The sequence below is a fragment of the Phalacrocorax aristotelis genome, chromosome 2 (genome assembly GCF_949628215.1).
Source record: "Phalacrocorax aristotelis chromosome 2, bGulAri2.1, whole genome shotgun sequence".
NCBI lineage: Eukaryota > Metazoa > Chordata > Aves > Suliformes > Phalacrocoracidae > Phalacrocorax > Phalacrocorax aristotelis.
Genome location: NC_134277.1, coordinates 149,721,109 through 149,793,197, shown reverse-complemented (window position 1 = coordinate 149,793,197; position 72,089 = coordinate 149,721,109).

Sequence of the window (72,089 nt, the reverse complement as noted above, 5' to 3'; positions counted from 1 at the left end):
CAGACCCCTGGGGAACACCGCTAGTGACAGGCCTCCATCCAGACTCTGCTCCATTGATCACAACCCTCTGAGTTCTGTTGTTGAGCCAGATCTGTATGCACCTCACTGTCCACTCACCCAACCCACACTTCCTTACCTTGCCTGTGAGGAGGCTATGGCAGACAGTGTTGAATGCCTTACTAAAGTCAAGACAGACAACAGTCACTGCTCTCCCTTCACCGACCCAGCCAGTCACGCCATCATAGAAGGCTGTCAGGTTGGTCAAGGATGATCTCCCCTTGGTGAATCCATGTTGACTACTTCTGATAACCTTCTTGTCCTCTACATTCCTGGAGATGACCTCCAGGATGAACTGCTCCATCTCCTTTCCGGGGATGGAGGTGAGGCTGACTGGCCTGTCGTTCCCCAGGTCCTCCTTCTTGCCCTTTTTGAAGATTGGAGTGATATTTGCTGTCCTCCAGTCCTGGGGCACCTCTCCTGTTCTCCACGACCTTTCAAAGATGATGGAGAGTGGCTCAACAAGAACATCTGTCAGCTCCCTCGGTACTCACAGGTGCATCCCATCGGGGCCACGGATTTGCAAGGATCCAGTTTGCATAGGATATCGCTGACCCAATCCTTCTCAACCGATGGTAAGTCTTCTTTTGTCCCAGTTTGTCCTCTCTTCTCTGGGAGCTGAGATGCCTGAGGGCCAGCCTTAGCAGTGAAGACTGAGGCAAAGAAGGCATTCAGTAACTCTGCCTTCTCTGCATCCTGCGTCACCAGGGCCCCTTCCTTGTTCAGCAGTGGGCCCACTGTATCCCCAGTCTTCCTTTTACTGCTGATGTATTTAAAGAAGCCCTTCTTGTTATCTTTGACATGCCTTGCCAGATTTAGTTCCAAGTGGAATTCCAAGTATCATGAGAATCAGCTGGAACATTTAGCATTTTCATTTGTAGTTCCTGGTTTTAGGTAGTACTTTTAATCGAGATATAGATAGACATAGATATTTCCTATAAATATAGTAAAATAAAAGAGCATGCATGACAAGTTTTGGCCATTCTTCATTTGAAACAACAAAGTAATAAAACCCTTTTAATCAATGTTTGCAGAGGAAAGTTGTGACAACCTGTCAGCTACAGCAGTCTTGTAGGTACAATTCAGTATTTCCAATCACTGTAAAATGCTGCCATCTACTGAAGAATATTTAATTAAATATTAAAGCCAGCTTCGTGACTGTCCAGCAAAAATGGGACTCCTGTTATTGTCAATGAAAAGAATAAAAGTCCTTTGATATTTCAAGATGCTTTTTTTTTTGTCCTTGAGATCAATGATTAAGCAATTTGCATAGGATGAGTGATTTCTGATTGTAAAATAATAGAAGACTAAGAACTAAAAGAAAACCTTACATTCATTTGTATCAGAGAGCATAATTTAAAATGAAGTATATGACACCTTCATTAGGAAATTATTTTACACCAGTTAAATTCTTTCTTCAGAATGAAGGACATATATCCGTCTTCTATAAAGGCAACAGAATCACTGTGATTTACCATCAAATATTTAGATAGTGAAAGTAAATATTTTACAGTCAGATAGATAGTGAGAGACAGTGTCTTGCAGAAGTCATTGAAAATTACATTTTAGAAAACCCATTAAGTGGAGAATATATGGACTTTTTAAAGATCATTAATTGGCATAGATATAGCACTAAATTGGTCCACCTTTCTTCCCTTCTTGTGAAGGAGGGAGGTAGTGTGGTGAAGATACTTCATGCCAGCTCATCAGAAGTATAGAGGCAATGGAGCTTTGCTGTCACTTGGTCCCTTTTATGAATATATAATTTCAGTGAGTTCCTGGACATATTAAGGAATGATGCTTGGTTCTTTCATGTCATAGCCAGGGTGTGTCAACAGGGCAAAGCAACCATATTTTATTCAGTGCCATTAGAGTCCTTGCATTGCTCTGGGCAAAAACAGTTGCTAGACATGTATATGCAAATAAAGAGATAAATGTAAAAGATAAGAACTTTGTGGATCAGAATCCATATAGTTGTTTATAGCCACCTGCTTAAAAATTGCAGTTATCAGGAATATCTAATGCTTTCTCTTCCTAAAGTAACTGGACACTTAATCCTGCATATACTTTAAATGAAATTTAGAAATCTAACACACAAATTTATTAATTTCTAGTGTGTTATTAATGACCTTCGAAAGGATTCTGTGTTAGATGCTCATTAGCCTGTAACAAGCTATATTTAACTACATAATGCAGTGTCAATTAGTTATTTATTGAATACCGATCATTTAGCAATTAAGTTAAACTGACCCAAACATTATAGACTGTAAATGTAAGAAAAGCAAAACAGAATTTCAGAATGAAACCAACTGTGCCTCAAGTCCACTTGCGCAAGCAGAACATACCTGGGAATAACCAGTGACAGTTTTAGAGAATTGGTAAAACACCGTGGGGAAATCCTCAGTTTTGGTGTTCTAGATTTCTATTTTACTATTATGATAGTGAAAACCTATTTTTACTTATGATAGTGAAAATCTCTTTTGGGGGAATAAACAAAACAAAACACAACTCTTATGCAAAGGCAGAACATCTAAGTTTTAAAACTATGGCGAAAATAAGAATTGAGAGATAGTAAAAAATACATTAATATTTCTGATTAATTTTAAACAGTCTGTCCCTTAAGTATCTATGAGGAAGGTGTTTGGGAGCAGTCAGCCTTCTGCGGCTTTTAAAGCAAGATTTGAAGTAGTCAAAAGCGTTAATGGAGCCAATTTATTCCAGTTGAAAACAACCCATGTTTTAAGGTAAATTATTAACCTACATACAAATTAGAACTGGTTGAAAATATTACATAATTTAGTCCATAGAAGAAAACATTGACACGAAATATTGACCCCAAGATCAGGAGAAAACCAAAACAGTTGCAAGACTTTTATTAAGTGGTAGGTTTCACACACTTAAGGACAGAAAGACCTAAAAGCAGTTTATGTTGAACCTGGAAATGCCAAAGAAAATGTAAGAAAGGGACAGCATTAACTATACTCAGGCTGCAGCCTTCAGCATTCTTTGTGTTTTCTTTCCAATTCTCTCATTATCTGGTCATAGAAATTTCTTCTGAAGAAATATTAGACCATTAAATGTAAGAATGACCAGGAAGAAGTGAACAGGAAACACAGAAGCAAGAACAAAAGCTGTTGTGGAAGAAGAAAGTTTGGAAAAAAAAAAAAAACAAACCACTTTAAAATTTGCACACATGGGAGGAAGTGGCTGGAAACCACAGAGAGCCAAAGCTGTCAGGCTCTCAGCTTTCCTGCTGAGATGGAGTGTGCTGACACAACTGCCTTAATATTTAAAGCTCTCATCTCTTCTGGCTATTGATTTGGAGAATAACTCATGCAACACAGCTGTACACTGTAGAAGCCTGCTGAAGAAGTCTGCATACCATGTGGAAAATGTGGCTCCCTTGTTGCTAACACTAACTGACACTGGTGACTGGGAGAGACTGATAAGATTTGCTAGAGGGAAAGAAGAGTTATTATACCAAAATAATAGGATTCTGTTGTTGCCTCACTTGAGTCCTCTTACTCAGTCTTGATAGAAGTATCTTAGCATAGTTTGTAAAGAGTTTAGAGGAGAAAACAGGGAAGTGGATGTGCTATTTCTTACAAAGGGAGGTACACTTCAAGTACAGGGCAATTCTGAACTAGTTGTAACAAATGCAACTGGATTCAGATGCTGCTGCTTCTGCATTATGTTAGAGATTTATTGAGCATTTTCACCCTAATCAAGGTTAGGTAATTCAGCCCAAGGAAATAAAGCCTAGATTTGCCCCAGTACTTCTGTGTCTGATGCTTACAACAGTAAATCAACATCTGTTTTCCAACAGAACAACAAAAAATTATCTTGAAACACTAGATAGATTATGAGAAAGCAGCTCAGTGATAGACGCATGAAGCAGATTGCTCTATTTAACAAATAGATCAAAATAAATGATCTAGGACTATCTACAGACATATCCTTTCTGAATGCCTCTTTGAGGAAACGCTTAAGATGCAGAAAACAAAACAAAAGAAAACCATGAGGTCTTCTGTTCTTTGCTGATCTTTCCTTTTTAGTGTCTTTAGTGACCACTATAGTAAGAGCCACAGGCATAAGACTGCCTTTTTATACCAGATGTGACAGTAACCGAGTGAACCCACTCTCTTTGTAAAAGATGGGCTTTACAAAAATCACATCACATATCCCAGTTAACTCTGCCACATTTTACCCAGACAAAGTGCTAGTCAGTGACACCACACTCACCTGTTCTCTGGTTATTTGGGAAGAATCTAACATGATTTGTTTTTTTCCGAGCATCGTCTCTTCCTCTCTCCCCTGTGCAAGTCCTGATGACACTCTCTTTAAACCTAGCAAGGTTAGTGGATATGGATATTTTCATAAGCTGAATTCAAACCACTCAGACTGGTCATATTCCTGAGTGATAATTGATTTAACTGATGCATTTAGTGTACATCTGACAATTATTTTTGAGTTCTTCTGTTAAAAGCCCTATGGAGCTGGCAAGCAATGTGATAATTTAAAATTCTAGTAAAAAATGAATACTTACTTCAGCATTTTCATATTCAAACCTTTCTTAAAAAGATAACCTTCCTCAGAAAATAAAAAACAAGCCATAAAAGGTCACAGAAAACAAACTGAGAGGCATAACCACCGTGGCCCAGAGAGAACACGATGTGGCAGGTGAACATTTTAAATGCAATTACTAAGCTGGCAGCTGAATGAAAGAAACATGGACAATGGGTTTGGGTAATAGTTGTGACATAGATTACTAAGGTGTTTGCAATAATTATAGGCTAAATTTCTTTATAGATTGAAAAATTTCACAAATCACCATCCAATCCTCAAACCATTGGATTGAGTGGAATGGATTTTCACTGTGAATACTGTAGTGACAAGTATTAGAGATATTTACATTTCTGTTAATGATATGGAGAAGAACTATACACTAAATATTAACTCAATTAAAACATTATCTTAAATTGAGGCTTTTTGTAAATAACTCCAAGATACATAAAGATGAGAAATATTTACAGGTAACAAAAAAAAAAAAAAAAGAGCTGAAAAAAATTACATTGGAAGATCTTGAGGAAGAAATAAAGAGAAAAAAATATGTCATTTTACATATTTCTGTTTTAACTTGTTAGTTATGGTGAACTGCCTAAAAAAAATTAGCAATAATTAATGACCTAAGAATTATCTGAGATTTCAAATTAGTTTTGTGATTACAAAGTGGTCCAACAAAACCAAAAAATCCTCTTCCCGAAATTTACTAATGTCTGACAACTTTTCTGTAAATGTCAGTAGAATCAAACACACACACACACAAAAAAAAATGTAATAGAGGCTGAGATTGCTAGCGATTAAAAGAATTAAATAAATATAATCCAGTTAAAATGTTTCATCTGCTGATGTGACAATTTACTGTATACCCTGTGTTCCTTGGAACTGAAATGACATAGTTACAATCCTGGTTTTAATACACTAATGAAAGAGTGTGAAAGTCCAAAGAAAAATAATATCCTAAGGCAAAGCTGTAATGGTTAAAAAAAAAATCAAGTTTTATAAAAGTCTTCTCATTTAGGTTTGACGTGTTAGTAAGGATAATGGAATTAGGAAGGATAGTGCTGAAAGAAAGAGCTTAAAGTTGAACTTACAGACCTTGGGAACACTTATTTGGATAATATTTATTAACAGAAAGGGGAATGCTTAAACGTCTATTGTTTACATGAGGTCAGAGTGAAAAATACTGCAAGAAATGTTCATCGTTTATCTTCAAGGTTATTTTTCAAAGCTCATGTTGAAGATCATTTGGGCTGCCTGCAGTCAACAGCAAATTACTTTTGAACAGTATTGCTCATTTTTGATATGCCAGTTAATTGATGAAGCAAGTTTCACTACCACAAACTCTTCTTGACAAATAGTTGTTTTAGATCAAGCCAAGCCATTACTGCTTGACTTGAAGAGTCTGTGAAACGTTTTTACCCTCATGGCTGAGATGAGAGTTCATTTTAGAAACCAAAGGGAAACAAGGCTGAATTTGTGAAAGTTAATACTGTTTATTCAGAACCTGCACTATTGTTTTCACACACATTAATGTATTTATGCTTCAACAAACTTAAAAAAAATGTTTTAATCTATTTTTTAAATAATTTTCTGAATTTTGCAAATGTATCACCTGTGAAAGGATGTTCTGCAGATCCATGAACTTAGCTAAACTCTGCTGGATCATTAACTACAAGACCCATAAAGCTAGAAGAGCCTCCATAAGCTATTTTGTCACATCATGCCATAATCCTTCGGGGAACAGATTATTCCCTTCTTTGCAGTGGCAACTATATACATGATTGAAGATCCTTTCTTTTTTGCATTAATGTCCGTATATTTTGCTTTTGCTCTTTAAATGGACCTACATTTAAATCGCCTTTATGCTTCCTTATGTGATGAACATAAAATGCAATCAGTTTCAAATCAGTTGCAAAGAAATCAGCATCAGTGAAATTGGTTGGGCTTCTCCTGGGTCCAGATACATGCACATATAGGCCATAGCATAAATATTTTAATCAGACATGGTTTTCCTCCTTACTACTTTAATTTGTCATGACAAATAATGGTGTTAGCTTACTATAAACAAGAAATTAGCTTATACTTCACTGAGTCAATTGATGTTCAAACTTAAAAATACAGAGCTTCTTGTCACTCAGAAATAAGATTCTGGCAGGTCTGTCTTTCTCATTTTTATTAGCATGCTCCATTTTAACATTTTACCTCATGAAACAGTTGGCAGCTTTGATTCTGGGTGAGGTGAGACCTAGTGGTCCAGTAAGAGAGCTATAAAAAGTAATTGCTTAAACATCGAGATATTTTTGTGTGCAATAGTTAACTGTTCATTATAAGTTCATTTTCCTTGAAGAACAAAAGAAACATAACTAAGCAAAGGACTTGATGTATTGATGGCCTTAACAAGCCAGATAGGAGGTAATTTTTAAACTTCAAATTGCCATACAGGAAGACATGCCTCCCAGGTAGCTGGTAAAAACAATTATAATAAGGAGATTATTTTATGTAAAATGACAGGACTCCATTTTTTTATAAGTTAAAAAAAAATGTAGTTTTAGTTGGAAATAAGGAAATTAGTTCAATTGTTAAAGTTGCAGTAAAATACAAATACAAGCATTCTTTTCTCAATTATTCTCTACCAAGCATTCCTGGAAATTCAAAGAATAACAAAACTTTTTGAGCTTTTGAGTTGACTTATATACCTTCTATCATCTGCAGACTCCCAGGGACAAGAATTGAAAGAACTTCAGCACACCAGGCACCGTGTGCAGGAGGGACAACAACAAACAAGTTCAACATGTGAGTATCATATACGCCAAGTTCCTGGGGAGTGTTCATAGCTGCATCATTTCTAGAAGATCGATTAACTGTGGGAAATGATAAACTGCCTGGGAAAGTGCATGCTGTGCAGGCAGGATTTTCAAAGATACGTTTCTGACACCGAAAAGACTACCGTACCAAAGCAGTGTATTGCAGGTCCAAAGAAAGCAAACAGTTCTGTTTGGACATCACATACACAGTTTTGTTCTTGACAAAACATGAAGGGAGTAGGCTATAGCCAGACAACCAACTTCTGTTTCCTTGCCCTTCTAGCTTTTACTGTTTTCTCATAACATCATTATTATTTCAAAGAAGCATCAGTTATGTCTTTTAGGCAAATGGTCTGCATATTTCTGAGTCCAGATAGATTTGCAAAGTAATGCTGATTAGGTGACAGAGAGGAAAAGGAAAAGGATTTTAGCTTTCACTTGTATAACCTTTACCTTTCTTTGTAATCAAGGAGTAATAATAGTCTTTCAGTTTCTATTTAAAATACCTGGTAACATTTCAGAACATATATACATATATTGTTTCTTTCTATTGAAACAGTTTTTAGTTATTTTAACTCACAGGAAAGTTTATTTTAGGAATGAAATAAATTATGTGATATCAAATCTCTTTTAGTACCTCATATAAGCTTGTATTTCACCCAACCATAATAAACCTGGGAGTCTAACAAATATATCAGTAGAAATACTGATATTTTCTAGCATCATTGCAGTCTTAATATCTCTTAAGATTATGTTGTTCATAAAATAAGAAATACCAAGCCTCAGGCAATTGTTTAAAATATTATCTTCTGCTCAAGCAGAATCAATTAACTGTAGACCACCTACAGAATATGTTTTTATTTAGTTTGTGTGTACAAACATGATTCCTCACCCTAATGTGCTTTCTCTTTTTATACTAACATCATCCAGTTCTCATCATCTTTTGTCGTACACTATGCTTTTACCTTCATTATTCTTTTTGTTCTCTACTTTCCCTAGAAAGATTATAATCAAGATATGTATTAAATGAGGTGCCTTTCACAGCCAAGCTGCAAGCTAAGTTTTTCATCTACTGTGCTTATCAGAACGCAAGTAGATATCCAGTGAAGGTCCCAGTTGATTTGCTTCTCATATTTTAATTCTTCTTTCTATTTTATGCCTGTTTGTTTGTTTTAATAACTTCTTAGTGTAAAAACTGTGATGCCCACCACGTTAAGCTATTCTCTGTGTGCATAGTAAGAGAAGCTTATTTCAAAATGAATGACACAGGCAAATGGTGAGAATTAAAAGAGAGACAAGTCACTTAATTGACAGAGACCATAAATGATTTTGAGTTTTTTAACACATGGCATCTTACCTTTGCTGACTCTTAATTTTGTTTCTAAGTTCTAAGATAAAGTCTTTTAAATAAAACCAGGTTTGTTCAAATAAACAAATTCGTTTTCAAAATGAAGTCATATTTTGAAGATTGTCAAATACCATTAGCTGAAAACTACAGAATGAAAAGAATATTTGGGAATGAATACACCATTCACAGTTTATATTGCAGAATTTATTACAACAGTCATATAAAGAAGCACTTAAACTATTTCTGGGTGGAGATTATCCTCTCTTAATTTATGCAGAAAACATTTTTTTAACACAGATTTATTCTTTCTTTTAAACAATTTAGCTTGAATTAGTGCTTTAGGTAAATTATTTTATAAACATGAGGCTAAATCTTCTTTGGAAAGTTTTCCTAGAACTATGACTATTATGGAATTTCTATTAACAATGTTAGAATCAAAGCATTAGGAAAATCAAAACAATTATACTTTTCTGGCTTTCATGAAGACTAAGATTGGTCATTTTTAACATTTTTGACTGGAAACTGATTGTGTTAGCAATTCCCAAGCAGCACTTTGGATGTAAGTAGGTATTTAACCATAAATTGTAGAAAAACTCATTAGTTTCTAAACAAATAAAAGTTTGCTTTCTGATTTTTTTTTAAGATAAATGTTCTACATGACTAGCTAATTGATTAGAAAACAAACTGAAGCAAAACCAGGAAAACCAACAAAATCCTAATAATATTACAGACGAATCCAAGTGTTTATAGAATCACAGAATCATTTAGGTTGTGTGCCAGTTTTGCCTGGGGTAGAGTTAATTTTCTTCACAGCAGCTAGTGTGGGGCTGTGTTTTTGGATTGGTGCTGGAAACAGTGTAGATAATACAGATATTTTTATGACTGTTCAGCAGGACTTACACAGAGTCAAGGCCTTTTCTGCTTCTCACACCCCCCACCAGCAAGGAAGCTGGGGGTGCACAAGAAGCTGGGAGGGGACACAGCCAAGGCAGCTGACCCCAACTGACCAAAGGGATAACCCACACCATATAACATCAGGCTCAGCATATAAAGCTGGGGAAGAAGAAAAGTGGGACATCTGAACTGATGACATTTGTCTTCCCAAGTAACCGTTACGTGTGATAGAGTCTTACTTTCCTGGAGATGGCAGAACACCTGCCTGCCCATGGGAAGTAGTGAATGAATTCCTTGTTTTGCTTTGCTTGCATGCATGGGTTTTGCTTTATTTATTGAAGTGTCTTTATATTACCCACAAGCTTTTCACTTTTATTCTTCTGATTTTCTCCACCATCCCACTGTGGGAGAAGCAAGCAAATACCTGTGTGGTGCTTAGTTGCCAGTTGGGGTTAAACCACAACACTTATTTAAGGTTATGGAAAGAATTTGCAACAATTGATAAAGTTTACATACAACATCAAGTAGGGGAAATAATGCTTTAAATTATTTAGTAAAATGTACAGGCAAACACAGTACCTTAGTATAGTCAATACAGAGTTCAGGACCAAAGAAAGGGATGCTGCTTATACAACCTTAGAAAATTGCTGAGATGCTAGTGCTGTAGAAACGCTGTAGTGTACTTTGTTGTTCTTACTTTCTTTAGGTGGATCAACAGCTGAAAACAATTGAGACTAGAGGCAGGAACAATTAAGTATCTGAAAACAGTTTATAGTCAGATAATCCAAATGACTGATTTATATAACATAGCAAAGAACTGTCATGGTTTAGCCCATAGCTCAGCCCCATACAACAACTTGCTCACTCCCTCATCAGCAGGATGGGGGAGAGAATCAGAAGGGTAAAAGTGAGACAGCTCATGGCTTGAGATAAGAACAGTTTAATAATTAAAATAAAATAATAATAACAACAGCAGTAATGTAATGAAAAGGAGAATAATGTGAGAGAGACAAAACCCAGGGTGGAGAAAAGGGGGATTGAACGAACGAACAAACAAAACAACACATCCACTTACCACCCTACCACCACTCCTAAATCACAACTGCCCCCCATGCACCAACTGCCCCTGTTAATATACTGGTCACAGCATCACATGGTATGGAATGAACATCCCATTGGCCAGCTGGGGTCAGCTGACTTGGCTGTGGCCCCACCCCTCCCAGCCTCCTGCCCACATGGCAGAGCGTGGGAAGCTGGAAACGTCCCTGACTACTACGGGAGCTACTTAGCAACACTGAGCTGCTACCTAACAGCAACTAAATCACTTTACCAGCTACAGTGAGGAGAATTAACTCTATCCTAGTTAAAACCAGCAGGTGACGTGATAATAGTTTACAAGTACTTTTTATGAGAAAGTAAAATGCATTTAGAGATCTCTTTAATTCGTAACATACAACAAATATCATCAGTGAGAGAGACATTCAGTCTAGAATTAAGGTGTATTTTTAACAGCAGGGTCTTCATTGTAAAAACTGACAAAAAATAGTAATAAACACATTACTGGGAATTTTAAATCACGAATGAAGATATGTTATAAAGAATTATATTAGATTAAAAAAAATAGATGCTCTGACACCTCCTTACCTATATTAGAAGAGAGCTCGGATAAGACCATCACAACAACTGCCTATGCCTTTAAAGCATTTTCAAAGGTGTAGAACGCTTGCCTAAAGTAAGTATATGAATATAAGTCAATATTTTTTTGCATATGAAACTAAGTGTTTAAATACATAAATTGCTAAGAATACATGATTAAGTTGCTAAAATTGCATGATTGTAATAGAAAACAAATAGTAAACACCCTTTTCATAAGACTTTTTCTTAAAACTCAGAAAGGATCATGCCAGACAAGGTCAGAATAAGCTAATACAAGACTTTACTGATTGTGTAGTGCTGCAAGGTCTCAGAATAAGCAGTAAGATGAAAAGAAGGTAAAGAGTCTGTGGGTTTTTTTGTTCCACATAGAAGAAGAGCCTTTCCATTATTTTAATTTGGTATTTGAAAACGAACCTAACTTTCTAACTTCTCTGGAAAAGAAAAGATTTTGGAAAAATATAAACTTCTGAGTTGGTACTTTAAATTTCCAATCAAATTCTACATACCTCCTTCATAATTAGAAAGTATGGCATATTTTTATATATATGTAATATTGTCTACTTAAATAAGAATTATATATATTAAATGAAGTATATATTGTTAATATACATTTTTAAAACTATACTTTATGATAAAATAATGTCATAATTTCTCTTACTGAAAATTTTCTCAACATTTTTTATGCAACTACAGTTTTTACTTGAAGCTGTTAGACTTTAAAAACTCTAAACTTTAAAACTTCCCCAAAGTTGTGGAAAATTGAGGTAGAGAAGCCCTTTAATTGCCACCCATTTTATCACTCTTTCCTACTTTGCCAACTGAGAAGTCATTTTGCAGGACCACACACTTAGTTGGGCACTATAGGGCATAGCTGAATGAATTACAGTTAGAAGCCTTTACCGTGTTGTCCTTTTCTCATGGAAAACTCAGGTAGGAAACATTAAGCATGCCACCTCTGCTAATTCCATCATTTCCTGAAATCCCATCTACAGATAATGGCACAGATGACTAATGGACAAGACTGACTTTTTACGCACTTACCATGTGGGAGAACATGTCAGCAAGTCCTCTTTTAAAACACATAGCAAAGGTGATTTATTATTATTTTGGAAGCACTATTTCTAAATTTACTACAGATTGAATTTGTATCTTACATTTATTTGACATTATTGTAAGTTTCATATATATGCACAGTAGTTTTAAGTAAGCTTTATTCAAATTTAGCATCTGAAATGAATATAGATTGAAATAGAAAGATAATCATTGCTCCTACCCTACACTCCCTAGTTAGGCAATACTCCTATTGAGCTGGATTGGAGTGAGGAACAGAACTTTTAGTTATTTTATTTAAGGAGATTTTTATAGTACGCTATTCCATCCTTCCAATTCCTACTATATTTAATGGAATGTTGATGAGAAATGTACTTTAGGAATGAGATTTTTAAAGCTAAGATTAGTAGTAATAGTTCTTTCATGTATTCGACCTGAAAATATTCTTCAGTTATAGATATTAAAAGGTTGTCATAGGTATTACAACATGACTTTTAAAAAGAATTATTTGCTTTGACTATTAAAATATTTAATATCCATACGGTACTTCTAATTGTGCTTATACTTTATGTTTTCATGCATTTTATCCATGTATCTCTGAAAGAAATCAATTACTTGTTTGCAGGGTGCCTAACTTCATCAGTGGAAGAAAAGTTTTCTCCTGCTAGTCAACTTTCCACCAGATTATATCGAAGCCTACCTCATCCTTATACTTAGGTACATATCTTGGTTTTGAAAGAATCAGTTTTACTTTGCTGATTTAATTCACCAGTTTAATATGAACAATACCATCTCGTTCAACATAAATCACTAAAAAATATGGAACTCGATGTGCAACAATTTTTAAGAATTTAAAGCACTATCTCATGGTTAAAAAGAAAGTGTTAACTCCTTTTTCTGTTTTAAACTACAGCCTTTTACTTCATGGAATGTGGATGCAAGCACTTGGTTAAGGATCACAAGTGTTTTTTAAGGAGGGTCTGAAGACATAGCAAGACTCTTCAGAGTCATAGAAAGAAAATTTCTGAGTTCACAGTTGCATCAAAATTATAATGAAGGCTCAAGGGTGTGTGTCATGGTTTTAGCTGGGATAGAGTTAATTTTCTTCCCTCTAGCTGGCATAGTGCTGTGCTTTGAAATTAGCATGAAAAAGTGTTGAGATAACACACAGATGTTTCAGTTGTTGCTGGGTAGAGCTTGTACTAGTCAAGGACTTTTCCAGCTTCCCAGGCTCTGCCGGGTGCACAAGAAGCTGGGAGGGGAGGGGGCACAGCTAAGAGAGCGGATTCAAACTGGCCAAAGGGATATTCCATGTCATGTAACGTCATGCCCAGTATGTTACCTGGGAGGGGCTGGCCGGGGGAGGGAGGGAGCAATCACGGCTCGGGGACGGGCAGCGACGGTCGGTGGGTGGTGAGCAGCTGTATCGTTTGTGTTTCTGTGGGTTTTTTTTCTTTCTTTTTTCTTCCTTTTCCATTTTATTATAATAACATTATTGTCATTATTATCATAATCATTATAATAATTATTATTTTATTGTAATTATTAAACTGTGCTTATCTCAACCCACAAGTTCTTTTGCTCTTCTGATTCTCTTCCCCGTCCCACAGGGGTGGGGGCAGTGAGCGAGCGGCTGCGTGGTGTTTAGTTGCCAGCTGAGGCTGAACCACGACAGTGTGGTACTTGACCAAACACCTTATAGTCTATGCGAGCTAAAAAAAGCACACCTTATATGCAAAGCCGAGAATTTATTGGTGGTCTAATTAATGTCCTCACAATCTTATCAAAGAATAGTTATTAATCCAATTAAAATGATACTAACACAGGACAAATTATCTAACTATTATATCTCATTCCAAATGATAGTACATTTAAAGTACAGAAAGGTACACTTGCACCTCCACTGCCCCTCAATGTCCTATGGTCAATGGTGACACTTTTTACCAGGAAGAAGCTTTGGGTGTTACAGTGAGTCCTCAGCATCCCATGTTCTTTGCTGGGAGGCGCATGACATTGAAGCAGGGAGTCTCCTCCTTGCATTTGTGTTCTTTTGGGGTTATTTTCTATACATTTGCTAACACGGTCCAGCTACCTCATCTTTCCTTATTGGTCTTTAAAGTCCATGTCCTATTCAAATTTTTCCATGTTGTCAGTTTTACTCAGGTTGGATATTTTTCCCTTGTTCCCTTTCTTACCTTCAAAACCAGTTTTATCAATGGTAAAGACACTAATTGACCACTGATGATTTCTGTTCATACCTCTGACATGTTAGTGTCAAGCGTTGTTGTCCTTTTAAGATCTCTGTTATCAGTCTTTAAGATGTGACTTCCTGATAACATAATGTAACGTGTTCCTAACAGAATCTAATTGAGCATACATATATGTATATATATAAAACTATCTAAAATGTTTTGCTAACTATTTGATTTTAATACCTATTAGTTATGTCAATATGACTGTTACATTATCAAAATTATTTCAGAATGTTAACCTGGGACTATGACTAAACTGTCAAAATACAATTTCTAGCTGTGAAGTAAAATGATGGGGTTTTATGCTTAAGTTACATCACCAGCTTGGCAGAAGGATTGTGCTTGAATGCAGGCTACTGTGTAATCCCCTGAAGTGGAGAAATATAAGTTACTAAGGCCTCTTAAGGTTTACAGTACCATATCATCCTGACATCTGTAAGCTTGGCCAGACCAGTTCCACCCATTATTCCATGGAAACATTGTGAATTTTGTTGTTTGTTCACTGAGTTTCCACAGATTCTCCTCTCCATGTCATATATCAGCTGTTTTCTGATTACCAAATAAATGACAGTTTTGGTAACATCCTGTAAGAGAATGGCTGGTTCTTTTTCTAATCAGTAACCATGATTCCTTCCCTGCCTTAGGGATATGACACACTATTAATTTTCTGTTGGCTGTAGAATGGCCTATCACCAAGTAAGGTTCATGCAGAAGACATTCCATAAGTACACACCACTTACTTTCATCCAGATATTTCCTTCAGTATGTGACAACCTGAAACTTACCCTTTTCATACAGGTCACAGAAAATAAAAGAAAATGTAACATTCACAACATGGTCTGTAAGAATATGGAACTTTTTATCAGATATTCTGTGTCTCCTAAATGTTTCAAGTCCTCTTTTAAAAATTTCTAACAATCAGAAAAGAATGGCAGAAGCTTGCAGACAATTGAAGAAACAGGGTTTAGGCCAAAAACCTTCTTAAGTAGGTACGAGGTGTGCACACATACTTCTTACTGTATTTACCTCTTGTTCTATTTATTCTTCTTTATAACAAAGTGACATTCTATTTAGATAAAAGTTTTAGAAGCTCTGTGTTTACATTAAATATTTAAATCAGTCTGTATCAAGCAAACTCGACCTTCCATTTTACTGAACACCTACAATTTAAATGGAGTTGCTGGTGCTCAATGTCTTTGAAAACAGTATTAAAAATCAGGTTAGGCATTCAAATTGAGGGATTTGAATTAATAATGAGTAACTGTTGTTGACTTTTCCCCCTTTTGTAGTACTTATCTATTTGCATTTTCATTTTTAATTTATTATTTGGATTGCAACAGAACCTACTTCTTATATTTTATTCCCGAAGATATTGTATATCAGTACCTGTATTTATGAATTTTTCACATTTTTGTCTTGTTATGATATGTATTTGTTTTAATATTTCTAATTTCTTACATTTTTATGTATTTTATTTGTCTGAACAGAAAGGATTGTGAAAGAAATCAGAAAAATATTTTTAACTACTTTCTAAGTTTCAGAAACTACAACAGAATGATTACCAGAACAGTTTGATACATTAGTACAGTAGTCATTTATTTTATAATCCAAACTTGAAGACTAAGTGCATTTTCTAGAAAAGTTGATCTTCAGCCAGAGACAAATAGAAAAAATGTTATGTAACCTCTTATGCAATGATGACTGTAATACTTGGATCCAGTATGAAATAAATGTGTTATCAAGAAAATAGTACAAAAATAGCAGACAGAAATGAAAACACAAAAACAGTTTCTGAAAGAAATAACTGAAAATTCTGAGTCACAAATACATAGAGATGGATTGAAAGGGACAGCCAGAATAAGAGCTTCCACATTCCTTTTATTCCAGTGGCAAAAATAACATGAAATTCCTTGACCTACCGAAATTAAACTGAAAAGTTTGGAATATTGCGGTTCTTATCAATGGTATAACTCCAGTGTGCACTCTACCACCATCAAAATAAATGAGCTTTTTAGTCTCAGACTGTGTATGGTCAAGTATACATGATCTTATGGGCTCAGATTTACATAAAACTATAGCATAAATGAATTAACTTGTATTTAAGCGTTATAGAATAATATGAAAATAAGTATTTGGATTTGACTTATTCATATAACACTGGATATAAGACTTTTACAATGGTGGTTACTTCATAGCTGAAAGATGGGAATATTTAGTTTTGAATTAATTTATAATACATATTAGATGGAATGGCTCGATTTTGACTAATAATTTTATACATTTGAATTTCCATATATATGCAATATGTAGCAGGTTGGTTTCAGCTACATAAAAATTTAAAATTTTTTAAAAGTTTGGACTTTTTTTTCTCTGTCTTTAAGAGAAAATGGTTCAATCTCAGTAGTTATAAAGACATCATTACAAAGTAAACAATCACAGAAATGTAGATTTCCAGATGTCACATTTGACTATATATTCACATCTATTGTAACAGGTGGTTATTCTGTACCTACAATTATAATAAATCACTGGTGCTAGCTGCAGATGTTTAATGAACAGCAAAGTACAGTTTTAACTATAAGTAAAAGGAAAGTTGTGTGAGACAGAAAAAATTCAAGAAGCGAGATTTAAAAGAAAATTTAAAAATAAATCAAACTGAGATCTAAGTGGCATAAGAAGTTAAGCATGGTTCCTGAAATATTGCAGAAGATTGAGTAGACAGACTAGGGTATGCTTCTATCCCTATGCAGGCAATAAAATTTACCATGTCTATATAGGTAAGTGACAAAGACAAACCTATATTTTACTTATACAATCACTCAATTGCATTTTACAGTTTCTTTAGGGTATTATAAATATTATCTTAATAGACATATTACATATAGTTCAAGAAACAGTGGTTCTGCGAAAAGGGACCAATTTTTACTTTCAGCTCTCCTTTTTAGTCAATTTCCCAAATTGAATATGCGCCAGAGTTAGCATATCTTATATTCCTGTTAACAAGAGTCAATCTTAAGAAAAGTATCCTTTTGTACTGCATTTACCTTTCATTATCCTCTCATTGTGGGTGACTTCTGTTCTGTAATAACCCATATTGAAGGTCATACACAAATCCAAAACAGTAAGCATAAAAATTTCACTTCATTCTGTATTAAGTAATCAAAATTATCATCATAAGCAATGATATTTCTATACTCTCCTCATGTATTAAAATTGCCCAAACTGATAATGTTTGGGACCTAAAGCCGGAATCTGTTGTAATTCACTGACCATTATGTTTTCTTACTAATTAAAATAAGAATAAGGAAAAGGATTTATAAATAGTACAGGGTGGCTGAGATTTTATGTGACAACAGAATAATGTTTGGAACAGTCAATGTTTAATTTGTGTCAGTCCTTTGAAATCTCCAGATCCTACTTGTTTAATGTTAATATTTTATACTTCTTTCCTGTCAGCACAAAACAATACTCTGCATTTGTCTTATCAGCCAGGTCTGTTAATTTAGGGGAAAAAAAAAACCCAAACCAAACATTCTGGTTTTTTTTAAATCTAGTGATATGGAAAAGAAGGTGTCTATAAATACATTTAGAAAATACATTTTGACAACAGTTAAGTTTCAAAATACTGTGGAAAACAAAATGTTTCCATTTTAACATGGTTAATCTAATACTTCCTTTTACCTAAAACTGACTTATAAAGCATTAGCATTATTAACTTAATGTTTCATGGTGGGAAAGGCCAAGCCCAAACTGGTCTAGGGGGTAAGACTTTTCTCACATCACACCAAGTTTAGCTATGAAAATTGAAAGCTACCTGAGATGACTTTTATATAAGGTATTTTATTCTGTAGTGCAAAGCTGATAGGGATCTGTAGAAGTTCCTATATAAGAAAAAATATTACCAAATACAGAGAAAGTATAGAAAGATATGGATACCTAATGCTTCCCTACTGCATCCACTTCCCACAGTAGACTGTTGTAACAGTATAGAAGTTAAAACAAACTAATACCAATAAATAAACTAGAATAAAATTAGGAACTTAGACACATGAAAATATATTTATGTATCAAACTGACTTCATGCTTCTGTTTCTAGAGAAAATGAAATTTATTGTTTTCTTTAAAATTCACAGATAGTCAGAAAAAACCTTTGTTAGAATCATAGAATCATTAAGGTTGGAAAAGACCTCTAGGATCATGTCCAACCATCAACCCAACAATACCATGTCTCCTAAACCATGTCCTGAAGTGCCACATCTAAAAATCTTTTGAACACCTCCAGGGATGGTGACTCTACCACCTCTCTGGGCAGCCTCTTCCAATGCCTGACCACTCTTTCAGTGAAGAAATTCTTCCTAATATACAATCTAAACCTCCCCTGGTGCAGCTTGAGGCCATTTCCTCTCGTTCTATCGCTAGTAACTTGGGAGAAGAGACCAACACCCGCCTCGCTACAACCTCCTTCCAGGTAGTTGTAAAGAGCAATAAGGTCTCCCCTCAGCCTCCTCTTCTCCAGATTAAACAACCCCAGCTCCCTCAGCCATTCCTCATAAGACTTGCTCTTCAGACTCTTCACCATCTTCATTGCCCTTTTTTGGAATCACTCCAGCAACTAGGTGACCTTCATATATTGAGAGGCCCAAAACTGAATCAAAATTCAAGGTTTGGCTCCACCAATAGCACATACAGGGACACGGTCACTTCCCTGCTCCTGCTGGCCACACTATTTCTGATACAATCCAGGATGCTGTTGCCCTCCTTGGCCACCTGGGCACACTGCTAACTCCTGTTCAGGTGGCTGTCAACCAGCATCCCCAGGTCCTTCCCTGTCAGACAGCTTTCCAGCCACTCTTCTCTAAGCCTGTAGCTTTGCATGGGGTTGTTGTGACCAAAGTAGAAGACCCAGCACTTGGCCTTGTTAAACCTCATACTATTTGCCTTGGCCCATCAATCCAGCCTGTCCAGGTCCCTCTGCAGAGCCTTCCTACTCTCCAGCAGATCAGCATGCCCATCCAATTTGATGACATCTGTGAACTTACTCAGGGCACACTCAAACCCCTCATCCAGATCATCAACAAAGATATTAAACAAGACTGGCCCCAACACTGAGCTCTGGGGAACACCGCTCGTGGCCAGCTGCCAACTGGATCTAGCTCCATTCACCACAACTGCCTGGGCTTGGCCATCCAGCCTGATTTTTACCCAGTGAGGAGTACACCCATCCAAGCCATGAGCCACCAGGTTCTCTAGGAGGATGCTGTGGGAGACAGAGTCAAAGGCTTTACTAAAGTCCAGGTAGACAACATCCACAGCCTTTCCTTCATCCACAAGGTGAGTCACCTGGTCATAGAAGGAGATCAGGTTGGTCAGGGAAGACCTGCCTTTCATGAAGCCATGCTGGCTGGGCTTGATCCCCTGGTTGTCCTGCACATGCTGGGTGAGCTCACTTATGATGAACCACTCCATAACCTTCCCCAGTACTGAGGTCAGGCTGACAGTCCTGTAGTTCCCTGGATCCTCCTTCTGTCCCTTCTTGTAGATGGGCAGCACATCGGCAAGCCTCCAGTCATCTGGAACCTCCCCTGTTAACCAGGACTGCTGATAAATAACTGAAAGTGGTTTCGCAAGCTCCTCTGACAGCTCACTCCGTACTTCTGGGTGGATCCCATCCACCTCCATAGACTTATGACTGTCCAGGTGGAGCAGCAGGCAGTAATGTGATTCCTCCTGGATTATGGCGGGTTTATTCTGCTCCTTGTCCCTCCCTTCCAGCTCAGGGGGCTGGACACTCTGGGAATAACTGCACTAATCATTAAAGAGTGAGGAAAAGAAGGCATTTAGTACCTCAGCCTTTTCCTCATCCTCAGTGACAATGTTTCCCTCCACAACCAATAGAGGATGGAGATTCTCTTTGGTTCTCTTTTTGTTGTTAATATATTTGTAAAAAAATTTTTTGTTATCCCTTTACAGCAGTGGCCAGGTGGTACCTACTCTTTAATTTTTTCATAGCTTTAATGCCCCAAAGCTGCAACAAGAAAGAAAGCTTTTGCTGGACTAGGTGCCATGCAAATATATGTAAAAACATAGTTTTGTCCTTTAAGAGCTCAGATTCAGGCCAGATATTTTTATGAACTGGTGCAATGTTATATTTGCATTATGTCTCATTCAGCTAGCAAGACCACTGCACACAGTGTAACCATTTGTACTGTTCAAAGTACATTTACACAATGGCATTTCTGTCACTGTAAATACTTTACACACATGTCAAAAACTATGCAAAAATGGAAACTAGTAATTAACTGGTTTCCTTTCAAGCCATAAATGTAACAAGAATACATGTACAATTCTAAGTGAAATTAAGGATTCTGAAATAAGCACTCAGGTAGCCACCACAATAATCATTATGCTTTTTGCTTCTTTAAATCATCTTCCGTTTTCAAGCACAGATTAAATTTCAAATATATTTTTGGCTGTTGTTACAGTTTGACGTAATTACTAGTTTCTGAGAAGAGACCCCCAAAAATCACTGTAAGGAGTCAGAAGCTGCCTAAGTTAGCTAAAAAAAATGCTCATAAAAATGTGGTAAAAGTGTCTAGTCCTATTCTGTCACCTTCAGAAGAAATTCATTAACAGAATTAATAGCCTTCACAGTCACCCAGTGAAAGGATCCATCCCCATCTTTAATCCAGTTTTTCAGTGGTTACCACAGTCTCTCAGACTACTGGAGAATTTGGATTATTTTTTATCTTTTGATTAAGCTGTTTTGATCCCATCTTCCATCTCCAAAGTATAGTAAATGCTTTAAGTAGCCCAAGTATATCTTCAGGCATCAACGTAGTACACAGTTGTGCAGGATGGCATATGGCAAAATAATGGGTTTTTAACAGCCTTTTTCTATGTGGCCTGGAAATCAGCTGTTTCTGCTGTGAAGGGAGGTGTGATATTTTGTGAAATGGCTTCTGTGAATGATCTTTCCAAGTAGCAGCTGGCATTGGCCACCCCATTCCTCTTCCTGCAAAAGGAGCTCTAGGACTCTTCTGCTACCTTAGTCCAGGTTCTTAGTCTACCTTCTCAGAAAAGAAGACTTCCGAGGGCTGGAGCACCACTCCTATAAGGACACGCTGAGAGAGCTGGGGTTGTTCAGCCTGGAGAAGAGAAGGCTGTGGGGCCTTTCAGTGCTTAAAGGGGGACTATAGGAAATACAGGGGCAATTTCTTTAGCAAGGCCTGTTGTGACAGGACAAACGGTAATGGCTTTAAACTAAAGGAAGGTAGATTTAGACTGGATATAAGGGAAAAAAATTTACAATGAGGGTGGTGAAACACTGAAACAGGTTTCCCAGAGAGGTGGTAGATGCCCCATCCCTAGAGCAACCTGATCTAGTTGAAGATGTCCCTGCTCACTGCAGGGGGGGGTTGGACTAGATGACCTCCAAAGGTCCCTTCCAACCTAAACCATTCTATGATTCTGTGAATCAAACAGAGTCTAAGAAGTCTTGGCTTTACATGAGTGCAGTGCTTCCCTTGAACTCTCCTTCTCTGCTTCTCTTTGCATACTCAGTGGGAAGACCAGTGAAGAAACACATGAACGACTTTGTAACACAATGTTAAGAAACTCGTCTGCAAGGGAATATTGGTGCTCCAATCCTTCATGAAATTAATATTTAAACATCTGATGCTATATATGCACTGAGATAATGACTGAAATCCACATGTCCCTATCTGAGGGTGAGATGTCTAATTATAATGCTATATAGTGACTTTTGCTAGTTAAATGAATATTGAATTAGCCTTCTTTCAGAAAGAATAAAAATAAACACCCTTCCCACTCTCCCACTGCTTTGGGATATTAGTTTATAATGTAGAATATACATCTGGCAAAAAGAGGTTTTCTTTAGGCAGAAGATCATCTGTTTCTCCAGATGCTTTCTAACCATTGAACTATCAGAATAAGGAAGAAGAGAGGCAGAAATAGGATATTTCACATTCCTGTATTTCTATTCTATGTAGAGTTCAGTCTAATAGTGGTCCCTGGGAAAACCTATGATATCAATTCTTGGAAGCAAGAAAGTCAAAACAGTGCTTGGATCTGATCATACCTAGGCACACTTAGGTCTCTCATGTCTCTCCTTACAGGCAAAATGGTGAGATAAATTTTGGTTAGGTGGGCTATAAAGTGGACAGAAGAAGGCCCGGACTTTTATGATTTGTGATACAAAGCTCAATTGCCACAGTTACTAGAGACTTGTACTCCAGATAGCACAGTTTGACTTGGTTAATTATCCTGGAGGGTGGGACAGAATGCAGTCTGACACGTTCATGGATGACACCAAACTGGGGAGACCAGTCAGTGTGCAAGAGGTCACCTGAACATAAATTATTCTATATTCTGATTTTGTGAGTCTAACAAAGAATAAAAATTGATGTAGTTAACAGTGACACAATCATTCTTCATTGTCAACTACTGCATAGAGCCAGCCAGGTACCAATAATAGAGTAATAACATTATTTTCATTCTTAATCTATAAATTAGCTAATTTTTAAGACATGTAGTGCATATTTACCATGATTAATACAAATTAATACAGCACTCCTATAATATCAAAAAAGATGGCCTGTCTTACAGTTTAGTTCTGCAATTCAGTGGGATGTCCTACAGGTCTAAACAAATGTGAGACTTCTCAAAAGAAGCCATGGAAAGCAAGGGCAACTATTCTACTGATTTGAATGGTCTTTGAGCATGGCTTAATTGCTTGTATAGTCTGTAAATAAAATGTTAAATATTGTAAGCTAAATCTTACCATTAATTACATCAGATTTCAGTAGGTTAAAAACCACAATGAATTCTACTCCTGAAATGTAAATTTTCAGTTCACTGTGTGGAGGAAAATTGGAAGGTGTTTAGAGAATTTGTTACTTGAACAGTTCTTCAGTGGTAAGCGTTCCTTTTCATTCTTCTAGCATTAAAAATTTATACAATCATAAAACATATCAACTTTCAAATTTGAAGTTCAGCTTTGATGTTCTTCCATGTTCAGGAACTAAGCAAATATTGTAGACTTCACCATGTGAAATAGATTTGTAAAATATTATTTTTGAACTTCTAAGTAGATAAATTCTTTAAAGACTAGAACTTCAGCATGATTAATATCTAGCTCTACATATCAGTGAATGGTGGTTTCTTTCTTTTGTCAAAAAATACATTCTTTCTATGCACTACTAAATGTATCATATGGATATTTTGCTCATTTGAATCATTAGTTTACAGTTCTGTGGATCTATTACAGTATCTTTAAGCAAAGAGAATCACTACTAAACAGATGCTCTGTGCCAAATATGTTGCAAAAATGTTAACAATTCAGAAACACCTAAAGGCAGCTAATAATCCAAGAATTTTAAACAACAGCAAATAAGTCTGCATCTGATTAAATGCAGCAGGGACACCTCTCTAAGATTTTCAGCATGTGTAATTTCAAACACCACAAATCAGCTAAAACAAAGATATTCTGATGAGCAGAAATAATTTATACATTAGAGGCTTTCTCCACTGTTATCTTTGAAATTCAAATTACTGGCTATGGAAAGCTGTACCGCTGGGATGCCATGTATCCATCTGACAACACATGGGGTATAGAAATTGAAGCCTTGTGAAGGAAATCACAGAAATTAAGCCTTCAGTATGTCAACAGAAAAAAAGACTAATTAGAACATGTGCATTGTTTTATTTCAAAGATGTTATTGGTAATATTGCTGTGGCTTTACTGACAGACATCAACAGATACAACATTTCTATCTTATTTTGTTGGTAAAGTTGGCTGCTAAATCACAGGTATCCTTCAGGCTATTTTCCGGAGTGCTAGAGTTGTAAAAAGAGACCTGTGGGGCCACTTGTGGTGTATTCATTAATTTACAGTCAGATCCATTAAAATATAATTTTTTTCATAGAGTGAACTCAAAAGAAAAAAGAAAAATATCCAAAATATAGATATTGCTTTATTGCTATAGCTATTACAATATTTGAACGAGTGAACACCTTCAGCTAAAATAAGAAGTAATTTTCTTCATACTTAAAACGAAGTCAAGCAAGACCTGCTAGTTGTTGAAGGTCAAAATTATTTTTAATTTTCCCTCTATAGGTAGGCATTCTACCATGTAACAAAACAGTCAGTTCATGCCCTTTGTTGTCTGTACTTGGAGGAACCCAGTGGCTCGTAATCTTTACAAGAAATCTGTTTCTTGGCACTTAGATAATTCAGACAAGTTTAGAGAGGTTATCTAAATATTTAAAAGTTTCAGTTAACTCCATCCAAAATGCTGTGTCTTTTGAATTTCTTCTACCTCAGAGAACATGTTTCAGTTTTCTTTTTTTTCTTGAAAGAAGTGTTGCAGTGTGATATTGCAAAACATCAGCTGTAAGATTCTTGTGTACCAGTAAGCATGACTGTAGTACTGATTAATTTCATTACTATGCATATCTCCATTTCTGGGCATTATTATTGTTCTGAAGTGAATACAGATACAGTACCATTACTACTGAAAGAGAATCAATAAAATGTTGCTTAACATAAAATGCACGTTAAAAGTCTTCCTTAATAATATTTCTGAGAACATATTCTCAGGAGTTTCAGCATCGTAGTAGAAAGTATTTATAACCAACACCATAAATATAGTTCAGTACCATCAGCGATGTTAAAAAAAGGCAAGCATGAAAATGAAAACAAAATTAACACATCAAGTTCAAGAGAAAGGAGAATTTTTAGGTTAGACTGTGGCCCCCAAAACTGGGTCAGACCAGGAAATGTTCAGACCTGGAAAGTATTCAGAGCTCTCAAAAAAAACACCCCATTCCAATTTTGTGAAAACCATGTCTGAAAAATTAAACTTATAAATTATTTACATGGAAAATATAAGGGAATTTGTCATTTAGAAGACACTTCTTTCTGAGATATCTTCAAACTTTAAGAACGTAGAAAAGACGCCCAGTGAGAATACAGGTTTTCGTCAGGTTTGGTGAATTCACTACAGAAATACATTAAGGGATACCGGTCAGGTGTGCTACCAGATTACAAAACTCCTCTTCACAGCAGGTTTTATTCACACTAAGCCACAAAAGGGTGGTTTGACACAGATTATATAGTCTTGGAGTCAAAAATGAAGGAAAAAACCCCAAATACCTGTTAATTTCTCCAAACATCATGGATTTGATTTTCATTTACAGGGAAATTCTTTGCACTATGCTATTAAGGTAATTTATACAAGCCTTTAGCTTGCGTAATGTGAACCACACCAACCTGAAGACTCCATTTTTAGTTTCAGTATCATATACAATGGCCATTGTGTAAACAATAATCAGGCCCTGTGTGTTACAGTGTAACAGACATAGATGTGTAAATTACAGTTTTGATTGCATTTACATGGATCTAAATGTGTAAATTACAGGTTTATCAAGCATGCTGCTGGGAAGAAGCATTGATATTAGTCAACTTACAAGGAAATTTCTTATACTGATAGACTGTTTACATAGTCTGCATAGGCAAAATTAGCTTATTAATATAGAAAAATGCTACCAAGCAAATGAATAAGATTATATTTACCAAACAGCATCTAATTTTGAAAAATAGGCTCAAGTTTGCTTCAATTCATTTGAGATTAGTTTATATATTTGAGGAGAATTCTAATGTACAAACTTTGAGCAATGAAACCACTAATCACCTGATTAGTACCTATTAATGGTCTGTACGGAGCTAAATTTTAGTGTTGGGCAGATGTGGGCTGAATTCTGTGACATACACGTCTCCCCTTGGATGATTTAAGGAGTTAGATCCTTAACACAGGGGTACAGATTACATCCTACATTTGTAGAAAGCCATATCCTTTATTGGCTTTGCCCTTCATAGTAACATTTAAAGGTTGCAAATGAATCTGAATAGAAAAAGAATATAAATTATAGATATTTGTCTTAGTTGACAGTTCAAGATTTTATCTAAAAGGTTTTGGTGTTTTGAGTCTAATGAAATAATATGTACCAAATATATCTACAATGATCAAACATGAGTGTTAAACAAGTGGATAAAAATTTCTTTTCCTCCTACTTTTTTCCTTACTGCATGTGTACATATGCCTCTATAACCTTAAGGTTTTTCTAATTATTTCAGTTTGTCAGTAGAGTAATCTTATATTTTGTGTTGACTATAACAAATATAGGCTCCTAGATATAAACAAAACATAAGACATATTTTCTGCATCTCTTGTGCCTGCATAATCAGAAGACACCTGAAAGGAGGTTGTAGCGAAGTGGGTGTTGGTCTCTTATCCCAAGTAACAAGTGATAGAATGAGATGAAATGGCTTCAAGTTGTGCCAGGGGAGCTTTAGATTGGATATTAGGAAGAATTTCTTCACTGAAAGAGTGGTCAGGCATTGGAAGAAGCTGCCCAGAGAGGTGGTAGAGTCACCATCCTTGGAGGTGTTCGAAAAAATGTGAGACGTGGCACTTCCGGGCATGGTTTAGGAGTCATGATGGTCTTGGGTTGACAGTAGGACTTGATGATCTTAGAGGTCTTTACCAACCTTAACCATTCTATGACTTTTATGACTTATATTCTATATCAAATGACTTAGCTACTTTTATTTTGTTGCTGATACTCAGAATTATATTTTCAGCTTCTGATTTCACTTTTTATGTTAGTAGGCACAGAAGCTCAAAAAATGTATGTATTCTGTTTTACATAAGCAAGCAGCCATGTCACAAGATAGATCATAATTAGCTGTTTGATTTATATATGCAGATCCCAAATATGAAATGGTAAAGGTGGTCTACTTTCATTTTGGTAGCCTTAGTTATTTACATGGCTAAGGCATGAGATGCAAGTTCTAAGATCTTTCAAATTTGATCTATAAACCCATATTCTTTTAGTTCCTAAAATAAAATACCCTCTGATAGGATCAACTGTGAGTCACAAGGAACACTACAGCTTTTATTTTACCTAGTTTGCAAACTATTTAAACAACCTCAGTTGTAAAGCTTGATTGAATTTGAACATTGCTTGAGTTTCATATTCTGTTCAAGACAGAATGTGAAATGATGAGTTAAAAGACTCTCCCAAAGAATGAAAAGGAAAATTGAGGAGTGAAAAGCACAGATCAGAAAATAAACTAGCAGTCAAACAGAAACTCAATGAAAGGAAAACAAAAAGACAATGTTAATTCAAAACAGATTATTACTATATTGTTAATTAATATATAAAAATTAATAATTTATTATATTTACCTTGAGATGCCAAATGGATGTTCCAATGACATTTTTGAGAACCAGGCTGAGGTAATACAAATTTATAACAGGTTTACTATTTGTTTACAGATCCAAATGAAGCAGGTTTTGTTCCACATTGCTTATTGCACAAGTATTTGAAGACCTGTATGTTTCAGTTAAACACTCTGCTTGTAAGGTTATCTGATGTTAATACATTTCATAGTTCTTTTCTGTGGTATACTTTCTTGTTTTTGTGGTATTCTCTCCCTACCCCTTCCGTATTCATCTTTACTAAAATCAACTTGGGCCTGTCTTCACACCTTTCAGTAATATTTGATTATGCTTTATATTTTGTTCAGCATTCAATAACTTGGGGAGAGAGGAAAGATTGATTTTGTAAAGACTTCCAAGACAGAGAAAATGTTGCTCCCTACCAACTTCTATTTATCTCATTTTTTTTATCATATGTATTTGTTCCTAACAGACGTTATAAATGCGCAGGATCTGTAAATTTGGCCTTCATTTTCTGCCTTAGTATCTTTACAATTGCATAGATCAAGGAAACATATTCATGTAAATAATCCCTGAATTCTGAAGGATACAAAATCTAAACCAAAAGATTCTCAGCAGCCAATAATCCAAAGAGTCATTAATAATAATTTTAGAATAAAAATCACCAGGCTATCTTGATATTTTTTCATAATAGTCAGGATTTAACTGTGACTGTATGCACATTAAGCAGAGAAGGAACAATAACAGCAAACTATACCCTTTAATATTCCCAGACATAATTATTCATATGCACCCAAACTCATGTCATGCCTACTGTAATTAAACAAAAATCCACCCTTAGTCATAAATTCTGAGCAGATTAAGGAACCTATAAAGTTTTGGCATTAAATATGGATGTAAGAAAGAACTAGTTTGCAATGTCCAGGTTGCCTTCAGCTGTGATGTCTCAGGACTAACTTCTATAGGAGGTTTGAAAATCTTTCAAAGAAGGACCAAAAAAAAATCTGAGCTTGTCCCAAACATCAGATCATAAAAAGAAAGGAACAATGAGTAACTTCAGCCTGCACTGAGCATCAAATAATTTCAAACTGAGATGGAGAGAAAGGTCAAGAGAACATCTGAATAATTAGATAAAGATTAGAGAAGCAATTTCTATGGCTTCAAGTAGATAGATAGATGAATAGATAAATAAATAAATAAATAAATAAATAAATTCCTCTCCAGTATGTAAAGAAAGTTAACTAATTTCCTGAAATATCTAGGTCTTATGTACAAGAAAGCATCAATTACATATACTATTTAAATTCTGCTGTAGGAGGGATGCTAATAATGTGGAAATACATTTTAGAAACATTTCATAGGAAATGATGTTGTCTCATATATAAAGTTTTATCATATATAAACACATACCCCTACACATGACTTATCAACAAACAGGAGGAAGTATTCATTAAATGGATGTTAATGAGATGCAAAGCAAGTACAAAACATTACCATGACCATGCACATGCATTCAATACAGTAACAGCCTTTTCTTAACAGCAGCTATTTCCACTGTTAAGACACCTTTGTTTCTATGAAATGCCCAGAACGTATTACTATTTGTCTGTGACATAGTAATTGATAATATATTTTATGTTTTTTATATAATTCTTACTTATCAAAATAGTAGAAATCTCATAAATGTATTTACTCACTTTTTTTTGGAAATGCCTGAGCTAGTTCTCAAGTAGTTTGTTCAAGCACCATGCCCGTGCAGTCCAAGTGTCATGGCAGTGCTGTAACCCAGCTTCCTGAGACCACCTTGCCAGCTGCTTGGAATTCTGTGCTTCCATATTTACACCAATAGCTGTACCTGAGAGATCGAATTTAGAGCTGGTTCAGTCCACACAATCTGCAGTCATTTTTCAAACTTCTGTATAGACAATACCCTCAGAGATACTTCTTAATTTAGGCAGGATAGAATGTATGCTGAACTCAAGTATTCACAACCACCAATTCCCGCTGTAATACAGCAATGTAGTTCTAAAAAGCAATTTTTTAAAGCCTCAGGGAAGAAAAAACATAAGGAAGTTAAAATTCAACAAACCTATTCCTGTGGCCCAGTCTTACGGAACGCAACACTATGAAGTGTTCTTCAGGCATTCATTTACTTTTGATTACAATGGTTTTCAGGAGAAATCCCTTTTTTCATGCCTGAGGCCTCTTTACTAATAAGCAAATTACCATCTGAAAAAAAAGGAATAAAAAATATGCTTTAAAACACTATGCGACTAAGAGCAGGAGATCTCCATGTGATACTGTGATATAATTTGAAATGGAAGTAGAGCTAAAAGAAAAATATGCACATCTTGCATCTGTCAGTAAACCTTACTATGTAAAACAGTTTATATATCTAATAGAGTAATTATTCAAGCTTGCCAAGAAAGGGATCTTTCTTAAAAGGTGATTAAATTAGGACATTTAATGCAAAGGCACTGAAACCATTTCTATATTGTTCATATTGCTGATATTTCTAGTAAAAGCATGTATTGTATACTTAGCTTTCACAGTGAACCTCTTGTCTCCACTATGTTCTATGCTGGAAGTTTGAAAAGGTCAGTTTATCTCCATTCTAACTTGTCTCCATTCTTGTTTATTTCTTGGTTTTACGCTCTGCAAAATGAATGTTCATACGTTTTACTTATTTATTTGCTTAACTTTAACACTTCCACAAAGAAAAAGTCAGCTGGAAAGATGGCGTAAATGAAATGGTGGTTAGAGAGTAACATTATCCAAGTTTGGTAAAAAATAAGTCTCTATTGAGGTAATAAAAGCTAACTGTACTTCAGATGATTAATGAAGTTCAAATTTAACTTTCTTTTATTACTGTAGGAAATCTGAAGGAGGGAAACCAGTTGAAGATCCAAACTTAAAGCCTCCATACTGGGAAAACTCCCACAACTGCAAAAATTATTCCTGTCTAGGAAATGCAGGTTTAGATTTTAGCATCAGTATCACTACGTATTTCTCTTATAAAAGTGGAAAATGAATTAATAATTATTATGAAGGAAAGAGAGCTTGTATTAGTGAAACAGAAGAGATAAGATGTACTGTTAGGTCCCTGAGGGCATCAACAGGCCTTACTGGTTCTGACCAGCTGCACCTGGGAGCCCCGTCTACCTCCTGAACACGGCCCAAGGAGCCCCATTTCAGCTTAACTGGTGACTGTCAGTCTCCTACCCAGTGACACCATGGGAGTGCCAGTCTCCAGCCTTGTCCATGTCCCTGCCTCCTGGATGTATCCCTCAGCTCTACACTGTAGGGAGTACTTTACTGTAGTCAGACAGGTACAACTAGAACACTAAAGAACTGACCTTTAGAAACATGTCTCTAAAAAGGGTATTCAGCTGGTATGATGTCTAGAAAAATTGAAGGAAAAAATACAATTCATATCCAGAATCTTATGATATGTTTCCATTATCTTTTCTGCAACTGTTCTTGAAATATTGAAAGAGTACTTTATGTTTTTGATAATACTCAAGTCACCACTTATACCTGTCATTTTGTAAAGCTGGCTGGCTTTAGGATCACATTCTTAACAATCTTGGCTATACAATATTTGCAAGCTATATTCTAGACAAAAAATAAGATTTTAGAAAAAGTAGCGTGGGGATGTGGGGGCTTAATTTTGGTTTTTTCCTTGTACAATCAGGAAGGTCTGTGAACTTTATTTTCCATTGAAAGTTCACATCATATATGATTTCTCTTAAAGCTATAGTTTCAAGAAAGAGGAAACAACTGGATTTAGAATGGCTTTCAAAAAGTAAAACAAAAACAACAGAGAGAAACTAAGTATTGGACCACAAGAAAAGATTATGTGTTCATACTGCTGTGGGATAGGGAGGTAGCTCAGTGCCCGTCTGCGACTCTCTCACTCCCCCCACAATGTGATGGGGAAAGGTAAAGTTGTGAAAACTTGTGGGTTGAGATAAAGACAGTTTAATAGGTAAAGCAAAAGCTGCTCGTGAAAGTAAAGCAGAACAAGGAATTCATTCACTACTTCCCATTGGCAGACAGATGTTTAGTCATTTCCAGGAAAGCAGGTCTCCATCACATGCTACAGTTTCTTTGGAAAGCAAACACCATAGCTTTGAAAGTCCTCCGTTTTCGTCTTCTTTACCCCAGCTTTTATTGCTAAGCATGACATCATATGGTATAGGATATCCCTTTGGTCAGCTGGAGGCAGCTATCTCAACTATGTCTCATCCCAACTTCTTGTGCTGTCTCAGCCTACTTGTGGTGGGGCAGCATGAGAAGTAAAAAAGGCCTTGACACTGTGTAAACCCTACTCAGCAATAAGTAAAGCATCAGTGTGTTATCAACACTGTTTTGGTCACAGATCTAAAAAAAATAGCACCATACAAGCTACTATAAAGAATATTAACTCTATTCCAGCCAAAACCAGTACATATACATTTAATAAAAGTCCATATCCAGACCCAGAAAATATTGCAGCCTCGCTCAAATAATTATTCCTGGAAACTATAGGTTCCATATGGAATACTGTATACTTTGCCTCGATTTTTTTCAAGACCTTAGCATAAAATTTTATGGCTTAAGATCTTTGAGTCCAATTCAAGAGTGTCATAGGCTCTTAATGGCAGTTAAGTGCAGGGGGTTATGGTCAGTCCATAATAGTTCCTGTCCAACATCACTCCTTTATCCTCACTCTTTTGCCCTGCTCCAGTGTGGGTCCTCCATGGGCTGCAATTCTGCCAGGAGCGTGGGTCCTCCATGGGTTGCAGCTTCCTTCAGGGAACATCCACCTGCTCTGGCACGGGGTCCCTAATGGACTGCAGGGTTGATATCTGCTCTGCCGTTAACCTCCATGGGGTGAAGGGGGACAAAAGTGTTCACCCTGTTGTTCTTCACAGGCTGCAGGGGAATCTCTGCTCTGGTGCCTGGAGAACCTCCTCCCTCTTCTTCTCCAACCTTGGTGTCTACAGGGCTGTTCCACTCACATTTTTCTTCCTCTCTCACAGCTGCTTTCTTAAGCATCGCTGATGGGCTCGGTTGTGTTCTGCAGTAGGTCAATTGGAGCTGGCGGGAACCAGCTGAAACCAGCTGTGCCTGGCATAGGGCAGCCCCTGGCTTCTTCTCACAGAGGCCACCACTGCAGCACTGCACTGCCAACAATTGGACCCACAAACCCAATGCAGTGGTGGAGAGCAAAGACCACAGTCCAGCAACAGAAGCTGCTGAGGGGTTCTGCCTACTTCAGAAGGCTCAGATCTACTGCAGAGCTTTCCTTGTTCCTGTCACTGTTATTTAGGCTAAAATACAAGTAACCTAGAGAAAGGATGAACAGTCCAGTTATTCAACTTCTCTGATAAGTTTCAATTAGGGCCACTAAAGTAATTTTAGATCAGGGAAAGTGTCTGAACATTAAAATATAATTAATGTTTTCTTAATCCCTGAATTCAACAGTATAGAATAAATACTCTCTGTGGAAAATGGTCTTTTGCCAAGTCTTGCATTTCTGATTAAATCAAACCTAATTGATCTCAGAAGCAGCATATCAGTTCTCTGTGAAGGCTTGTCCCCATCACTTATTATTTTTTAGCTCATGGGAGTTATGGCTGTTAAAAGAAGGAAGGTGTTGCGAAGTACTTTTTATTTTTTTAAACACAAAGGATTTTTTTTTTCTCGCTTGCAAAGCTATATTTCTCTCATTACTCACTTGAAAATGACTCAATCGCTTTTTTCTTTGACATTCTTCACCTGAAGTTCATCTTCTTATGAACCACGTACTGGAAGACTTCAGTACACAAGATGAGTTTATACCATCAACAGAATTAGAAAATAAACTATTGTGTGCGCTGAGCAGATGGGTGTAATTGTAATGTCAGATTGCACAGTTCGCTCTAGCCAGGTTTTGGTAGTGGGGGGGCCACAGGGGTGGCTTCTATGAGCAGTTGCTAGAAGCTTCCCCTACATCCGATAAAGCCAATGCCAGCTGACTCCAAGTCAGACTTGTCACTGGCCAAGGCCAAGCCCATCAGCAATGGCAGTAACGCTTCTGTGATAACATAGTTAAGAGGGAGAAAAAAAGTTGCTATGCAACAGCAATTGCAGCTCAAGAGAGAGGAGAGGGAATATGCAGGAGAAACAGCCCTGCAGACACCAAGGCCAGTGAAGGAGGGGGAAGAGGTGCTCCAGGCACCAGAGCAGAGACTCCCCTGTAGCCCGTGGTGAAGACCATGGTGAGGCAGGCTGTGCCTCTGCAGCCCATGGAAGTTAATGGTGGAGCAGATATCCACCTGTAGCTCATGAAGTACCCCACGCCAGAGCAGGTGGATACCTGAAGGAGACTGTGACCCCATGGGAAGCCTGCACTGAATAGGTTTGCTGGCAGGGTTTGTGACCCCAAGGAAGGGACCCACACTGGAGCAGTCCACTCATGAAGGACTGCACCCCATCGGGAAGGCCTCACATTGGATAAGTTTGTGGACGACTGTCTTCTGTGGGAGGGACTCCATGCTGGAGCAGGGGAAGAGTGTGAGGAGTCCTCCCCCTGAGGAGGAAGGAGCGGCAGAAACAATAGGTGAACTGACCGCAACCCCCATTCCCTGTCCCCCTGCACCACTGTGGGGGAAGGCGGTAGAGAATTTGGGAGTGAAGTGAAGCCTAGGAAGGATGGAGGGATGGGAAGAAGGTGTTTTAAGACGTGGTTTTATTTCTCAGTATCCTGCTCTGATTTGATTGGTAATAAATGAAACTACTTCCACCAAGTTGAGTCTGTTTTGCCCATGACATTAATGGGTGAATGATCCCTTCCTGTCCTTTCCTCCACCCATGAGCCATTTGTTATATTCTATCCCCTGTCCAGCTGAGAAGGGGCAGTGATAGAGCAGCTTTGGTGGGAACCTGGCATCCAGCCAAGGTCAACATACCACATAACACAAGCATGCCTGATTTATATTTAATAATCTGAATTTAATTCTTTCAGTCAAGACTCAGTGAGATGACTGGAGGTTTTAAATAAGCTTATGCTTCTTAAATAAAACTAAGAGCTACTAGATAATGGTTGTTGGTAAAAATACCAAGTTTTAACATATATTTCAGTTATGTGCAGGAAGATTTACCATCCATCATAATGGATGAGAGTCAACGCAAGTTTGACACATTTAGACATCTAATTGTAGATGTCTATTTTGGATATGAACAATTCAGTTCAGTTGCCTATGTAAAGGTTTCTAGCATCATTTGAAATGGTGTGTGTCAGGTCTTCAGGAGACCTGTGTTCTTCTGGGCTGCCAGCTGAAGTTTGGTACTTCCAGTGAAAATAGATGCCTACCTTTATGTCAACGAAGTCTGAACCTAAGTAGGAATCAGAGCCTAGAGTGAGTCAGTTCTCCAAAAGGCAAAGTTCATGTCTGTTACTTAAATACAAAATAAGGTGCCATTATAACAGCAGCAGTGTGTTCAAGCCACCTGTAGATATATGTGAGATATGATACAAAACATAGAGATACACACTAGAGAGGTGCCTAACATTTTGGACCTGCAGTTAGAGGCCAGTTAAGAACAGCTTGTGATAGTTTAAATAATGCTATATAGTGTGTTTGATAAACTGAATCATCCTCTGCAAAGCAATTTAGTTTATTCTAAAGTACACATTACCTGCCTAGTCACTTCAAATTCCATCCTAAATTAGCTGCACTGAGAAACATCGTATTTACCAGTGGGATCAACCAGCTGGGGAAATATTTTCAGTCCCTTCAGCAGCTGGTTCTTCAAGGAGATGGGCAAAGCATGCCTACTCAAAGGGTGTATTACCTATTTTAGCTAACACCAGCACTTTAAAGCATACTTTCAGTGACATACAACATGACTTAATGTAAGACTTTATGAATAACTGCAGAATTTGACAAGTTAGATCTATATCTACTATAGATAAGCTAAGCTATGTTTAAATGATCAGCTCTTACAGGTTGCTGAGGGGGGAGTCCGGCTTCTCAAGTTGGTTTTCAGGCCATGATGATGTGTTCCTTAGTGCTGCGCAATTCCTGGCTGAGGTTAGATTTAGATATTCTTTTCCACTAGTTTCTTCTCTCCATACTCCTACACAATCATTCTTTATAAACTCTTAGGTGTTATGCAGAACTGATTTCTTCTATGTGGTCTGGAGCTTTATTACACACACCAAATGCAGGTGAACTTGTATTCTGTCCTACTTGCTGTGATCTTCAAAATTGCTTTAATCTAATTTATGTTCTCCCTCAGTTAGATTCTATGCAAGTAAAGCATTCTTTACTACAAGGTTATCTTTTTCTCAGTTTTTTATTTACTTCCTTATTTGGCCAGGTGCATGCTGGGCTCTACTATCTGAATAGTAATACCTTGCACTAACTACACAGAGCGCATCCATAGCTCATAGTGCAGGAAATCTTTCATTAATAACTTACATTAGCAACTAGACCATTGATTCTAACAAAAATTTAGATTGCCAGTACATGTTTCAGTCTTCAGACAAGTCCTTCTCAATTCATATAACCATTCAAACTGACTTGAGGAGTTTTTTGTTTCCTTTTTTTTTTCTTTCTTTCTATGGCTGCTTAACATAGGATACCTGTCTTATCAACACTTATAAAGATAGTCCGCTTTTCAAAATATAGCAAATATGTTATGTAGGCTGTTTCAAAGGTAGTAGTTGAAAATAATACTGTAAAGGAATCAATGCTTGGATTATTTTGTTAGTTTTACAGGAAAATATTCACTATGGTTCTTTTCGTATTGAAAGTATTATCATTATCAAACTCACACTTCCTAAACTAAACTTCAGCCATAGTTGACATGTGTCTTTTTGTCTATCATTTAAGTTGTTTATCTATATCTAAAGGTGTTTCATAACCCCTTGAAAAATAAGAATAGTCCATGGTAATGCACTCTCTTGCTTGTATTTTATTTTCTGTTTTTCTTGTTTCTGACTATTCAACACCACAGGAATTTTGCATGAGAATATAACCTCCATTCTTAAAAGTTCCTCGCTCCTGTTCTTCATCATTGCATCAAATAACAGTCTGTTTGTGACTTCATTGTTGGTTATAAGAGAAAATGGCTAGAACTACATTTGAAAGTAGCCTGATGTAGTTATTAGCACAGCTGAATATAGAAAGCTCAGCAGATCTGAACTGAATGATTACAGTCTCAATGTCACATGATGATATGACTTCCAAGTCATGAGAGGGTGTAGGAAAATAAAAAATTCCTAAAGACCATTTCAATATCTATGCTCACAAAAAAAAATTTTTAAAAAGAAATAACATGGAAAATAGTAGAGGAAGTGTGTGCCTCTGACAGTCACTATCCTAAAAATGTTAGAAATTATACCTGTGATCTTCTGACTGTTAGAAGGTAAAGATGTGGTAGAAGAGATTTTATGAAAAGTTCATGTGCTGTTTTATATCTTACTGATACTAACTGATGAATCACAAGGCAAAGGAGAGTGGAAGTAACCAGTTATAGCAATAAGCACAGTATGAGAAACAAGTATGCTCACCAGGGAAAGTTTGTTTTTTCCTCCTGTACACACTGTTGAATTTGTAGTTGCAGGGGTGGGAAAACAGAATCAACGCCTTACCTTCCTGCAATAGATGAAATATTGGTAAGAGATGCCAGAAGTTACCCTCAAATTATCAGCACTAGGTAGATATACACTAGGGATTGTCATTTCACTAAGAACTGTTGTTCTAGCATAATAAAACAAGCAGGTGACTGAAATTAATAGAAAGGTTTGAGGAAACAAAAATGAGGTAACAGCAATTTAATGGGATCTCTGCTTTGTCATACATCTGGATGGGAGGCAGCTTTAAGAAATATTCCAGGATAAGTTTTTCACGATCCCCTGAAGGTGTAGTCTGGGTGTGAACACTTCTAATTGGAAACGTAAGCCAAAAGATAATAAAGGGAAAGGAAAAAGAAGTTCTGAAAAGCTAGGAAAGTTCATCTTGAAATTGGAATAATCTTTATTGTTTTTAAAGTAATTATTTTTCCCTCAAAATATTTAGAAGTATGAATCATGAAATTGCATTAAACTGTTTTTACTTATTTTTGAAGAGAAGGAACTCATTAAATTGTCAGATTTGTGTTGGAGAATTGTCCCTTTAAAGATTTTGAAACAATGGGCTTTGTTTAAAATATGTGAAATTTTGAGGGGGAGAGGGAGACTAGATGGCTATAAATTTTTCATTTTTAATTGACCATGTTGAAAAAAACTATACTTATATTTATCTCATATATACTCGGAGATAGATATATGAGATATATTAGCAAATAAATAAAAATTATGTAAACTCAATAACCCTTATAATGTAATTTTTCTTTTTAAGTATATTCTGAAATAGATGATGTAGGAAAGAAAATTATACCTGAAGATTTTGACAGACTACTGTCTAGAAGACTACTACTACTCTTTAAAGCTGTTAATGCTTTAGTAAATTGTCAAAAAAATGGAACAACACAGAAGACAATCAGCCTTCAGAAGACAAGTAGACCAGCTGCTAATTCAGGAAAGTGAATGGGAGTTAACAGTGTTATAGCAAAACATTTATGTCCCTTATATGGACACAGCATGATCTTAAGAAGTGTGAATAAAAGTGAATCCCAGGATATCAGGGGTGAAAATGATTAATCCTTAGGCTTGTCTTCTAAAGAATTTTTAAAATCTACTTGCTTTTGTGGTGTCTCAGGTAAATCACTCAAGAAGAAATGACAACAGACATTCAGTCATAAAAGATGGTAAGAAATGGTAAAGAACATTTATTTTAAACTATGATCTCTCTATTGGCTCTGTAGCGTTCATTCAGACATGTTCCCTTTTAAATCTATGAAAAAAGGATACCAGCGGGACAGACTCCAGAGAGCCTGTGAGTTTCCAATCTGTTAGTCCACAACAGCTAGTGCAGGGGCACTCAGTTTGATGTACAGGCACTGGTGCAAAATAACAGAAGGAAGCACAAATGCCTCTGTTTTCTTTTGAACTGTGTAGGAAGCTTGCCCAGTAACCTACACTATAGAAGCCACAGCTCTGTGTTCTACTCTAATTAAAAAAAACAGAAAAACCAGGTAGTCGGAAAGAGGAATGAGACTGAAACATATGTTAATGTTCATCAAGGGCAAGTATATTTTTAAAACCTGTTGTCAGCTTTCTTTTTCCTCCTAATTTTTTAACTAGGCATGTTTCATGAAGAATAATGCTTGTAAAGTTCCATAGTGCCAGAAAAGCTGAAGTGAAAATGAGACAGAGAAAAATATTATCTGGCTGTGTAAACAGCCAATATTCTCAGAATATGTCTTCTGAAGAATCAGAGTCAAGGAATACACCAGTTTGTACTAAAGTCTACAGGTCAGATATACAGATAGGAGCAATGGAGCTGAGAAGTCAGGGAAGCAATGAAGACAGGACCTCATTTTTGTAGAAACTCTTTATAGGTCAAGTTAAAAAAAAGTATTTCTAAAGAGACAACTATTTACAGGAATGGTAGTGTAAGTAACAGATATCTTTGATAGAAACACATACTGTACCACCTACTAAGAACCCAACAAGAACTCAGTACTCTTACTGCATTCTAAAGTATTATTTTATACGTACCATAACTATAATTTTTCCTTTCTGAACATTTCCTGTTATTCTTTGATCCTGATGGCATAAATTCTTGTAGTCAAGCATAAACAGCTTGTTTCCTGATGTTTTTATCCACCTTTAGAGTTACAAGCTAACATTTCAGATAACCAATAACCTGTATTTTCCAATTTAATCCATAAAATCAGAATCCTGTGTCTGTGTAAGCGATTCAGTAGAGATCAGCATTTCATTTTGTAGAAGGTGCTGAGTTTATTGATTCAACTGATTGATCTGTCCCTGTGCAATGAAAGTAATAAGAATGTCCCACTATGTTATTATAGTTATTCAAGTTTTAATTTTGAGAGTAAAGACTAATGAGATAGCTCAATTCTATGTACTGCTTAACATACTCTGAGAACTGCATACAATCTGCAGGGCTCAGGAGCAGATACAGAATTAGAAGAAAAAAGAAAAAATAGAAGTATTTGGATTATTGTTGAGGTTTCTTGTCATCTGAATTTTAGAGGTCATTTTGGGGTTCTCATTATCAATGAGGTTTATATTCCAACCAAGTACCCACTTCATATTTTAATATGAATGTTTTATAGTATGTTTGGAATATGTAAATTTGCAAAGACATAGGCTGTTCATTTCATCTGGTCTATTTCAAATAAATCAATTTTAATTTGTATAAAACAGATCTTTAATAATAAGATTCTCGTCTACATGTCTTTTTGTTTCCCTATGGCCCTGTAGTGCCCGACAAGGATATTTTTTGCAGTTTTGACTTAATTAAATATTCCCTGAAGAGCTGCTATATATAGCAAAGTCATCTAAGCAATTGTCAGCCATTTAAAATCAATACTTTTGGAAGGCATTATTTCCACCATTCTCACTGAAGTCTTGAGAGAAGGCTTTGATTTAGCATGGATTATAATCTGGGATGGAAAACTAAACTTCATGGTTGTTTTCACAGTCTTCAGAACTGTCATTTATAAAACATACCTGAATGTTACCAGTATCAATAACTATATGCATATGGAAAGTTTATCTTACTACTATGTTTGCATTCTGCCTCACATACTTATAGGATAGGAACTACCATATCTGCTTGAAGATCATACTGTACCTATTGAAAATGTTCTTATCTGAAAACTGTCACAATTTCTTTCACTGAAAATACATTTTTTGAGGGTGAAAGAGAAGGTAGAAAAGAATGAGTATGAAGTGTGAGTCCTGTGTATGAGAGTAAGAATCCAAAAGTAAAAAAAACCCCAAAGTTATGAAAATTAATTAATAAAATATGTCATAACACTAATCCATTTTCTTAGTAAAATATGTTGTAGCTAATGTTAAGGAGTAGTCCCAACTAATGACTAGTCTTTGCTTTCTCTTTACTTCCAGTTAATGTTTTTGCCCTTTTGCCTTGTTTCTCCCTACCTCCCCATGCACTTCATAATATCAATTTCCTTATACTGATATGTTCTTTCACAAAATAGCCAAAAATAGTTTGCAACTCTAAAATGCAGAGTATTGTATACATTTCTCTTTAGTGTATAAACACCTACAATATCCTCTAAAAAATCAATGGGACAAAAACCTAACACACACATAGAAAAGAAAAAATGTATTAGCATGAAATAAATTATGAGAATATTTGTATATTAAATTAGGGCTTTCTGCTAAGGAAAATTCTATTTTAATCTAATATCAGCTTTCCTGCCCCCATTTCAAATTAGTGGTCCTCCTAGTTTAGTTTTCCTAACAGTTTGTAGTTTTCAGGGACACTAAACTAGAAGGACCATTAAAAGTAAAGGAAATTCTAAAGAAGATTAAAGAACCTCTTTGAAGTTGTATTGCATTAATGGTAAGAGTCTGGGGAGTGGCTAGGGAGAAACCCTACCGTTGAGTCAGAAAGTTCAGACAGGACCCCCTTGCTTTCTAAACTCCTTCTCTGAGAGGAGTGTTGGTGCAGCTAAGTCCAGTGTTAGTCTCAGACTTGGTCAACGGTTTATTTCTAAGGGTTGTAGAAGTAACCACTCATCAGAGTATTTGTTGTTAGTAACTAATTTAGCAGATGCCGCAGCTGGTCACATTCAATGAGAATGATCACGGCTAGGTTAACAAAATGTGCAATTAATTAAAGCAACAGATACACAGGTTCTTTGGATTACTGGTGATAAGATTGCTGGTTACAAGACACACACAAATACTAGGAATATGAGTAACACTGCTAGGCTACAAATGCATTAAGTAAATATGAGGCATTGAAGATTTAAAGTGAAGCTATAGAGAGGTTTCTAAGTTTTCTCAGGGAAACATTTATTATAACCAGATGTTTCGATCTTACCCAAAGGTGTTCCAGTGGTGGGGAAGAGAGGCTTAGCCTGTCAACTGGTCCCAGAAGTCAGAGTGGTATGCGATGGTATCTTCTCCAACACCCTTTTTCTTTTAACCTATTTTATACTATTTTTTACCTTTCAGGTGGAGCTTGAGTGACTCTAGTCATACATACATTTATTATGATTGATGTAGAATTTCCTCACTTTACTTTTAAAAGTCTAGACTAGAAGAAAAACAAAGTGCATGCCCAGTGAGGAGTGGTCGCACCTTAGGGGCAGGTAACTTTGGGGATTGGAAGTGTGTTTTGGTATTATAATGATATTGTAATGAGAAAAGTTCATCAAAATGACAGCTTTTTGTCAAAAGTATGACAGACTGTTGGCCCATGGTAGCAAATATGCAGCACACCAGCTCCATGGTACCTCGAGTTTCCATTTATCACAGAGCCTGGCCACGATGCCTCCACACTGCTCCACCCTCCGGACAATTCCTCTTAGAGTCAGTACGCCAAGTTCTCCTGGCATTGCCGACATCTAAGGTTATGAGCCTAGGGAACTTCCGTGGAATGGGTTCCTCACATATCAGCTGCACTTCACCCTGACAGCTTCTTCAGTGCTGTACCTTTTCTAGAAACGTAAGTTTAATTTCTAAGTCACGTCCAGCAATTATTCCACAGGTTCAAGTCCAGAAAAACTTGCCTATCAGGTAATTGTCTGATTCCTTCCTAATACACTTGTCTTGGAGAGCTGGCATATTCCCTGATGCATAACAGTTTTTACTCCTTCCTAAACTCTTGGATTTAGATTTTGCTGAACCCTTGGTACAATATTGCCTGACAATGATGACTTACAGAAGTTAGTTACTTAAAAACCAAATATTCTTCTATCTGCTTGAAATTTCCTGCCTTCCAATGTGATTGAACAAGGTCTTTTATTATGAAACATTGTGAATAATGGTATTCCATCATTTTCATCTACACCATTCACTAAACTGTAGATTGATGCCTGTTTTCTCTTGTTTAACTACTATTATAACCTTTCCACAATCACCACAAACTTTAGTTATCAATTAAAACAGAAGATCCCAACATCGCAGTACCTAGGGTTTTGTATATGTTCTCCTTACTTAGAGCAGGCAACAGTGTAAGTGAATTCACACATTAACTAAAAAGGGGCAGAAAACAATCAATATATGTATCCATGGTGCTATATGAACAGATATAACGGTTGCACCTGTCAGAGCTTAGTAAACCTCAGGTTCAGCTGCCTGATTTTGAACAAGACATATTCAACTCAAATGAGAAGGAAATGAAAAAGAAACAGCATTAGCAAGATTTCCTTATACAGAATCTTCAAATTACATAAAGCAGCACTATTCATCCTAACAAAAAGAGTGCAAGGCTTGGGACAATACCCAAAGCCCTGAGAACCATTGTGTGTCATGTTAACAAAAAAAACAATGAACAAGAGATTTTTTGTTAGCTGCTTATATTCCTGTCTATGAAATGTTGTTACCTTTACTCCTGTGCCATGTGTGCTGGGTGGTGGCTAAACCAGTGAACCAGTAGGTGAGGAAGAAGCAAGGACTTGCACAGGCCTCAGCTCGATTGGATACCATTGAACCGTATGTGCAATGTATCTTGTATATCAAGTGTTGAATAAGAGAGGTGAGAGAGTAGGATAACAGAGAATAAGGTCTAGGATTGTGGAGGCCTCTCAATATAAGGAAACTCGTCCTGAATGCATGGAAAAACCATCAAGATTAATGATGTTACTGTTGGCATTTTCATCATTACGTGATGGTGATGGAGCAGACCACAGGGAAATATGCAGTTTTCAGTGCAAAACAGAGAGTAATTTTATACAGAAATTCTGTAAAAACATAAATATTTTACTATAAGCTTTTGAATAATAGAATTGTGATCTCTTTGTCAAGATGCTGATCTTCCACAGAGAGGAATGTAATATCCTTATATGTAGACATCTTTAACTTAGTTGCTGAGTTTCCTACCAGTCAGAGAGAAATGGGCACATCTGGAACATAGTTCAAGTCAGCCTAATAAAAATGACTAAATCAGGTCAGACTAAATGTCACCTAAACATACTCTCAGTTTGCATAAATTTTCCTTGCTTGATTATTTTAAATAAAGTTCTGTTGGCTAGAGAGGAGAGAGGGGAGATGGCTGGTTTGATTTCTGTAACCCCTCAGTTTCACTGTTCCTCATAATCACCTGAAATTGTCAGCAGCCTATAATAATTTGTCATGGATTACTCAAGGGACATTCTTACTGTGCTGGGGTTTATTTGTTTCTAAAAGAGAGGTATCCTGAATAAACTGTGGCTGCATCAGTTCAAAAAGTTAGAAATATTTGACAAAAACTTTATATTAGAATCATCACAGATCTGCAGCCAGTTGCTTTCACAGCTCCATTAGATCAGGATTTGACATTTACAGAATTCCATGAAGCATGTTTATATGTTACAATTTTTCTTGCATCATTTCCTTTATTCTGGCAATCCATTGCTTGTTAGCTTCATTTGGGGTTTTTTTGAGGCTTTACTTAAAAAAAGTCTAAGCATTCTTTAAGAAAAATAGTCAGCCTTTAACAGTATTTAAATGCTAAGTGCTGTTTGCTTCAGCAGTTGAAAATAGTCCCAATGGACCTGTGGATGACGACTGCCACAAGACAATCCTATCTGCAAAAGCTGAATTTTTATTCTATTTCCCAAAGGTGAGACTAAACTCACAGTTTTTCTGCTCAAGTGCAGGTGTTTTCCCCTCTGCCCATGGTTGTTGTGCATGACAGATGGACCAATAATGTCAAAAGGCAAATTCTGAACTTAGAATGTGAGAGTGTTTGGTGAAGATTTCTGAACAGGAAAAGCAGTTTGTTTATGTGATTTTGACTACCTGCAACTGCTTTATTATTCTGTTTAAGGATTTTAAGTTAGAAATAATATTATGTTGCAATGTGGATTGAGAAGAGGGATTTTCCAAACACTGAGGGGCTGTTGTGCAAGACCACTTGCTCAAATCAAGATGTATGCCATCTGGCAGGTGTCTTGTACACATCATTGGGGATGACCACCAAAATAAAGACCATTTTTGAGAAAGGAAACACTATACATATCTATAAGTCTTAACCATTTGGGATTTAGAGGTGTCATATTTCACAGACACTTTATTGTATCTTGTCATTTTCATGAGCCCAAAATCTGGGATCTCATCCCAAAGGTAATTTACAATAAGTGCTTTATTTAATACACATGAAAGAAATTGTGTCTAATCTAGTAACACTTCTGTGGGTCAGAGCGTTGTTATGGACTTTTTCCACATTTTTAGTGTTTGTTGGTTTTTTCACATGTCCTCAATGCCAATGGAGATGATTTTCTTTTCCATCTTACTAATAAGGACTGACAGACAGCTGGAAATATTATAAGCAAAGATCTCACTGGAAGTCTTCTGTTATGGACTGGCCCCATGGGGTTAAAAAAAAAAACAAAAGGAGTTAACAATTCTGAATTAAAGATTGTTGTGGTTTAACCCCAGTCAAAAATTAACCATCACACAGCTGCTTGCTGACTCCCCCCACCGCAGTGGAGGAGAGAATCGGAAGGGCAAAAGTAAGAAAACTTGTGGGTTGAGATAAGAACAGTTTCATTATTAAAATATAACAATAATAATAATAGTGATGATGTAATGAAAGGGAAAACAACGAGAGAGAGAGAGAGAGAAGCAAAACCCAGGGAAAAACCAAGTGGTGCAACTGTTCATCACCTGCTGACTGCCAGTCCCCAAGCTGCAATTGCTGGCCCTCCCTCAGCCAACTCCCTCAAGTTTATATTCTGAGAATGACATCATATGATATGGTATATCCCTTTGGCCTGTTTGGATCAGCTGGCTTGGCTGAGTCCCCTCCCCTCCAGGCTTCCTGTGTCCCTGGAGCATGGGAAGCTGGAAAAATCCTTGACTAGTGTAAGCACTTCTTAGCAACTACTAAAACATCAGCGTGTTATGAACATTATTCTCATACTAAATCCAAAACGCAACACAATGCCAGCTACCAGAAAGAAAATTAACTCTATCCTAGCCAAAACCAGGACAAAGACCCAAAACTTTAAATGTGAGAGGAAAATTTGGATGAACAAACATATTTCTGAAAATATTTATTAATTGTAATCTTCAGTAGAATATTGTGACTCTGGTGACATCTCTTGTTAGCTCACACTCCCGTTTCTTTAGCACACATCCACTAAACTTCTCTGTATCTAAGTTGCCCATGCCCTCTGAATACACAAACTTCTTTGGTGTGTGTCAAGAGAGCTGACTAGGAGTCAGGCAAAATAGGGAGAAAATGAAACAATTTTGATTCTATTTTTCTAAACTTCTTTCTTTTCTCCTGCAGCTGTCCTCTCTCACATAGAAGTTCAAAAAAAAGCTCTTCTCCCTTGTCTGCCTTCTTTCTGGTAGGTTTTGGTTTTCTACATGTTTTTCCTGTGTGCATAACAGACTCTATGAGTTTCCATGAAAACATAGTTAAGACATTGAATTCAAGGGCTCTAAATTTCTGCCTCCATCAGAGACTTTCTATGTGTCCTTGGCTGAACCAATACTGCTGTTTCTTGTTTTGCCCTAGGAAGTTTGCCACAGTAATTTTTGTTGACCCACCTGTTTTGTTTTGTTCTGCTGGTAACATTTTAAGTGCAAACATAGATCACTAAATATCTTGCTTAAAAACAATGAAGAAGAAAGTAAAAGTGACACTTAAAACAAGATCCCACATATTAGGCTTGTCTCATCAGAGTACTACACAGAAAAGCTATAAGAAACATTGCAGGTCTGATTTCACAATAACAATTGAATACCAACAAACAACTTCATGGGAACATCCTATACAACCTTTTTTTTTTCTTTATGTTAACATTTACAAAAGTCATTATTTTATACTTTTATTTTTGCAGAGCTAAGTGAGGCTTTGACCTTCTCACAATTGCTTAAGGAAAGTCAGAAGCAACCTATTTCAGTGTGAGCAATCTACTTTGGGTACCTGTATATCTGTGTTACAGAATTTTTTGTGTAGACCTCCACGTCAATTTAATACAGACCAATGCATGTTTGTCCAAATTTTCAAATTGAGTGTGATATATGTAAATCAAATGTAAATATGAAAGTGCAACCAGAAAATAGTAACTTTTTCAATACATTTAAAAGTATTCTATGATAAGCTCCTTAAACAATCATGTTGATCTCACAAAGTTACTTCCTCAGTTTTCTCTGAAATCCAATAGCCAACTAACTTTTTTCCCTAAGACTTGAAGATCTGACCATACCAATTCCCCTACTTATTTCTAAAGTAGTGGTAATTGCTACTTTGTATATGCTTTGCGGAATATATTATACTGACTATAGTTGCTGTTCTGAAAATTAGGATGGCAAATGATATAAGAATATATTATGGAGAGCAACAAGAAAGAAAAGAGAATGGAAAAAAGTTTGAGCCTTTTCTAGCAGGTTGAAATGGAATATAAAGGTACAGTGTGAGTTTGATGATTTAGTCATGAACATGACAATCAGGTTACTATATTTTCCTTGGTTGAAACTGAAAATAAAAAACAAAAGTGTCAGTAAAATAATCCAAAACAATGTTTAGACAGTGACTTATAAAGTGAAACTCTTCAATTTATGCTGTCCTCCCTAATATGGGTCACATCTCACACTTACATGTGCCACTGCACACTGCTCACACATCAGTATCCCCACTGTAAACAGTGCAGCTTCTAAATTTTTTCGTACATGAAGTCTGATGCATAAGACATTGAAGCCCATTTTCAGTGACGTTAGTGGTCTTCAGAGAAAATTCTGTGACTAAATGATTGTCTTTCCTCAGTTCTTTCTTGAATATATAATTGATTACTTCTGTCTACACCATTTTCATGCATGAAAATTAGTTTGGCTTAGTAAGAAGGAAATAAATATCTGATCTTATGTGTAGGACTGGCAGTTTCATCTTATTTCCAACCAAAGAGCAAAAAGTTAAAATCCTGTAAATACCTTAAGAGAATTTTTAACCTGTTCCTGTCAGAGTATGGAACCTGTTCCATTTCATACATTTTCATGAAAGTTACAAGAGATAACAAATCAATAATGTTTTCAGCATAATTTTCTGTTAATGGAGTCCTTGACTCTATTTTAAAATTTTTATTTAATTTTTTTTTAATTGTCATTAAATTGTGGGTATTTTTACTTCCATGTAAGAAAACATAAATTAAAAAAACAAAATTGTATTTAATTTAGTATAACATAGAAGTAACACTTGGTATAATTATATAATATTATGGAGTGAAAATTCATTTGTTTTATTAAAAAATTCTTATATATACTGAATACATATAAATGAAACAAAGTTTTTGGAATAAAAAATGGAACTCTAATTTTTATACATTTTATATTGTAGAATTTGTATATTCATCTGTACCACTCAAATTCATAACATGCACATGCAGAAACTTTTCTCTATCGTACTTCATTGAAAGGAATAGCTAAGCTACACACAGTTAACAAACACAAAGGTGATTATTCAGTGGCTAAGTAAAATAAAACCCCAACAACTATCAAATACCTGTTTCAGAAATTTAAGTTTTTATTTTTTGTGTTTTTGAAAGTCTCAGGATAACATATCATTCCATTCAAATAAGCTTCAGGTTTTCACTTTACAGACAAAAATTTGAAGTGGAAATCAATTTCAGTGATTGAAGCTACAGGTCATGTAGCTGGTTATCACATACCTGTGACAACAGTTTTACTTACAGGTTTCAAATATGAAACTATTTAAGCTTACCTAAAATTTAATGTGAAGTATAATGTCATTAGGTTGCTTGTGATTTAGATTTACAGGACATGTAACACATAGGTTTCCTCCACTGTAGGTTTCCGTAGTGGAGATGACAGATTAAAATGCAGTAATTTTGAGAGTCCTGATAAAAAGTTCTAGCAATTAAATGCAATGAACTGGCAGTCTCAGAATTATCTGTGCCTTATTCCCCAAGAAGAGTGATAATGCTTCTAACCTGTTTATTTTTGGGTTTGTCTGGGTATTTTGGTTTGGTTTTCTTTTTTTTTTTTTTATTATTTTTTTTTCTATAGCATACTTTCATTTAACATTTCTCCATATCACAGCTAGATATTGGCTTAATAAATCTCAGGTAATTAAAATTTTATCTGAATTTGCATAAAAGTTTGCAAGACAAGAATTATGATATTTGGTAAATTATATTGGTCCATTACCCAGCCAGCTAGTGAAGTGCTTACAATAGGCTATATCTGCTCAGTGACACTTAGAGCTCATTGGTGGAAAAACCCAAATCATTGAAAACATCAGATGGTAGGAATAATACTCATGCTGATGAAATGGCTGAAAGCATCTTAAGATCTAGCCTGTGTTTTCACCACTATATATTTATTTCTGTTTTAGATAACCATAAAGACTTAGAGATATGGATCTCCTGTCCAGTTCTGGGCTCACCCAGTTTAAGAAGGACAGGGAACAGCTTGAGCAAGTCCGGTGGAGAGCTACCAAGATGATCAGAGGACTGGAGCATCTCCCTTATGAGGAAAGGCTGAGAGACTTGGGTTTGTTCAGCCTGGAGAAGAGAAGACTGAGGGGGGATCTTATCAATACCTATAAATATCTAAAGGGTGGGTGTCAGGAGCATGGGGCCAGACTCTTTTCATTAGTGCCCAATGACAGGGCAAGGGGCCATGGGCACAAGTTGGAACACGGGGAGTTCCACCTCAATATGTGAAAAAACTCCTTTCCTGTGAGGGTGCCAGAGCAGTGGAACAGGCTGCCCAGGGAGGTTGTGGAGTCTCCTTCCCTGGAGACATTCAAACCCCGCCTGGACGCGTTCCTGTGCCCCCTGCTCTGGGTGTGCCTGCTTAAGCAGAGGGGTTGGACAAGATGATCTCCAGAGGTCCCTTCCAGCCCCTGCCATTCTGTGATTCTGTGATCTTAGAAACCTCTTGTAGAAGGATTGATATAGCAACCTGGTTATTTTTAGCTGACAGAGCACTCTCCTTCTGAAGCACCATAGAAGCAAGAACTCCAGATTAGAAAATTTTGAAATAATGTAAATTTTGTGCTTGTTTATTTTCTGAAATAATATCATGCCTAGGTGTTGAAAACTGCTACGTAAAAGAGACAGTGAGAATCAAATAATCATAATTCAATGAGAAATCTTAAGTCAAAGGTGTGACACATTCTCTTAGTCTATAAACACTGTAATGAATGTCAGCTGAATAAAGCCTTTATAGAAAAAAATAACAGAGCATACATTATTATGGCTGATATTCAGGTAAAAATATTTTAAATTCTGTTTTTATCAAATAATAGTTTATAAGAATTAATGAGAAGTTATTTAGAATTGACAACTATTAAAAGCTTCCTGGTTTTCTTGGGAGAAAAACTTCAGCTGTTAAATATTTTAAACTATGAATTTAAGACAGTGAATTCTTATACACTTCATACTTCCTTCAGTATTTACAGCTCTTGTGGCTTAGCCGGCAACTCAGCCCCACACAGCCGCTAGCTCAATCCCCAACTGGTGGAACAGAGAAGAGAATCAGAAGGGCAAAAGTGATACAGCTCATGGATTTAGATAAGAACAGTTTAATAATTAAAATAAAACAATACTAACAACAACAATGCAATGAAAAAGGAAAATAATGAGAGAGAGGTGAAGCCAGGGGCAGGGGAAAGGGGGAATGAACCAAAACAAACTGCACATGATACAGCCACTCACCAACATAACTCCACCAGTCCCCAAACCACAACAACCCCCTGCATACCAGCTGCCCCCATTAATGTACCGTTCATGGCATCACATGGTATGGAATGAACACCCCATTGGCCAGTTGGGGTCAGCTGCCTCGGCTGTGGCCCCGCCCCTCCCGGCCTCTTGCCCACATGGCAGAGCTCGGGAAGCTGGAAAAGTCCCCAACTACTGTTGGCACTACTTAGCGACACTAAGCCACTACTTAACAGCAACTAAAGCATCAATGTGCCATCGGCGCTTTACCAGCTACTTTACCTCTATCCGAGCCAAAACCAGCACAACAACAGTATAAATCCATTGAAGGACTAATGAATTTACATCAGTCTCTTCCTGTGTTAAATATTGACTGTTAAGTATTGACTTTTAAATCATATTGACAATTTAGTTCATACTGATCACCCTTGTCTTTATCAGCATGCAAACTGAATTATTAATTCAGTTAATTACTTCTTTTGAGAATGATGTCTTGGTATTTGCCATTCTGCCTTTTTTCCATAAATATTAGAAATTAGGAATTTTAAATTAAGTATTCAGCAGAATAATCGTAGCCCAGCCAGTGAGATTGTAATGATATGTTCAAAGACTATGAATGCTTTCAAAGGAACATGGACATAAAATAATACTTACATCATACAAACAGAAATAGCCTTATTTAGGCAGTCCAATAATTATTGAAATATAATTCTGATACTGCCATGGAGTATAATTCCTGATATTTACAGATTTTTATATTCCACAACACCACAGAACATTTAAGACATTTTGTTCTGAAAGTCTCTCTTCTCTTTTTTTTTTTTTTTTTTCCATCAGGGATCTTTTCTCACTTCAGAGGTTCTCAAACAATTACAGAATCAAATTAAACAGTCTGTCTTTTTACACTACAAAGCTCTCTCAGTTTTTCCTTTAGTTAGTATGGTTAGTTATAATCAAAGTAAAGTTTCTCATCTACAAACAGTTCATGCCTTTATCTGTTCTAAAATAGAAAAAAATATCATTGGGTCCTTTTTTCCCCATTGTGATTCTTCTTTGAAAGGATTTTCCAGCATATATTTGCAATCACATTTTTCTGAACACACTCAGTTCTGCCTTTGTAGAGTACGTCTCTGTGTTCAGCTCTCCACTGAACTGTATTATTCTGCACTAATTTTTTATATTTACACTTGTTTTCAGATTATCTTGGATATTACTCTTAGAGCTGCTTCACATTTTTTTAATCTATTTATGAGAATTGCTGAATAATAAACTCACTCATTAGTTCTAACAGATCCTAAGAGTTTCTGGGATGAAATCCAAATGTAGATGAGAAAGTACCTTCTTTGAAATATTTAAAGTTCTTAATAGACTTATCAAACTTGTACAGGTGCAAAACATTGTAACATACTGAGCACAACAGCAAAATGGCTGCTTCTAAGATAATCTATCCAGAAAGAAAAACCAGTCCGTTTAAAGGTACTGAAGAATATCCTGATGCGTAATACCATTATATACTGTATTCCTTTAATGACTTATATGTTCATGTGGCTTGGGATCCAATGTCTTGCAGATGTTAAAAATCTGTCCTAATATTCTTCTCTGCAAAGAGAGACTGAAAATACACATTATAAACTGCATCTGTCTAGTCTATGAAAGTGTGGAACGTTATCCTATATTATCATTCCTCATGTATTTAATTAACTTGACAGTTCTAGTCAGTCTTTTAGTGTATACCCCACAGTGTTTTACTTCACATTACACATTATCTGCAAAATTTGATTGATCCAGTTGGTAATTTTGGCTACTCCAGGGTAAACTACAAGCCCACAAGGTTATTCTCTTCAAATATGGAATCTACCGGAATGAAAACTGGCTGAACAGTCAGGCTTAGAGGGTGGTGATCAGTGTCACAAAGACTAGCTGGAGACAAGCGATTAAAGTTGTACCCCATGGGCCAATAACAGGATTCAGTCCTGTTTAACATCTTCATTAATAATCTGGATGACGGGGCAGATTGTGTACCTTCAGCAAGTTTGTAGATGATACCAAACTGGGTAGAGTGGCTGGCATGCTGGGTAAGAGGGTTCACCTGCCATTCAGAAGAACCTCAACAGCCTGGAGAATTTCAGCAAGGGAAAGTACAAAGTCCTGCAGCTGGGAAGGAACCAACCCCATGCATCAGAATATGCTGGGGGTCAACAGGCTAGAAAGCCGCTTGGCAGAAAAGTGTATGGGGCTCCTGGTGGACACTAATTTGAACATGTGCCAGCAAAAAAAATGTAGTATTCTAGAATCAAAAGCTTCTTTCATGATAAATTTATAGCAATATTTTTACACAGTAAAGTTATTTGTACAGTAAGTAAAATTTCATTTCCTTTTGATACCTTTAGTATTTTGATTAACAGAAGAAGAAAAAGCCAGGAGATAATTCCTTTAATGTGATGCCTGAAAGCAGATACTGATCTTCGCCAAGTATAAATGCCTCATTTCAGACATAAAGTAATCATCAGAAAAAAAAAAAAAACTAGAGCTGTTTTCCAGAAAAGTAAGCAATGTTTATCTTAATCTACTTACTACTTTTGTGTTTTCATTTTCACTGAAAAAATGTTGGTTTCCATTGATACCCAGCTCATGATGTCCCCAGACACGGGTACTGTATATTACCTTCCATCTGCAGTGATTTGAGAAGAAAGTAAGTTACTTCATCATTCTTCATCTCTTGCAGCTCCTGACTACATCGTGTCCTTCTGTTTCCTCACAGCTGTTTTCTTAATCTGAGTTTTACTGAAACTTATCATGTTCTCAACCGTCCTTAGCCTTTGTCATCTACAACCTCATGTCTTCTTTGATTTCCTTATCTGCCCTCCATATATCTGTAAAAAAGTTACTGGTATCTTCAATTTATCACTGCCTTCCATATTTCTGTTACTATGCCTCTTTAGCCCATATTATTTTCTCTCTTTCTGGGACGACTGCAACAACTTCTGCTAGTGTAAATATCTGTTAGGAGTAAGACAAATGGAAGAGAACTGTTTTGTTGTTTTAAATTGGACACTGTAAATGCCTAGGTACATGCATTTGATATTACCAAGGGAAGTCCTCTGTCAATTAGTTAAAGGTGTTTTTCCATAGAAATCTCTGTTTCATAGTAGCACTTTTTGGTGCATTTCCTACATGATGTATCTCATATACGTAATTACCTGATCATAGAGTGGCAAACTAGGGATGGACTAGCTTCCATCTAAAAATAAAGTGAAAAAAAAGTGAATATTTTTATTAAAAAAGCCTCAGTTTATTTTATTGCTGCCATTGACTACTTAGCTTAGCTTAGCTGTGGAAGTTGATATTTTAACAAGAAAAACTTGCAAAACAAAAAGTGGGAGTCACATACATTGAAACATAAACCAACACAACTAACATATTATTCATGATAAAGTGACTTGAGTCAAAAGTTCTATCAGTGCTAGCATTAAGATATCAAACCGGAGTGAAATACAGCCTTATATAATAATGTCTTTGAACTATGCATGTTGTGGAATAAATCTGGGGATACACAATAAATCAGAACTCGTCTGTCATGCTACAATCACACTTCTGCTGCTGATCTAGAATTAGATAGCGTGAGTAACTATATAAACCCATATTACAGTTGTTAAATTTTAGGCAAAAAAGAAGTTATTTTATAGTCTAATTAATAAAATGTTGGATTTTAATCCTGCAGATTATCTGTGAAACTAAAGTAAAAAAAAAAAAAGATAAAAATTGAATTAAAAAGTCAACAAAAATGTCACATGAATAAAAATTTTAGCAAATAACTTAAGAAATGCTTGAATATGTCACTCAAGATTAAGGAAAAATGACCCATAAACAATAATCTTTTTTATAGTACTTAAGTACAGTACTGTCATTAGGTTCCCTATCCTCTACAGGGCAAATGGGGAAAAAAACCCAATTTATATAAGAAATAACATAAACTGTAGGTTTTCCTTAGAGGGAGGAATGAATATATTTAAAATATGAATATACTTTGAAACATCATGATGGTGAAACATAAAAGTGTTTAATGAGATTACAACATCAGTTCTTTTGATGAACTACCCTTATATTTAGTGTAGGGGAGAATATGAAATATGGAAAAAGAGGGCTAGAACTTCTATGTAATCACAGTTCTTTTTGATAAAAATGGAGAATGACATTGCTGATCAAAAAGCGCGAAGAAACAAGCCCAAAACCGCTTCTGAATCTTAAGAAAATATACAGATATTGTCAGATGCTAGAAGAATATAAATGTGCCCAGCTCTCAAAGACAGGCAATGGAGAGAGACAATAGTAAAAATATGATCTTGTAGCATATTTCAGACTAAAAGGGCCACCTGTAAAATGCTGAATATACAGCAAGAAAAGAATAAAAGTATTCATGATGAAACTTAAAATTCTGTAGTAGGCATCAGAGAAAGTGAATATTTAATACCAACCTCAATTTTATGATACTTTATTCTCATATGAAGAATTTTACTGATCAAAATGAAAGAAGTCCAAGAAAAAAAAGTGGAGATGCATCCTATTGTAATTCACTTTATCAGATTTGATTAAAAAAATATATTCCATCTTTAATTAGACTTTCAGTTTGTTCTTTAGCCACTTTTGTAAGGAAATTTAAATAAATCAGCAACAGCAACTGCTATAACCCAAAGACTGTTCACTGTAAAGTACTTAGCATATGCTGTGCTGTATGGAGCTCTTGCAACATCCACAGAAATCTATATATTGGCAGGGGGAAAAAAGGCAATAACCACAATCTAACCATTCTTTTCCTCATTGCAAGTATTTAGATTTTATTCACAAAAAATATCTAAGAAATATATTTTAGACAAAAAATAAATTAAGCAAGATATTATAAGGGTCATGTCATTCTCCTTAGCACACCATTGCATTTCTGAACCTCCAGCTTATATATTGCAAAATATTTTATCTGTGGTCATTAAAAACTTTCAGATAAAGCCTCAAGTCTTTCTTGATTCTAGTGGATCAGAACTTTCTGATCTTGAGGTCGGAACAAAGATAAAATTAGAAAAATAGTGTAGAGATCTTAATTATCAGCTGCTTAGATGCTTAAAACTCCAGCCATTCTTATACCTGAGTTCTGCCACTTTTGAACCTTTCCCTTTTCAGTCAAGAAATCTGGTTATCATTATCACTATGAGCAATAGTTGAGAGGAAAATATAGCATCTTAGTCAGTAAATAATTATAGCATTATAGCTAGTGCTAAATAATTATCCCAATTTCATTGTTTTCCCATATTAATTAAAATAATTTTCGTGTTTTTAATTGAAGCAGTCTGAATATACTAGTTGTATATTAGGTATTGGAGCTCATTCAGGAATGGTCTAACTACCAGGCTATGATAGGTCTGTGATGGGTTTCCCTTAGTCTCCTCCACTGAAGTTCTTTCACTTCATATAGAATGCTTCAATACACAGAGAACATGAACTGATAAATTCTTTAGAATAGAATAGAATAGAATAGAATAGAATAGAATAGAATAGAATAGAATAGAATAGAATAGAATAGAATATTGGCTTGGAGATGCCACAATGGAGGAGTTGAGTTGAGCACCACATATTTCTATAAAAACATTATAGGAGGCATAAAACGCTGACTGTCAGTTAGTTAGAAACCTACATGTGAACCAACATGCAAAATCTTGAAAGTTAATGGAACAGAAAATGGAACTGCAAGAGGCTAATGCAGAAAATGCCTATATTTAACATTCTGTTCTCATCCTCTCCAGTACCGCAGGATTTTACCTCTGATTTTGAATTACAAATCTCAATTGTGAAACTTCACAATATCAATAGAACTACAAAGGAACAACCCTTTAACAGCCATTAAATATTCATTCCTATGTAATTTTTCGTAACACATTCAGTCAATTGTTTTGTTTAATTTACATTTTACACACTGTGCAAGTAGGAATTAAAAAACACAGACACAAAAGAAATATATTAATTTTCATTATGCTATACTTATTTTCAAAACTGCACAATATGGCATATAGGCTAAGCCAAATGTGTGCAGGAAAGTATTAAAAGGTCTATTTTTCTTAAGATTGCATGACGACCTAGTGAGGCAACATTAAGTAACTCCACTATCTAAATCGATAGCTGATAAAAAATCCACTTAGAACTACCACCAATAAAGCCAGATACCATCCAGAAAAAAAAAAAAAAATCTTTAAAGGGGAGCACTATTCTTTCCTCTTTTTGGCTGTCATTTTAAATTGATTAGTCTTCAGGTCAGGAAATGTATAAAAATGAAATAAATTAGCAGTTACCGCAAGCTAAACTGTTAGAAAAGGAAGCCTGCCAAGGAAAAAGCTCAAAGAGAATATGACAAAATTAAATGAGATTAATCTGTTAGTAAGGGACACAGACGAATGTACACTGAAGTGATAAGTGAATCTTCATTTTAAGTGTGATCAGCTCCCAGTTATAAAACTTGGGGGTTTTTTAATGGACTTCTCACTTTTCCAAGAGTGTTTACTGGATTTTCTTTCTTAATCATAGAATCATAGAATAATTAAGGTTGGAAAAGTCCTCTAGGATCATCAAATCCAACCGTCAACCCAAAACCACCATGCCTCCTAAAGCATGTCCTGAAATGCCATGTCTACATGTCTTTTAAATACCTCCAGGGATAGTGACTCCACCACCTGTCTGGCCACCCTCTTCCAATGCCTGACCACTCTTTCAGTGAAGAAATTCTTCCTAATAGCTAAACTAATCCTCCCCTGATGCAGCTTGAGGCCATTTCCTCTCTTTCTATCGCTAGTATCTTGGGAGAAGAGGCCAACACCCACCTCACAACAACCTCCTTTCAGGAAGTTGTAGAGAGCGATAAGGTCTCCCCTCAGCCTCCTCTTCTCCCGGCTAAACAACCCCAGTTCCCTCAACCTCTCCTCATAAGACCCACTCTCCAAATCCTTCACCATCTTCATTGCCCGTCTTCGGATGTTTCTGTAACTTCAAAATTGTATGTTATTGAGGACCATACAAGGAATGTATGATCATTACTCATTTTAAAAGGAAACTACAGGAGTGTTTCTAGTGTCTAAGAGAAAATGGAGCAAACAAGCAAGCAAAAAGATATTGTAAAAAGCATAATAATTATTGCACATAGTTGTGTATCCATATTATATTTACAGTATAGAAAACATGATAACAGGAAAATTCTTAAGTAAGCTTAACAAATGAAAGATTGTCTTAGGAAAATTGCTTTAGGCTGCTAACTAAATACCTACTTTACATCAAAGCAAATGGGAAATGAGAGAAAATTATACACCTGTCCCACAGAGCTAGCCCCTCATGCAGACAGAGAACACAATAAAATCAATCATGACTACAGAGATTGTCTCATTTTAAAAGGTTCAGTCAAAAAGCAGCAGGCTGTCATTCAGAGAAGATCTTTGTCATTGAAGCTTTCATTTCTATACCTTTACATTACAGTTGTTCGGATTTAAGCATCATTTTCATTACTGACTTCTTACATATACCAGCTTTCCTGATGGCAAGCTCGCAAGGAGAGTAGTTTAAATTTCAGTGGGTAATTACTTCATTTCTGGAATAAGGAACAGCATAAATGGGTGGAAATTGGTAAAAGTGGAATTCTAGGACTGTCAGAGAGGAAATCTTCAGCTTTTACATAGTACCTTGGGGCAACAAACAGTAACAGCATATTGGGTTTCATCAGAAAGAGTGTGATCAGCAGGTCAAGAAAGGGTGATTTTTTCCCTTCACATGGCAATTGTAAAGCTATATCTGGGGTATCATATCCAGTTTTGGGCCACACTGTACAAGACAGATGCTGACCTGGAGAAAATCCAGTGAAGAGCCACCAAGGTGGTAATGGGGCTGGAGCACATGTGATGACAAGAGGATGAAGTAACAGATGGAACCTTGAAATCAAACGTGCCTTGACCAGAAGATTAGAACAGATGATGTTTGGAGGTCTCCTCCAGGCTGAATTTTACTGTGATCCTATGATTTGCAGAATCAAATTAAAATCTTAGAGCTTCGTGGGCCCTGCAGAAAGAATAGAGAGTGCCTTGGCAAAAATATACGCAGGTGAACCCATTCCATAACCTGTGTGATTCTCACTTTTTGTAGGCAAGCATTACCAGTTTAGGGACACTGCAAGTACTGCATGTTGTGTGATTCATACCTATGAAATACTTCTTGTATAAATCAGTTAGGCATACCAAAGCAGACTCAGTTCTCCTATGATTCCCACCATTGGCAAGTGTTCATATGTTCTCATCAGACGGTCTTTGTGGCCCTTATTTTCTTTGTGTCACTCATTTTCTTATCCAGCTTAGCCATGCTGGCAACTTTGATAGTCTGAGTGCACACAGTCCAAAGCTAACAAGTGAAGCTTATCAGAAGATACCCTTTTTTTGTGCCTCTGATCACAGAGCTTGAACTTTGGTCCCCTTATCTTTTATCAAAACAAACATTCAAATCCTTTGAAGTACAGCAGCCTCAAGAGTGTTGGTATCAGCTTTTCTCAATCATACATGGCTACAGCCATTTCCTCCCTGCCTCTTTGTGCATGGTGTGGGAAAGCACTGCTTGAATGAGACAAATAGGAAAATGTTACAATACCCTTTTACAGAAAAACCATAAAAAGGGAAGAGTCTGCTGAGACTCTTGCACTTGAAAGGATGTCCTTGAATTATTTAAGAATAGTCTGACTGATATTATGGATACAGTACAATTCAAAAATGAATTGAAGTAGGAGACAATGTAAGCTGTATCAGAACTGTGAAAAGACTTTTTGGCTAAAATGCGTTGTTCCGTTTGGAGCGCACTTAGTGTTTAAAATTGCATATACAGCATAATATTTTCTTTTATTTAGCATCTCATCTTTCAGGATGTGTTGTCAGGCAGTATCTGTAATTCTAAGCTAGAGAGGACTGCTCACTATTTTTCATGGCATTCAGAATCTTAAAGAATTGGCCAGTGCACTACTTCTGGAAATGTTCTCTCCTTTGATAAAGAGGAAAAAATTATAATCATGCATGCAGAAGATGAAGTTGCACCAATCATGTCTGCTAATATTTAGTGTACAAAAAAATCAAAGAAGCAGCATTTTATGGGCATCTAAAGTAGGGTATATTGCTTGAAAATCCAGATGACACAGGCTGATAAAAGTACTGAGCGAAAAAAAAAAAACCACCAACCAACCAAAAAACCAAACCACTGATTGGCAATCTATGACATGCCAAGTGAACAGCGGGAGGGGGGAAACAGTGCATGCTTTTTAGAGCAAATATACTGTGCAGAGGTAGGTCTTCCAGCCAAGCAGGAGTAGAAGCATAAATGTCAGTGATACTTGATGCAGAGAGCAGCACTTAAGGCTACTATCAAGTCTAGAAAATAATGGTGAAAAGAAAGTAAATTAAAATTAACAAATGAAGAGAACACTTATACATAATCTGAGAGGCCTTAGGACAATAAAATAGTTGTTTAAAGAATAATACCAACAATATTTTTCTACTTTGGTATCATATTTATCTGTTAAATTAGTATTTCTGTGGATATACCTAAGGTGGAAATAATGCTAACAGATGTGAGGGAATATTGTAAAATGTGTTGTAGAGGAAGTCTGTAAGTACTTTCAATAACAAATGACTCATCACAGAATGAAGCACAATGCATTCTTCTGTGTAATTATTTAAATGAGGCAAATGAGTTTTCATCAAGATTAAAACACGTATTGTCTTACTCCTTTTCCTGTTTAAAAATACTTTATGTTTTTAATTTACTGCTCTTTTTTTTAAATTCTTGCTTTATTTGTTGACATGCAGCTTTCACAGACAATAAATTAATTGTAAGTCACAAATATTTATATTTCCTTATCTGATCACACACTTGGGTTTTAAATGTGTGCTAAATTCAACGGGTCAACATGCATAAGCCATCAATATTTGGGACTACACAGATAAAAGGAAGAAAAATCTCACTAAATAAATGTGGATATGCAGAAGATTTTCAGAACACATTAATGAATAAAATGAAAAATTAAGCCATCCCTTCTACTTTGTGCTATACTAAGCCAATCTCACCTCTGTTTAACTTTATTAAACACTTATTAATCCATTCCACCAGGGTATCATGAAGATCTTTCAATGAATATGAGGGACTATGTGAATCCAGTTTGTTATCACAAAAATTTGAACCACATCCTAGAAGGATACATAAAGACACTTTTCTGTGCTTCAATAAAAGACTGCAAGCATCCTAAACAGAAGGATCACCACAGAATTTTTCACTAGTGAGAAGTCTGTACAGGTCTTTCAGGGTTAACAAATATGTGCACTACAAAGTACTGTCCCTTGGTCTCTGTTACAGAATGTTGTGAGTCTAAATTTTGTCTGATTTTAAGAGACAGTATGGAATGATTCTGTGTCCCGCCTCTCAGGAACATTTTTTTTCTGGGTATTATTAGACCCAATGGTAGTAAAAGTTAACTTCTGGATTACATTACTAGAAATTTGAATGCCTCTATTAAAACCTTGAAAAACTATTTTATCCATTACAGCTCTTTGGAGTTGTTTGGGTGGGTTGGTTTGTTTGTTTCCTGTCAATGCATTTAAATATTGATAGCTTCTGTTTCAGTGAGAGCTATGTATAATTTATAGATTTGCATTTTGGAAACCTACTATTAGATTTTTATTTTAACAAAATACAAATATGAAATGTCTATGAGTTTACATTTTATATCCTGAAATGAGTAGCTATTCTAATATAGTCAGTGACATTTGGTGATCTACCTAGCTAGTCAAAGAGTGACAGAAAAACAATTCATATAACCAGGTAAAATAATGAGACAAGAGCAGCAATCACAATTTTTATATTTGTAAGATAATCACATGCCTATATATTATCAATATTTCAAAGTGGGAAAAAGCTGAGACAGGACATTTATGATAAAAGAATTCCAGTCCAAACTTTAATATAATCCATATATAGATAGGGGATATAGATAGGGTTATAGAAGGGAAAATATTATAACAGATCAGTAATACCATGTTCCCTATACCCTTATTAATTGAAGACACAATGGACTTATTCCACCAATGAGTTTGACCTTTCCCACGATTAATTTGACCATTGCTCAATTGCTCAAGTGGTGTCCTTCAGGGTTATGTACTGGGACCAGTACTCTTTAATATCTTCATCAACAATATAGACAGTGGGGTTGAGTGCACCCTTAGCAAATTTGCAGATGACACCAAGCTCAGTGGTGCAGTTGACATGGCTGAGGGGTGGAATGGAACCTGGACAAGCTTGAGAAGTGGGCCCATGTTGGGTCATGAAGTTCAACAAGGCCAAGTACAAGGTCGCGCACCTGGGTCAGGACAATAGCCAGTATCAGTACAGACTGGGGGATAAATAGATTGACAGTAGCCCTGTGGAGAAGGACTTGGGAGTACTGGTGGATGAAAAGCTGGACATGAGCTGACAATGTACGCCCGCAGCCCAGAAAGCCAACTGTATCTTGGGCTGCAACAAAAGCATGGCCAGCAGGTGATTCTGCCCCTCTACTCTGCTCTGGTGAGACCCCACCTGGAGTGCTGCGGCCAGCTCTGGAGTCTTCAATATAGGAAAGACATGGACTTGTTGGAGGGGGTCCAGAGGAGGGCCACAGAAACAATTACAAGAATGGAATACCTCTCCTGTGAGGAAAGGCTGAGAGAACTAGGGTTGCTCAGCCTGGAGCAGAGAAGGCTCCAAGGAGACTTTATAACAGCTTTTCAATACTTAAACAGGGCTTATAAGAAAGATGTGGAGTCACATTTTAACAGGGCCTGTAGTGAGAGGACAAGGGGTAATGATGTTAAACTAACACAGGGTAGATTCAAACTAGATAGGGCCAGATGGAATCCACCTAAGAGTACTGAGAGCTGGTGGAGGAGCTTGCAAAGCCACTTTCATCATTTATTAGCAGCCCTGGTTAACAGGGGAGGTCCCAGATGACTGGAGGCTTGCCGATGTGCTGCCCATCTACAAGAAGGGCCAGAAAGAGGATCCAGGGAACTACAGGCCCGTCAACATGCCCCAGGTTCTGAGGAAGATTACAAAGGGGTCCATCTTGAGTGTTCTCACCAAGCATGTGCAGGACAACCAGGGGATCAAGCCCAGCCAGCATGGCTTCATGAAAGGCAGGTCTTCCCTGACCAACCTGATCTCCTTCTATGACCAGGTGACTCACCTTGTGGATGAAGGAAAGGCTGTGGATGTTGTCTACCTGGACTTTAGTAAAGCCTTTGACTCTGTCTCCCACAGCATCCTCCTAGAGAACCTGGTGGCTCATGGCTTGGATGGGTGTACTCCTCACTGGGTAAAAATCAGGCTGGATGGCCAAGCCCAGGCAGTTGTGGTGAATGGAGCTAGATCCAGTTGGCAGCTGGCCACGAGCGGTGTTCCCCAGAGCTCAGTGTTGGGGCCAGTCTTGTTTAATATCTTTGTTGATGATCTGGATGAGGGGTTTGAGTGTGCCCTGAGTAAGTTCACAGATGTCATCAAATTGGATGGGCATGCTGATCTGCTGGAGGGTAGGAAGGTTCTGCAGAGGGACCTGGACAGGCTGGATTGATGGGCCAAGGCAAATAGTATGAGGTTTAACAAGGCCAAGTGCTGGGTCTTCTATTTCAGTCACAACAACCCCATGCAAAGCTACAGGCTTAGAGAAGAGTGGCTGGAAAGCTGCCTGACAGGGAAGGACCTGGGGTTGCTGGTTGACAGCCGCCTGAACATGAGCCAGCAGTGTGCCCAGGTGGCCAAGGAGGGCAACAGCATCCTGGCTTGTATCAGGAATAGTGTGGCCAGCAGGAGCAGGGAGGTGATCATGCCCCTGTACTTGGCACTGGTGAGGCCGCATCTCAAGTACTGTGTTCTGTTTTGGGCTCCTCACTACAAGAAGGACACTGAGTTGCTGGAGCGTTTCCAGAGAAGGGCAGCAAAGCTGGAGAAGGGTCTGAAGAGCAGGTCTTATGAGGAATGGCTGAGGGAACTGGGGTTGTTTAATCTGGAGAAGAGGAGGCTGAGGGGAGACCATATTGCTCTCTACAGCTACCTGAAAGGAGGTTGTAGTGAGGTGGGTGTTGGCCTCTTTTCCTAAGTAATAAGTGATTGGATAAGAGGAAATGGCTTCAAGCAGCATCAGGGGAGGTTTAGATTGTATATTAGGAAGACTTTCTTTACTGAAAGTGTGGTCAGGCATTGGAAGAGGCTGCCCAGAGAGATGGTGGCGTCCCCGTCCCTTTAGATGTTGAAAAAATGTGTAGTTGTGGCATTTTGAGACATGATTTAGGAGGCGCGGTAGTGTTGGGTTGATGGTTGGACTTGATGATCCTAGAGGTCTTTTCCAACCATAATGATTCTATGATTCTATAATTCTAGATATAAAGAAGAAATTTTTTATGACAAGGGTGCTAAAACAGTGGAACAGGTTTTCCCAGAGAGGTGGTAGATGCCCCATCCCTGGGAATATTCAAGGTCAGGTTGGACGGGTTTCTTAGCAACCTGATCTAGGTGAAGATGCCCCTGCTCATTGCAGAGAGGGTTGGATTATGTAACCTTTAAAAGTCCCTTTCAACCCAAATCATTCTATGATTCTCTGGTTTATGTTTCAAAAAGAGTAGTCTGCTTTAGTTAGTTGTTAAGGCAGACAAACAGCATCCAGGGACAACCAATAATTCCAGAAGTATATACATTTCCAGGTATGCAATCAGTTCACGGGAAATAGTGAATCCTTTGCTTGCCTAGTGTAGGTCAATTAAGTCATGTTAACATTGTAACTTTTGCAGTATTTTAGGGGTGGTGTTAATCAGTCTCAAAAAAGAAGCTATGATTTCCTTGCTGAGCGCAATCTTTCATGTACATTTTCAGGATAATTATCCGTGTAGCACTATTTGCATCTACTTCTATTCAAGTTCTTTCCTTTATTCTTTTTGTCCTCATCTGTAAGCTCAGTGAGGTAGTATTTTGTACATCTCCAGCTCTATTCAATAAATAATAAGTCAGAAAATGTACATTATTTTATACCCATTTACTGAAGTCCATAAATATTAAGTTGTATTATAGGAATTTGTGGACATTTTTAAGATTAGAGAGAGACAAAAAAAGAGCATCTGCAGTCTGTCACAGATAACTCATATGTAGTCAGGTCTGAATACTGAATGAAATGAGTGAAATCTGTACACTGCTTATGGTCATTACGTGTAATATACTCCTCAAATGTTTTATCACTTTTAGAAAGGAGGATGAATGGCTTAAATGATTGGCAATGCAATGCAGAAACTTACAATGCTATATGACTAGTTCAGATATCTCAAAATGGTATATAAGACGTCTCCACAGTTACCTAGAGTTATCATACAGTCAGTGGTGTTTTGTTTTGGTATTTGGGCGCGCCCCCCACCCCAGTTAATACATTGTTTGTTAGTGTAATTACAGTTTGAAAAGAGAGGGAAAAATCCAGTGTTAGCTTTCAGCAAGTGCTGCCATTTACTAACAATAAATCAATGTAGACTCTATTCAGTAGTCTCAGCCTACCCCCATATACTTATATCCCAGAAAATGCCCAGGCAGAACTTCTTTGTGCCTCTGCTGGCTTTATGACCAGAGGTCAAGCCTGAAAGATGAACCTTAAGGATTTCAAAGAAATCTGCTCCAAGGAACTTAACACCTTAATATTCAAGTGTCATTCATGTATTAGCATTTAAATGTGGGTCAATAATCCATATCAGAGTCAAGCATGTGCACCATGGAGAACAGGGTTCACTTTCACCATTCATGCTGTGTTGCTCGCATCCTTCATTTTCCAATTTAAGTAGTAATGCATACTACAACTCTTCCTGCTGCCTGAAGTATCACAGATTCTAATAAAAAATAGCATTGGAATGTGTTTATATGTTAATAGCTTATATATATTATTACCTAATTTGTAAGAAGCTTCTGAATAGATTACTCCCACACAAGATTAAATGGTATGTCTATTCTAAAAGAAAAGAAACCTTTGATGACCAGTGGTTATTGGTTATTGTGGGAATACAACTTCTGGTGCTGGGTAAAATCAGATACACGGATATGATCCTGCAGTTCACAGGAAGAAGCTCTGGCTTCGTACTTCTCCCAGCAAAGTGAAGTGCAAATTTTAAGGAACTGTTAGAACTTATCCTAGAATCATGGTGTGTGTCAACATTAATTTTTAATTCTGTGTCTATCTGTAAATAAAGTTGGTTTAATACTCACTAATTTATTCAAGAGTATTTTTTACCAAAATGTACCGTGAATGCTTTGCATATGTAAATTAATAAACTTGCGTTCTTCCGGTATGGCCACTTAGAAATTTTCTACTAGGACCAATCAGAAAGCCCCACAGCAGGAAACAGTCATCCCAACAAAGGGAGGATTTATGATTTATATTAACACTTGAAGGAAATTAAAAGGAAATGGAGAGACACTAATAAAGAGACTTATCGAAGGCAACAGAGGAGAGCACTGCAAAGCCAAAAATAATGTCCGCATCTTCTGCACCTGAACAATTGTTTCATCCACTCTTTCACCCAAAGAGCAGGGTTTAAAAATCCTCTGAATTTTAGACTGAACTTCTATTATTCCTAAAATCTAAATATCAGTACCAAGATTAAGGGAGAAATACTCAATAGAAAGACCATGATAAGCACCAAAGATCTCTGGTATTTACCAGAGTTTAAAATGTCTTTTGCTCTAAAAAATTTGTTCAAAACGAACAGAAGCCAGAAGCCATTTATGCAGTTCCCATCTTACAGAATCACCATGCTGGTAAATCTGGTTTGTGTTTAATTAAATGATTACAAATTACAGTTAAAAATGAAAAGTAATTACAATTTGATTAACATTAAATCAATGGCCTAAGGAAATTCACCTTTGTTTAGACTACGGTATTATTAAGAGAAAAATCATTTAAGAAAACATGCTTGATTTACTGAACATCAAAAAAGGGGAAATATCTCTATCTCATGTAATTAGATGATCATGGACAGAGTAGTATTACATTGAACTGCAAAGCAAGTCTAGTGGGATATGCAGTGATATCAGTCCAGTGACATAAACCCACTGTTGCTAGGAGCTTTGATATCAGCCAGAAATATGCTGAGAAAATTAATTAGAGAAAAATCATTACGGAAGACATAATGTCACTGATCTTCATTACTCATCATCCAAAAAAGAGCTCACTCTAATTTGATAAATTTTGCTATTATTATGGAAACATAGATTCATGTTTGCATAATAATTATATATTTTACCAGTTGCTGTCAGCATCCTTAAAAAATTACTTTTACAACCTGGAAATGTAGGAAATTATGGAAATCACATTACCTAAATTAAGCTAATTTGCAAAGAAGATGAAATATGCAGGTTTTGCACTCTAGTGTGTTTCTTGTCAATGTGAATGTTACATAAATATTTATCTATTTCAGGTGTTCTTGTTTGTTTCATTGGCTTGTGTTGATATACCTGAAGTTATTTTATAATAACTCTATCTCTTAGGTCTCTGTTGCTGTCTTAGAACAAGATTTTATAACTCTTCAGTTTCAAAGTAATAAAGGGAATAAAATTTATTTCTCTTTTCTTCAGAAAACTTGACCTCTACTGACAAAGCAGACAGAGCATAAGGAAAGCCACCATGAACAATTAGTGGGTCTGTAGCACACTCAGCCTGCTCCAGTAGAATAACCTAGATTGTGGGTGATAATTGTGTAGCTACACGATCTTTACGAAAGCTCATCACAGCTGTGGTCTCTGTACTGGAACAAGAGCAGAGGTGCTAAAAGCATGATTTCCTAAATGGGCCAGGAATAATCAGATCATAAGCGGCACCACGATTTTCCCAAGACGTAGTAGGAACTGTACACAGGATTTACGGCAGATTTTTTTTTTTTTTTAGGTACTTCATTCTTCTTTTGAACAAAATATTCATTGTTACCACACAAAAACTGTAATCTGTGCTACCAATTACACAAGATCCTCAGTAAAGGGCTATATCCAAGCTATTCTGTGCTCTCTCTGAGAGCATAATATCATGTAATCCTAGAAAAAAAAAATTTTACAAGTTTTCTAGGGACTTCTCTGGAAATGATCTATCCCAAAGTCCTACTCAAAACAGAGCTAACTGGAAAATTAGGTTAGGTTGTTTAAGGTCTTGTCCAGGTGAATTTTGAAAACCTCCAGGGATGGCAAGTCTACAACAACTTTGGACAACCTATTCCAGGTCTTAACAACTCTGATTATGAAATTTTCCTTATATTCAGCTTGAAGTTCCAACAGCTTGTGTGTGTTACCTCTTGTACTTTCCCTGTAAACCTCTAAGATGAACCTGGCACCATCTTCTCCAAGCAACCCCCTCTTTAGACCGTGGAAGACTGTCAGGAAGTAGCAAGTGGAGGCAGGATCCAAGGGTGACACCAGGGGAGGCAGTGCCCAGTCCCACAGTACTTGTACAGCAAAGCAAGCAAAACAGCTCTGGTGATGGTAACCAGGTTCAGCAAGAATCCAGATAGTCAAACAAGTCCCTGGTAATAAATCAGGGTGGAAGTAAACCCAGGAAGTTGGGCTGGCAAGTCACAGTCAGGATAGGTCTGGAAACAGTAGACAGGATCAGACACCATCCATCAATGGCCAGGCAAAACCATCACGATGAGGCAAGTTTGAGGTCAAACCTGGAAGTAAAATCTGTGAGTTACGATCAGGGACTGGATCAAGGACGTATGTGGCCAGGCATGGGTATGTCTGTAAGACTGCTGCAACATAGCTCAGACCAGGACCATACATAAAAGATTCAGTTTAAAAACAGCTCCCATGTGAAGGAAGGGGAGCCTCTGATGAGGCTTCTTAGCAGAGGTATTTGGGGCAGCTAGTCCTCTGACACTTCTTCCAGATTTTTCTTGAAGAACTCTAAGGCCAGCTGAGGCTTCTGAAATAGCCCTCATCATCAGGGAGCTGTCTTTGAGTGTGGGCAGTCAATTGCTGCCCATTCACTATTGTCAGTTAAAACTATTATAGGAAGACATTAAGTTTTCAGACTCCCTTCTCAGAATTTAAATGGGAAATGTGGATGGCACCCCTGAGTATGATGGTGAGGAGAAGCAGTACAGAAGCACAACAGGATACCAGAAACTGCACCTTGTGTACTACTAAGTTGCGTGCTACTGTAGTTTGTGCTGTGATCTTTGCATATCCTCTGAACCATGCTAAGAGGCTGACATAAAGTCTTTCCTGGAGTAAGTAAGCCTACCTCAAGAAATAATGCTTATGGCAACGATCCCCAAGCTAGTGATGATTTGGACCACACTGTCCCTTTCAGGTCCACAAAGCCAGACTCATGATTTCTTGGGCTCCCCACTTACAAGGTCTGTACAGAATTTCATACCACCACATGAATTTACCAGCTCAGAGTTCCACTCCTTTGGGTATTTCTATGGCTTTTTTCATTCCACAGTGAAAACATATTGTCATGGTTCAGCCCCAGTCGGCAACTAAACACCATGCAGCTGCTTGCTCACTCCTCATCCACCACTGTAGGATGGGGGAGAGAATCGGAAGAGCAAGAGCAAAAGGAAAAAAAAACTTGTGGGTTGAGATAAGAACAGTTTAATAAATAAAATAAAATAATAATTATAATAATGATGATTATTATATTAATAACAATAATGATAATATAATAAAAAGGAAAAGGGAAAAATGGGAAAAACCAGAAACACAAACGATACAACCACTCACCACCTGCCGACCGACGCTGCCCATCCCTGAGCTGCGATTGCTGCCTCCCTCCACCGGCCAGCTCCCCCCAGTTAACATACTGGGCATGACGTTACATGACATGGAATATCCCTTTGGCCAGTTTGAATCCCCTCTCTTAGCTGTGCCCCCTCCCCCCGGCTCCTTGTGCACCCGGCAGAGCCTGGGAAGCTGGAAAAGTCCTTGACTAGTACAAGCACTACCCAGCAATTACGAAAACATCGGTGTGTTATCAACATTATTTTCATATTAAGTCCAAAGCACAGCACTAGGCCAGCTAGAGTGAAGAAAATTAACTCTATCCCAGCTAAAACCATGACACCTATTTTGAGACAAGTTTTATTTTTTTACCCCCATGGGTATGTAATACAAACACAACAAAAAAAGGGGGCTGAAGTCACCCAAAATGTAACTAACCTACTTTGAATTATTCTTCCGGCTGTATGTACAGATAAAGCTATTACCTGCAAATACACTCTGAGTTGACAATTTCCATGTGTGTTTCCTTTTTACTCCTTATGAGACCAGAATTGAGTTTAACATTACAGTTGATATAAAAATGTTTATGAGAACACAATAAGGCACACACTCCCTGCACAAGGTGAATCTTGAAATCATTGAGAAAACAGGTGCTGATTATCTGAATGTTAATTTTGTTTTTCATCCTTTACCGTTCTCTACATGGTTGGAGGTCCCAGTGTTACATCTGCCCATCTGGTACCTCTCATAAGCTCATTTTCCTTCACATGATATTAAGATTTTATGTTGTTAAGCTAAATGTTAGACCAACAGTATTGTTCATCCTATTAGACAGAACCGGAATTTCCCAGAGATTTATATGTTTCATGTGAACTACATGTATTGTAAAACATACTGAGGAGGTGAAGAATCTATTAACTGAATCCAACTCATATACAATTTTGCCTTTGCTGGGCCAAAATCTAAGTGTTATTTTCTCCTGAAAAAAAATTAATAAATAAATACTTTTCCAAGTTAAAGGACTCTAGGCAGGGAGTGCACCTGAATGCTTTGACTGGCTTGTCATGTTTGTTGTTTTATTTTTAAAAAAAAAAGCCTTCACTTGCAAGAACTTCAATTTTTAAGGTTTTCATTAGAGAATCAGAAAAGTTGTCTATTAACTTTGCCCTAAAGTTAAAATTTCTAGAGAGAACACTGTGTCTGGTCTTTTCAAAGATGCTGCAATATTGGAAATCTTGCAAAAAACAAGCTTCCTGGGGCTTCCACTGTATAAAATCATGCTATTAAAAAAAAAATATTCTTCTGTTTCGAGGGATGTTGCTGCCTATAGCAGTATTCTCCAATTTAAATCTAGGAGAAAATGTCATTTAAATAAAAAGGAAGATCCTTGTAATGTGTGACTGGTAATGCCCTCGGGATATGCCCAGGTACTTGCCTTTTTCATCCTCTTAGATTTATTCTCAGTGGCATTTGGTTGTTATTTTAAATACATACATACACACAAGTAAACAATCTATGCTAAGATGTATATAAAGAAATAGTATTCATTATTACTGGATATATTTTATACATGTATATGCACTGTTGTTGAAACGGACTAACCCATCGTGAGATAGATCAGATACCAGAAAGTATAAGCAGATTTTTCTGTGGATGGAAAATGAAGCAAAATTGTGGCATCATCTGGTTCTCTCCTTTAGTAGTGGATCTTCCTACTGATGTTTGATGATGAGCACAATAGTGACCTGTGTAAAATGGAACATATACTCATGTGTGTGCATTTAGAATTATATAACAGAAAAAAAATAGATCTGTGTTAAAAAGCACCAGGCAAATAGATTTTTTAAGATAAAATTTTAGAAATATTAGATATGTAGATTGCAGATTGCAAAATTATATACTTGTGCATGTTTCTGCATCTGTTTACAGATATATGCATTTTTGAAGATTTGTATCTGTGCAATAAATTTCTTAATTAATCAGCAGCAAGTACTAAAGGTGACGCTTTTATTAAAGGCAGTGTTTGAAACTATGAAGTCTTCACTACATCCAAAATACAATATTATAGTTGCAATACTATGATATTTCAGTCATTATAACAAAATTTGTTATGGTATGAATCACCAGATTATGAAAGTTTCATTTTAAACTAAGCATCGTCTCTACAATCTGCCTGTATGCGTTAGAAATACATCTTGCCACTAGCTGATTAGTGTTACTTTCCATATTATTCCTGTAGTACACACAAGCTGTCAGTATTACAGTGCATCAGCTGCCAAATATTTAGTTTTCTCACCAACACCTTTTGCCATATATCTGATCATGTTCCAATACATTTAATCTCAAAGCTTTTCTCTGAGACACAGAAGTGCTATTACGCCTAATCTAGAGGATAGATATTTAGGCACATCCATATGCAATTATATGGTCCATATGCAATTAACCGTATCTAATAATTGCTTAGGCAAAATTTAAGATTCTAAGTAGGCACTGACTTAAAAAGGTGATTTCTGCAACTTCCTGCTTATTGTGTTGTCTGGGAGCAAAGGAAGTTGTCATTCTTATCAATGCTAAAACGAGTGTTTCCATTGATACATAATGGCTGCTTCAGTAAGAAAAACAT